The following is a 72,089-nucleotide window of genomic DNA, read 5'->3' as shown; positions in this document are numbered from 1 at the left end:
TCACTTTAAATCACTACTGTCACCACCCAATGCCCCCCACTTCCCAAACGATCCAGTACCAGCGTGTAATACCCACAACAACATCACTGATGACGACGGCAGCAGCAACAACAGCATCAATAATGACAGCAGCAACAATGATGACAGCAACAATGATGACAGCAACAATGATGACAGCAGCAACAACAGCATCAATAATGACAGCAGCAACAATGATGACAGCAACAATGATGACAGCAGCAACAACAGCATCAATAATGACAGCAGCAACAATGATGACAGCAACAATGATGACAGCAGCAATGATGACAGCAGCAGCAACAGCATCAATGATGACATCAGCAACAGCAGCATCAATGATGATGGCAGCAACAGCAGTCAGAAACAGTCCTGGTAAAGTGGTGAAGGTCAGACAGTCTGTATCCCTCGCCACAATGACTTAAACAGGATCCGCAATGATCTGGTCCAGACTCCTGTCCTAAGACTGAGAGACAGTCAGGAGAAGTCCCTGAGCACTACCCACACCAAGACTCCCAGCTCCCCTTTACTAAGAGATGCACGGTTTACTACCACTAGTGTCCCAATGACGTGTATGTACAGTACCTTTTGGAAAATTTTCAGACCCCTTGACTTTTTCCACATTTTGTTACGTTACAGCCTTATTCTAAAATGGATGAAATTGTTTTTTCCCCCTCAATCTACACACAATGCCCCAAACTGACAAAGCAAAAACAAGTTTAGAAATGTTTGCTAATTTATTAATAAATAAAAAAACTGAAATCACATTTACATAAGTATTCAGACCCCTTACTCAGTACTTTGTTGAAGCACCTTTGGCAGTGATTACAGCCTCGAGTCTTCTTCGGTATGATGCTACAAGCTTGGCACACCTGTATTCGGGGAGTTTCTCCCATTCTTCTCTGCAGATCCTCTCAAGCTCTGTCAGGTTGGATGGGGAGTGTTGCTGCACAGCTATTTTCAGGTCTTTCCAGAGATATTTGGTCAGGTTCAAGTCCGGGCTCTGGCTGGGCCACTCAAGGACATTGAGACTTGTCCCGAAGCCACTCCTGCCTTGTCTTGGCTGTGTGCTTAGCGTTATTGTCCTGTTGGAAGGGGAACCTTCGCCCCAGTCTGAGGTCCTTAGGGATCTGGAGCAGGTTTTCATCAAGGATCTCTCTGTACTTTGCTCCGTTCATCTTTGCCTCGGTCCTGACTAGTCTCCCAGTCCCTACTGCTGAAAAACATTTCCACAGCGTAATGCTGCCACCACCATGCTTCACCATAGGGATGGTGCCAGGTTTCCTACATACGCTTGGCATTCAGGCCAAAGAGTTCAATCTTGGTTTCATCAGACAAGAGAATGTTGTTTCTCGTGGTCTGAGAGTTCTGTGTAGAACTCTGGGGCTCTCCACAGATTAACTCTGGAGCTCTGTCAGAGTGACCATCGGCTTCTTGGTCACCACCCTGACCAAGGCCCTTCTCCACCGATTGCTCAGTTTGGCCGGGCGGTCCAGCTCTAGGAAGAGTCTTGGTGGTTCAAAACTGTGTTCTTGGCGTCCTTCAATGTGTTGGTACTCTTCCCCAGATCTGTGCCTCGACACAAACCTGTCTCGGAGCTCTACCGACAATTCCTTCGACCTCATGGCTTGCTTTTTGCTCTGACATGCATGCACTGTCAACTGTGGGACCTTTTTATAGACAGGTGTGTGCCTTTTTCCAAATCATGTCCAATCTAATGAATTTACCACAGGTGGACTCCAAGTTGTAGAAACATCTCAAGGATGATCAATGGAAACAGGATGCACCTGAGCTCAATATCAAGTCTCATAGGAAAGGGTCTGAATTCTTATGTAAATAAGGTCTTTCAGAGATATAGATAGATAGATAGATGCAAAAAATAATCCACTTGTTTTCACTTTGTCATTATGGGGTATTTGTGTGTAGATTGCTGAGGATATATATATATTTTAGAATAAGGCTGTAACGTAAGAAAATGTGGAAAAAGCCAAGGGGTCTGAATACTTCCCGAACGGGTGGTGTGTGTGATTACGTTAAGACTCTGGCTTGGTGGGTGGAAGGAAGGAAGATCACGATCTGTTTGTTTTTTTGAGGAGGAGGAGGAGGATGGGTGATGTAGAAACTCCCCACATTTCAAACCAGGGAACGGGTCTGTCATCTGGATGCGTAAGGACCGGGTTTGAACTTTTTTCATTTGAAACACAAAAATGTTGTACTATTGTTTATTTTATTTTTATTATTATTTTTTATGTCAGGAAATGTTTGGTTTTTGTTCAAAATGTCATGAAATCAACCCTAGGTCCATTGGCATTTCTTATTTTGCGACACTTGTGTGTGGATTGTTTGTATGTGTAGCTAGTATGTGTAACACTTACACAATATATTGCTTGCTGCATCTCACTATTGTGAGAGAAGGACTACACTCCTGCCCATGCTTTAAATTTCAAAAGGACCTTAAAAATAGTGTGGTTTTGTATTGTTGGAGACAGGAATCTGATCACTAACCCCTCTACATGATGAAGGGGGTTGGATGAAGTTGCCTCCAGACCAGAGTTGAGGTCAATTCGAATTGAAGGCAGTCATTTCAGGAAGTTATTTGAATATAAAAATATACATATATATATATAAGTTATTAGCTTCTACTTTTCAGTTTATTGAGAAGTCATTAAAAAATGTGCACCTTTTTTTTTTATTTCAATGATTTTTAAATTGGAATTTCAGTTTTCTTCCTGACTTGACGTCCATCCAATGGAATTGAGCTCAGCCCTGCTCTATATACTGTTCTAAGATCAGTTGTGTATTTCTGCCATCCATGGTTAAGGCCAAGCTTTGCAGAGAATAAGCTGATCCTAGCTCTGGGAAACATGGAAACTAGTTTCACTTGGAGCTTCTAGAGGTCACTCAGGACAAGGTCAGGGCTCAAAGGTCAGACGGGCCCTGGTTGCATGTGCACAGCCCAGCGACCTCTCACCTCTCCTCCAGAGACTAAGTGTGCTTCCCAAATGGCACCATATTCCCTATATAGTGCACTACACCATATAGGGCTCTGGTCAAAAGTAGTGCACTATAAAGGGAAAGGGGTGCCATTGGGGACGCAGGACAGAACAATGAGAGAACAATAATGGATGGTGATCGTCCTTAGACACTAAGGTGACTGTCACTGAGAGCAGTTAACCCGCGTGTCTGTGTGTGAGAGAAGCTTAACAACAAATGATTCAGTCTCACTTCAGAGGAGACCACTGAGGAGGTGACCTCGTCCCCAGCCTCTTAATGCCATCAGTAGCCAGATGCCATTCAGAGAGGAGGAGCTCAGGAGAATGGAAGGTAGATGGTGGTACTGTAGTCAGAGGAGAATGGAAGGTAGATGGTGGTACTGTAGTCAGGGGAGAATGGAAGGTAGATGATGGTACTGTAGTCAGAGGAGAATGGAAGTTAGATGATGGTACTGTAGTCAGAGGAGAATGGAAGGTAGATGATGGTACTGTAGTCAGAGGAGAATGGAAGGTAGATGGTGGTACTGTAGTCAGAGGAGAATGGAAGGTAGATGGTGGTACTGTAGTCAGAGGAGGAGAATGGAAGGTAGATGATGGTACTGTAGTCAGAGGAGAATGGAAGGTAGATGATGGTACTGTAGTCAGAGGGAGGAGCTCAGGAGAATGGAAGGTAGATGATGGTACTGTAGTCAGAGGAGGAGAATGGAAGGTAGATGATGGTACTGTAGTCAGAGGAGAATGGAAGGTAGATGATGGTACTGTAGTCAGAGGAGGAGAATGGAAGGTAGATGATGGTACTGTAGTCAGAGGAGGAGAATGGAAGGTAGATGATGGTACTGTAGTCAGAGGAGGAGAATGGAAGGTAGATGATGGTACTGTAGTCAGAGGAGAATGGAAGGTAGATGATGGTACTGTAGTCAGAGGGAGGAGCTCAGGAGAATGGAAGGTAGTGGTAGATGGTCAGTTTCATGTATACTTGTCTAGGACACTGACTGGATCCACTCCCTGGTTGTTTCTCCTTGGTTGTGATCCAGGGCCGTCACTTTCTTTCTTTTTCTGAGCGAACTCCTTGACTTTACAAAAGACTGACATACACAGAGAGTCTCTCACTGTCTTTCTTTTGAAAAAGGACACCTTTTCATTTTGATGATGAAAGAGCTGTTTTTGTTGAGTGAATATTCTTTTGTATATTGTATGGTAAGCCATTTGGTCTTCTTAGTTAAACAATCAACGTCCTGAAATCATTTGATTTGACATGTAGCATTTCAATGAGGACTTCAGTAAAAAAAAATTGATACCAAATATATGTCTGATTGACAACTTTTCAGAGATGTACCACCTAATGTCAATAATTCTAATACGTTTCCATAGTAATGGATTTTATTACTTCACATTAATGGTGATTTAAATGATTACTAATTATTGATTATTATTTTAACTGAACTACTGGTAAAACATCTGTCACTGATGTAGCTACATGACAATGTCAACATTTTATTTTGTTAGTCGCTATGGCCAATGACAATGCGGAGAAATTAAATGAATAACAACATTGCGTGTTACAATGAGATGATGTAATGTATATTTCCTGATTCGGGTAAAAAAAAAAAAAAAAATCATTCTGATAGGTTCCTCAATCCCCAGGTTTATCAGAAATCCTGGTTGGAAGATTCCTGAAATCATTAGGAGGGGGGGGGGGGGAAGGAGGAAATATGGAGGTTCATTTATAACCTTTGTGTAAATGTAACACTAAACAGCTGCATGCGCCATTTATGAAAAAACTGAGCTTGCACAAAAATGTGGATTTGTAACACCATACATACGCACGTTTCCCATTATACAGTGCCTTTGGAAAGTATATTGACTTTTTTTCTACATTTTGTCATTCTACAGCCTTAGAATTACAAAATGTAATTGTTTTTTTTTCCCCCTCTCGTCAATCTACATACATACATAAAACTATAATGACGAAGCAAAAAAAGGATTTTAGAAATATTAGCAAATAAATGAAAAATGGTAATATTACATTTACGTAAGTATTCAGACCCTTTACTCAGTACTTTGTTGAAGCACGTTTGGCAGCGATTGCATCCCTGATTTAACTCTTTAGTCATATCCCAGTTTACCCTGATTAACTCTTTAGTCATATCCCAGTTTACCTATATTCTTATGGTCTTGCCTACATCTAGCAACTTGTTTTTAAAATTATATGAGAAAAAAATATACAATTTCATTTGGAACGGCAAGCCAGACAAAATGAAAAGGGCCTATTTCTATAATGAATATGAATTCAGAGGGCAGAAATGATTTAAATATTAAAGCGTTAGACCTCTCACTAAATGCTTCAGTCATACAAAAGTTATACTTAAATCCGAACTGGTTCTCTAGCATCTTAGTAAGAATGTCTCACCCCATGTTCAAGAATGGCCTTTTTCCCTTTATTCAGATTACAATCTCTCACTTTAAGTTATTTGAAAATGATTTTCACGGTAAGGTCTACACCAGCTATATCAGGCACTACACGGTAAAGTCTACACCTGCTATATCAGGCACTACATGGTAAGGTCTACACCAGCTGTATCAGGCACTACACCTGCTATATCAGGCACAGTAAAGTCTACATCGGCTGTATCCAGTATTTTCTACCACTGTCTGCACTGGCGTTCTGAGATCCTCCATTAAAGAACCAATAGGAGAAGAAATGTCTCCAACTGTTTAGTGATGTTGATTCCCCCATGACTTGTCATCCCGTGTGTGTTTTCATGGCAAGCTATTATACAAAGTGTGTGTCTGGGTTCTCTGAATCTTTGTGTAACATGTCTCTTGGCCTTTTGTGACGATTTAAAGACTCCAGAATTCCCCCGCCCCCCACCGGCCCCCCCCACCGGGCACACCCCCCCCCCCTCTCCCTCCAAAAAGTTTTGACTACCTTAAATGAAAATATGACTAAAAGACACATTCAACACCACCTTTCATCGAATCAGATGGCTTATTCATCACAAAACTATTTGATGTTGCCAATTATTTTAATGATTATTTCATTGGCAAAGTGGGCCATTTTAGGCAGGAAATGCCCACGACAAACAGTGAGCAATTATTATATTCATGGATTAAAAAAAATAATAATTATGAAAAAAAAGCAGTGCAAGTTTGAGTTTTGTAAAGTTAGTGTGGGAGAGGTGGGAAAATGTATTGTTAGCGATCAATAATGACAAACCTCCTGGCATTGACAACTTAGATGGAAAGCTACTGAGGATGATAGCTGACTGTATATCCACTTCTATCTGTCGTATATTTCATCTGAGCCTACAGGAAAGTATTTGTCCTCAGGCCTGGAGGGAAGCCAAAGTCATTCCGCTACCCAAGAGTGGTAAAGTGGCCTTTACTGGTTCTAACAGCAGACATATCAGCTTGCTGCCAGCTCTTAGCAAACTGTTGGGAAAAATTGTGTTTGACCAAATACAGTGCTCTTTCTCTGCAAACAAATTAACAACAGACTTTCAGCATGCATATAGAGAAGGGCACTCAACATGTACTGCACTGACACAAATGACTGATGATTGGTTGAAAGACATTGATAATAAGAAGATTGTGGGAGCTGTACTGTTAGATTTCAGTGCTGCCTTTGAAATTATTGACCATAACCTGTTGTTGAGAACTTAAGTGCTATGGTTTTTCAACCTCAGCTCTGAATCCACGATATGGCAATCTTTCTAATAGAACTGAGGGTTTTCTTTAATGGATGCGTCTCTAATGTCCAACATGGAAAGTGTGGCGTTACATGGCGTTACCTTAGATGGTTAACTGTCATGGTTAAAACAAATACAGTGCCTTGCAAAAGTATTAACCCCCTTGAAGTTTTTCCTATTTTGTTGCATTACAACCTGTAAATTAAATTGATTTTTATTTGGATTTAATGTAATGTACATATACAAAATAGTCCAAATTGGTGAAGTGAAATGAAAAAACAAACTTGTTTCAGAAAATTCAAAAAAATGGAAAAGTGGTGCGTGCATATGTGGGCTATGAAGCCCCTAAATAAGATCTAGTGCAACCAATTACCTTCAGAAGTCACATAATTAGATTGCACACAGGTAGACTTTCTTTAAGTGTCACATGAACACAGTATATATAGACCTTTTCTGAAAGGCCCCAGAGTCTAAGCACGGGGCACCACCAAGCAAGATGCACTATGAAGACCAAGGAGTTCTCCAAACAGGTCAGGGACAAAGTTGTGGAGAAGTACAGATCAGGGTTGGGTTACAAAAAAATATTTGAAACTTTGAGCATCCAACGGAACACCATTAAATCCATTATTAAAAAAATGGATTGAATATGGCACCACAACAAACCTGCCAAGAGACGGCCGCCCACAAAAACGCACAGACCAGGCAAGAAGGGCATTAATCAGAGAGGCAACAAAGAGACCAAAGATAACCATGAAGGAACTACAAAGCTCCATAGCAGAGATTGGACAATCTGCCCATAGGACCACTAAGCCGTACACTCCACAGAGATGGGCTTTACGGAAGAGTGGCCAGAAAAAAAGCCATTGCTTAAAAAAAGGCATGTAGGAGACTCCCCAAACATATGGAAGAAGGTACTCTGGTCAGATGAGACAAAAATGTTGCTTTTTGGCCATCAAGGAAAACACTATGTCTGGCTCAAACCCAACACCTCACATCACCCCAAGAACACCATCCCCACAGTGAAGCATGCTGGTGGCAGCATCATGCTGTGGGGATGTTTTTCATCGGCAGGGACTGGGAAACTGGTCAGAATTGAAGGAATGATGGATGCCACTACATACAGGGAAATTCTTGAGAACCTGTTTCAATCTTCCAGAGATTTGAGACTGGGACAGAGGTTCACCTTCCAGCAGGACAATGACCCTAAACATACTGCTAAAGCAACACTCGAGTGGTTTAAAGTGAAACATTTAAATGTCTTGGAATGGCCTAGTCAAAGCCAGACCTCAATCCAATTCAGAATCTGTGTGTGTGACTTAAAGATTGCTGTACACCAGTGGAACCCATCCAACTTGAATGAGCTGGAGCAGTTTTGCCTTGAAGAATGGGCAAAAATCCCATTGGCTAGATGTGCCAAGCTTATAGAGACATACACCAAGAGACATGCAGTTATAATTGCTGCAAAAGGTGGGTCTACAAAGTATTGACTTTGGGGGGGGGGGTGAATAGTTATGCACGCTCAAGTTCTGTTTTTGTCTTATTTCTTGTTTGTTTCACAATAAAACATATTTGCATCTTCAAAGTGGTAGGCATGTTGTGTAAATCAAATGATACAACCCCCCCCCCCCAAAAAAAAATATCAATTTAATTCCAGGTTGTAAGGCAACAAAATAGGACAAATGCCAAGGGGGGGTGAATACTTTCACAAGCCACTGTAAATTCAATGGTTGCAAAGATGGGGAGAGGTAGCCGTAATAAAGAGATGCTCTGCTTTTTTGACACCACACTCCAAAAAGTAAGTTCTGTAGGCTCTAGTTTTGTCTAATCTTGATTATTGTCCAGTCGTGTGGTCCAGTGCTGCAAGGAAAGACCTAGTTAAGCTGCAGCTTGCATAGAACAGAGCGGCACGTTTTGCTCTTAATTGTAATCAGAGGGCTGATATAAATACTATGCATGCCAGTCTCTAATGGCTAAGAGTTAAGGAGAGACTGACTGCATCACTTCTTCTGTTTATAAGAAACAATGTGTTGAAAATCCCAAATTGTTTACATAGTGAACTTACACACAGTTCTGACACACACACTTATCCCACCAGACATGCCACCAGGGGTCTTTTCATAGTCCCCAAATCCAGAACAAATTCAAGAAAGCGTACTGTATTTTTGAGCTCTTATTGCATGGAACTTCCATCTCATATTGTTCAAATTAACAGTAAACTTGGTTTCAAAAAACAGATAAAGCAACACCTCGCAGCACAACGCCTCTCCCTTATTTGACCTAGACAGTTTGTGTCTATGCATTTTATATGTGGTCTATGTGGCCTTTTTAAACATGTATGTACTGTCCTTGAGCTGTTCTTGTCTGATGTTCTGTATTATGTTTTATGTGGACCCCAGGAAGAGTAGCTGCTGCTTTTGCAACAGCTAATGGGGATCCTAATAAAATACCAAATACCTCTCCTCACTGGCCATGCCCCTCTCTCTCTGCCCACTGGGCACGCCCCTCTCTCCACTGGGCACACCCCCTTTCCCGCTCCCCACTGGGCACACCCCCTTTCCCGCTCCCCACCGGGCACGCCCCTCTCCCCACTGGGCACTCCCCTCTCCCCACTGGGCACACCCCTCTCCCCACCGGGCACACCCCCTTTCCCGCTCCCCACCGGGCACGCCCCTCTCCCCACCAGGTACACCCCCTTTCCCTCTCCCAACCGGGCACACCCCCTTTCCCGCTCCCCACCGGGCATGCCACATCATTTCAACATGGAAATTTTAGTAATATTTGGGTGAGACATTGATCAATGAGATTTCAACCTTTTAACTTTAAGCTATCTACTGTATTACTTAAGTAATATTGAATTGTGTTTGGTTGACAATGCAACCAAATATCAACATTTAAAGGATAAAGTGCCTTCAGAAAGTATTCATACCCCCAGTCCTTAATGATTTATAAATATACTCATAACATGATGCAGCCGCCACCATGCTTGAAAATATGAAGAGTGGTACTCAGTGATGTGTTGTATTGGGTTTGCCCCAAGCCACACTTTGGTTGGTTGCTAGACACCCATTTTCAAGTAGATTTAAGTCAAAACTGTTACTCGGCCACTCGGGAGCATTCACTGTCTTCTTTTTAAACAACTCCAGTGTAGTTGTTTAAAACAACAGTGTAGATTTGGCCTGAATTCATCTCCCACTGTCTGGTGGAAAACAGACTGAACCAGGTTTTCCTCTAGGATTTTGCCTGTGCTTAACTCCATTCTGTTTGTTTTATATCCTTTTATATCCTGAAAAACTCCCCAGTCCTTAACGATTACAAGCATACCCATGAAACGAAGCAGCCACCACTATGCTTGAAAATATTGTTGGGTTCTGAGAATATGAAATATACTTATTCATGTCACTGAGGGAGAAAGGGTAATGTATAACGTTTACATTATGTTAAGTATCCTATTGAAATATTGAGTGCAGTGAAGCGATCACATGTGGCAGGCATTGATAAGGGGAGATAGCCATGGATTAGTGATGAAGGGCGGTCGAGATCAGGTCATGTTAAAGGGAGAAATAAAAGTTTATGGCTCATATCACTCTGTGTCCTGCCTTGCAATAAAGACAATGTTTGTACAGATGTGTAATAGGCGACTTAGTCTAAGAGGAAGGATTAAATATCAGTGCTTGTGTGAAAATGTTTTGTCTAATGCAGCTGTATTGATGCTCTGGGAAGAATAAACTTGGTTAAGCTTTCATAGTGTCCGTAGAGTTTTTTTACTCTGAGAATTAGACCCTAACAGTTGGCGCTGCGTGTCACGACTTCCTCCGAAGTCGGTCCCTCTCCTTGTTCAGGCGGCGTTCGGCAGTCGACGTCACCAGCCTTCTAGCCATCACCGTTCCATTTGTTTTGTCTTTGTTTTACACACCTGGTTTCAATTCCCCAACTACATGTTCCTTATTTAACCCTCTGTTCCCCCATGCTTTTTTTGCATGTTTGTTTTATGTAGTTGGGTCCTTTTGTGTGAGCTTGGTGTTACTACATGTATTTTGTCATTTTGAGTAAAGTTACTTTTATTACTCATCTCTGCTGTCCTGCGCCTGACTCCTCTGCACCAGCTACACCCAGACCATTTACACTGCGAGCAGGGTTCACCACATTTTGCAGTCAAACCATATCAGTTGAGCAGGAGCTGGCAACAAACAAGGTAGGCACAGTTCCTACACCTGTTTCCACTCATTTTGACATCTTGGGGAGATGAGAATCGTAGGCTGAACAATTATAGGATACGGACCTAGAAAGCCTGAGTTTATTCAGTAGGCCCATTTGTGTTACGACCTGTCGTAGCTTTGTGGTATATAGTAGGTTGGTTCCTGATAGTACTGTAAGAATAGGGTGAGTCCCGGAAGGTAAACTCAAGCAGGCTGGTACCTGTAGGGTAAGTCCTAGGGGATAAATCCAGAGTGGGTTAGTTAACGTGACTACTATAGGAATAGGGTGAATCCCAGAAGGTAAGCCCGAGCAGGCTGGAACCTGCGAAGGGTAAGTCCTAGGGGGTTAAACCCGGGTGTGGTTGGTTCCCTGCTAAACCTGTAACGAGAGGGTGAAAGTCTAAACCGCAGTGGCCATGCGGCAGTAGAATGTGTGTGGATGGATAAAGTGACATGCTTGTGTACTAGGATAAAAAAAAGTTGCAATTCAGGGTTAAAAGAAAAGCAATAAGATATTCGAACGCTGTTGGATTTGGGTGTATTAGCAGTAGCAATAAAGAGAGGTTGGTTGTATGCCCTGTTAGGGTTGGTGAACAATGACAGATTATGTGAGAATAGGAAAACAAAGTGTGAATAATTTTGGTAGTGTGTGTTATCAACAACAGTGATATTTGAGGCGCAATACTGGAATAAGACATTAGGTCCGTATTCTCCAGTAATACATTAGCTATAGTATTGGTTCTAATACAAGGTATTAAGTGTTGTGACCAATTTACTAGGCACAAATAACCATAACTATTCTCTGGGGAAGTGCGTAGCGCTACATTGGAAAATAGTTAAATCGACGGTGTGTATTATAGACGGGAGTGAAGAAATCTAAAACACACCGATGGGAGAGGATTGGGAATTAGAACTATTGATATGGCGACAGACGGCCCCGATTCTCCAAGCGGAGGATTTCAATAAAGCCATGGAGGCGCTGACAGAAGCGCGTCCATGGTTCGAATATGGGAAATTAGTAGAGGTACTCAGCTGCAAAAAGACTGGGTATATGAGTATATTGATAGAATTTGTACTTTGGCTTTGATGGCAGGTTTGAAACCTGTGATCAAAATGGTAATTGTGGAGGAAATAGAGCAAGATGTTTTGAGAGTGGAATATAACTTTGCAGACGTGCGAGGGGTTAACCTGTTATTGCTAGGGGGCAGTATTTTCACGGCTGGATAAAAAACGTACCCGATTTAATGTGGTTACTACTCCTGCCCAGTAACTAGAATATGCATATAATTATTGGCTTTGGATAGAAAACACTCTAAAGTTTCTAAAACTGTTTGAATGGTGTCTGTGAGTATAACAGAACTCATATGGCAGGCAAAAACCTGAGAAGATTTCATGCAGGAAGTGGCCTGTCTAACAAGGTGTCGTTCTTCTTGTCTCTGTTTATTGAAGAGTGAGGATCTTAGCTGTCCCGTGACACTTCCTACGGCTGCCATAGGTTCTCAGAAGGCGGCAAAAAGCTGAATTCAAACGTCTCATTCAATTTAACTAACAAGTGAAAAAGCCAGATTTACCTTTTCAAGTGGATCTTTCAAATAATATCCAAAATTGATTGGGCGTCTACAATGAGACATGATTAACTTTTTCCAAACTTAACTTAGATGAAGCAATGCTCTCAGGTTAATTGAAAGTTAATTCTCAGATAGCCTATACAGGTTTGATATATCATAAATAGATTAATCAGTAAAATCTGCTTTAGCAAGGCACAGTCAGTAAAACCCCTTTACTGACGTTCAGCCCCAGGTAGGAGCGTACCCTAGTGGTGAAGGGTCCCAACATTTGAACTACGGTTTACACTTATGATATCCAATCAATGGAGATTGTATGGATTATCGTCTCATTCAATTTAATAAGTTAAATTGTCGAACATACCTTTCTAGGTTCTTCCAATTAAATGAGACAACTTAAACTTTGCATATTAACCTGGATGAAGCAACCTCTCAGGTAATTCAAGTTTAATACCCAGATAGCCTACCCAGGTAGGACTAATCATTGGCATTGATTAATTCAATTTGCTTTTGCAAATTCATTCACGTCCAACTTCCACAGTACTGTACAGTACTGATGGTTCATTAACGTCTATAAATAGATTAAAATCGTCTTTGCAGTTTTCCACATTCCAAAACCAAATTTTGGAAAATTAGGAAAAACAATTTTTCCTTTCAAATGTTCTAATAATGTGCAAGCTATCAGAGGGGGTGGTTCCCACTCGCCCGCTAATTAGTGAACCACCCGTAAATGGATTGATCTCTGACCTCAGCAGCGATAACAACCCTAATTATGCCATTAGTGGAAAAGCAGACAACAATGTTTTCCAAAATCAACCATCGGGCGCAGGCCTCGTAAAGGTTCTCTCCAGTCTAGCTCTGATGTCTTGCCATCCGAGATTGCCATCTGTCCAATACCGCAGTGCACAGCTGAAGCACGAGCAGGTAACGGTAGACATAAAGGGACAGGTGGAGAGAACCGGGAAACCAATCACAAATGCAGAAAAGGGAAAAATTCTGCTAGCTATGGAACTGCGTTCGAAAACTGAACAATTAAATGTAATTGCAAAAACGTACGACGATGAACAAGCACAAGCTCTTCAACAAAATCGTTTTCTACAGGAACAACTTGATTTAGCCAAAACTAAATACGATGATGTCCATGCCAAACTAGATAAATCTGAAGAGTTATCTACAAACAGGAGCGCTCAACTTGACAACATGCATGCTGTTTTGTTGAATGTTACTCAAAATAACACGGTGCTCCTCAAATCGCTGCAAACCAAAGACGATCAGTTAATGAACACAATGACAAAGTTGGATGATAAATCAGCAGAACTTATTGAAGTCGCTGACCAAATGAATGATGAGAGAACTCAGGTGATGAGGTTGGAAATATTGATTTCTAAGCAAGCAGAGGAAATCTCATCACTGAATCTCTCGCTCCGTACTCAAGACCTCTATCTGCAAACCATGACAAATAAGTTTGAGATCGAAAGGAGCAGGTGTGACACTCACGTGTCCAAAATCAGTACTCTAAGCGCTCAAGTGGACTCTGCAATGCAGCAGAATTCCACCCTTAGGTACCATCTGGAGGAAATCCAGAATGGTCACGCTCTACAGCGTGACTTCCCATCCAAGCAACCGGAGCCCTGTACTCACAGGAGTGAAGACAATAGGTTTCAGACCTTGCCTCCCTCATGTGTCCCTCAGTCTTCTCCTCTTGGCCCTTCGGCACTGAGTAATATGGCGCCTCTTGGCCAACAACAACAAGGCTTGGCTTCTTCTCTTGGCCTTTCGGCCCCAATTTCTCCACAGGATGAAGCCAACCCTCTCCGCCCGCTTGGCGCAGAATACCTTGACAAACTCGTCAAGAATTTCCCCACCTTTGACCCCGTTCCAGGTCAGCCAAACGATACTGAGACGTTCCTAGCTGACATAGAGGACGCGTTGGGTGGCTACCCGAACGCTACGGGTTCTGACAGGGTTTACCTGTTGAAGCGAACGTCGAATAGACACGTGACGAGGTTCATTCGTCTACAACAGCAACACGTGCTAAATGACTATGCTAAACTTGCCACAGCTTTGAAATTAGAATTCAGTGGTTCTGCGACTCGCAAACACGATAGCTCACTGGCTAACACCGTCAAACAAGCTCGGAACGAACACCCACAAGCTTTCTATCATAGGCTTCGTTCAGCTTACTTTGGCCTACTCACAGAAACAGGAATGGAAGAGCTGTTACCATTCAAACAAATGTTTCTGTCGAACATGTATCCCACCTTCATTACCTACTTGGGCCCTGCAGCCCACGTTGGCTTGCCTATCTTACAACTCAGAGAGCTTGCAAGCACAGCTTTTGAGGCATCAAAAGTTCACAACGCTAAGAGCCCTGACCACTCAGTTTTGAAGTTTAACCAGGAGCACTCACTCCAGTTAGAGGGTGCATTATCAGGTATTGGAGCGTCTAGAGATGACGCACAACAACAGTTTCTACCACGAAACCATGATTCCAATAACCTCCGCGGTCGAAATAACTGTAAAGTACGTAGACATCAACATGACTATCGCTACAATCGACCCGTTCCCTACGTTCCTGCACCCAACCCACAAAAAGTGTCAGAGCACAAGGGTAACAAAGGGTTGAAGGACGACCAAAACGTAGACCAATGTTCTCCAGAAGTCCCACTACGGGAAGAACTTAAGGGAGAACAATTTGAGAAAAGGGTAAAAGATAAGTCACAAGGACTAGACGGGGAATTACCGGACACCAGGTCCGCAGGAATTAACACCCATAGCATGGACGTTAAAGTTCAAATTTCTCCCGCTCTCATTCAAGACCCTATCCAGGGCCCGCTTGATCAAGAAACAAGCCCCCGGGCTCTGTCTATAGACTCTGATACAAAAGTTGCGAAGAAAAAGGTCAAACGCTTCGTTAAAGCCAAGCCCACTCAAAATCAGAAAAGTCAATCTGCTTCCATCTTGAACAGACATGGCACATCACGTCGTTGCGAACGACCACTCCACTTTGTGGGGAATATGTCCACTAACCACGAATCTAAACGGCCATACCTGGAAACAGTCCTGGAGGACTGCTTAGCTTGTCATGCGCTAATTGATTCGGGTGCGACAATATCACTCATCTCTCAAACATTGTTTGATGATCTCAAAAGGGCTTTGAAGCCAACTAAACGTTGGTTAAAAGTGGAACGATGCGACACTAAACTTCGAGGGGTCACTCAGACTACCTCGCCTCTCACATTGAGAGTCATGCTGAAACTACACTTCCAGGACGTATCGCTCGTTCACCCTGTGTATGTTACCAGCCTCGAAACTGTAACCCTGCTACTTGGAGCAGACTTGATGGATCGGTTACTCCCATTGATGGATTGGAAAACCAACCAGGTATGGTCACAGGCCACAGTGCCTTCTCCACTGACCACACCGTCTCCCCCTAACGCTAGCTGCAACGCAGTCCTTCACGAGGGGTATCTGTCGAAAGCACCCCTTGAGAAAAAGACGTTTAGAAACCTCTTGGTACAAAATCCGATCCACGGAGATAGTACGATATCTCGACACATTCCATCAGCCAACCTGATTGACCATTCTTTTCATGATTTCGAGCCAGCTGTCTCTGTGAATAAGCAACTTCCCTCCTCCTTGCAGTCATGTAATACGGTAGTAGAGATGAACTTTTCTTTCCCTTTGGACACTTCCGCAAGCACTGCGGCCGTCCCAGCAAGAAAAACATTGATGAGTTTACTCTGCTGCCGATGATACACCTTCCGCTTTGTTGGGGACTGTCACCCCTTACAATGACACTAATGGCGTCAGTCCAGCAACTGACCCGATGACTCCCACTTGTGAAACACTTTGCGATATCACAGACCGATATCCTCGTCTCAGTTCACAGGTAATGAAGAGGTTGCCACACGCGGACGCGGTGGTGACTGACATGCCTCGACAGCCACTGAGCGTTTTGAAGCACAAACACCAGGAGATTTGGTTGAAAGGTTACAGCCACTCTCATAAAAACGCAGCCGCTGACAACTCGTACATAGGGTCCGACCTTTTCATTTGCGCATCGGACACCAACACCACCCGCTGGTGGGGGGGTCCCGAGGCACAAAGGGGGGGAATAGTAGCCCAGACCCATGATGAGCCTCATCGAGGCCGGTGGGGGGGTCGAGACAACGGACAACACCGTACGAGGCCGCCAGAGCATAAATCAAATCTAGTTGTAAACTCTCCTATGAGAACAGTGAGGAGCAGACAGGCCCCTAGACGGGGATTATCTTAGAACACGTCTAAGATAGTACTGAGGTGTACCACACTGGTCGTAAAGGAAGCCCAGTGGACTTGTCCACCTCCAAAACAAATGGCAACAATAATCATTCTTTGCCATGCGTAGGTCCAACTACAATACAACTAGTAAAATGCTCCAATCATGTGTTCCGGTAGATAATATTTCAGAATAAATCGGTAGGATAACTGGTCCCCTTGAATACCAGTACAAATACCAGCTACACTCAGTAAGAGGATTAGTAACCTCACAAGTTAAATTGCTATTGATAATAGCGACATAGGAGTCACTCAGAGTGCAACACGTGGAGGGGAATCTCCAGTGCACTCTTCCAATGGTTCACACATGTCACTAATAAATAGGACCCTCCATTCAGGAGTAAAATTATTAGAAGTCATGAACCATGATCACACCACGTATGACTGGTCCAATACTTAAAGAGTACTTCCGTCGTGAGGTTAGCTCCTCCGTGGATAACATAGCTATGAAATAGACTTCATACCTATCGCCACTACAATAGTGGAAGACAGTGACTTGTAGAAAACTACTACAGACTCCCTTGACACCAATTCTGACTGACCTCCAGGCATTGACCTGAAAATTACCTGACTACGTCAGACTCATTCTGAACAAGTTGTAATCTGCCCGGATACTTGGTTTTCTTCCCTTGACATGCGCGCTTGTGTAAGCATAAACGCACATGCACAACGGAACATCCAATTAGGATTTATGCTAGGACCACTTAAGGGCCCAAGCAATATACCAGCCTTAGTAAAGTTGAACATTTACTTCTAGGCCTTTGACTCTACAGCACTCACCAGTTTTCTTCCCAGAAGTCCGTAGGTCATACCTGTAGACTGCCCAAAACTAGTGCATTACAGCTGTAGACTTATCATATAGTTATCAACTTAGGATAGCGCCTAAGCAACACACCAAGTAGGAAAACCCTAGATATGGCATTAGAGACAATGCCATGATAATCATTTTGCCAGAACATTGGACGTATATAGAATACAGTCCAATTAGATGATTTTTTGTGTGAACTATATTTTGTATATTTTTGTTTTGTTTATGCTTTCATTCCTTTTCGGTTCAGTTCCTTTGACACTTAGGAAGTGATAGAGCCATAAACAAAGTCCCCATACAACCATCACTTAGTGCCACAACGCCGCTCATTGGGGAATGAATGTAATTATATATATTTCATGAGTGTGTGTGCGTTGTTAACATCTGCCTAAGTTACTGCCCAGATCTTCCAGTCTGGACGACGGGTCCGGAACGGCGACCCCAAATCCGGACACCCACAGCCTATCCTTGTGGCGGCATGCCCGCTGTCAGAGAGACTACCAAGGTAAACCACCAGAGGGGGGACCGCAACGGCGATCACCAACCAGGACATCCCCTGGCCCTTCCTGGGGTACTTTACAGCTTCCAGGGAACCTACCAAGGTACACCAATTGAGGAGACCGCAACGGCGATCACCAACCGGACATCAACTGCCCATCCTTGTGGTGGACGGCTCCGCTTTCAGAGAGCCTACCAAGTTCAACCACCAGAGAGGACTGCAACGATGATCTACCAATGGGACATCACGTGGTCATGATTTTATGTTGATTTGTAACTTGCAGGATAAACAAGATCCAAACCACCAGGGGGGGTATGTCATGACGTTGGCCTCTTTGGGTACAGGAAGGACAGTTGACCCCCTCCCCTTCGTACCATCACCCAACCTACCTTCCCCCCAACCCAGGGTTGTAAAAAACCCTCTGAGGAGAATCTCCTACCCCATGTTTCATAGAGAGACAAAGGAAATTCTTCCAACTCATAGAATTGGAGAACCGAGCGACATGGGTGTGCTGGAGAAGGTATGGAAGATTGGTGAAGAACCCAGCTACGAACTGATCCGCTCGGTACCATTTTGTGATACTCAGAAGAGACAATATAGCCATACTACCATAAAACTGTTTATATAATAGACTCAGTTTAAGACTTGCCTCATATGGGTGTATGGAATGTATTGATAAGGATAAAGCTTTTGTAAGACATTGAGATGCTATGTACTGATGTAATGTGATAGAATTGTATTTCTGTAACCAAATCTAACTCAGTCATAGGCACGCCCCAGGGACATATACAGGACCAGGCGTCATTTGACCATCCTGTTCGATGGGCACTATAAAACACTCCCTGATTTACATTTCTCCAGACCAGGCCTACACTCCGTTGGCTAATAGGTTGTACCTTCCAATTCCTCTACTGAAAGTGAACCATACCACGTGGTTAACTTTTAGACTATTGATACCGACAGAATAAGAACAAGTCTTTGATATTAATTATTAGTCTGCAGCTAAGTAAATCATATCATCGAACGCGAAGACCAACGAAACCACCATTCTATGACGACATTAATGAATGTCGCTCTGAAAGATCCATTCTAACCGAGAGAGAGAGAGAGAGAGAGAGAGAGAGAACGCGGACAAACTCTCCAACAGAACCGAACTCTCCAACAAGAATCAGAACGACACACTGAGCATAAATATATATATTGATTGCAATTGTTCCCGAATGAGTGAGCCTTCAATTGTCAATTGTTAATGAACTCTGTGTAAACTTCTCAGCTGACCATTTATGACCCATTGTTCAACAGGCCGACCAGCCTGTTTAGCCCACAAGGGCACATTCCGATACCAATCCTTTGTTGACGATAATTACTGTTTGTATGTTTTTCTGTTAATTACTTAGTGTAGTAAATAAATGATTTTAAGACAATTGATGTATGGATGATTTTAGTAAAGACTGGGTTCGTGCAGATACAACAATTTACGACGTTTTGGAATGAGACTGGACTAGAGGTAAATACACCATTTAAACTTAGAAGATAATCGACCTATACTATAATAGAATATAATATTATAGTACAGGAAAGTTATATTAGGAAAATTATAGCTTTGTAATCTGAATATTCTCCTTGGTGCCCCGACCTCCTAGTTAATTACAATTAAACGATTAATCAGTTTAATCGCGTGATAATAATTACAGGGAGCTAATTGATAAACATATCTTCAGTTTAATGGTACCCCCAAAGACACGACAACAGGGACAAAAGGGGGCTGTAATGAGAAGAGTTATTACCGGCAATAAAAATTTCTGTTTATAAATGTACATTCTAACCGGGATGATGTGTGCTAGGTTGAGAGGATTGAATTCGAATCATAGACTCAAAGTAAGTACTAAGAACTGTTATTCTGAATTTGGGTTGTATAATTTATAAAATGTTTAAGTTATGATTCGGATACAGCGAGAGAGAGTTGCTTTCGAACGATGAGGGGTGGGGGAACTGCTCATAGTTATTAGGCCAAGGCCAAGGCAGGCTCCAGAAACCTTATCTCTATGTCTCCTCCGAAAGGGAGGTTGTTAGAACTCACTGGATGATAGCTAAGTCAACAATGAAGGTTTTTTTTGTGCCCTTTTGTTTTATCATGTCATCAGAATTTTTATGTTAAATCGCATCGATACATAGAGATTGCTGGATGATACGGTACAATTAATTGCATACGAGGCTCATAGTCTGTGTTTTGCGATAACCTGTTATGGCTAGGGGGCAGTATTTTCACGGCTGGATAAAAAACGTACCCGATTTAATCTGGTTACTACTCCTGCCCAGTAACTAGAATATGCATATAATTATTGGCTTTGGATAGAAAACACTCCAAAGTTTCTAAAACTGTTTGAATGGTGTCTGTGAGTATAACTGAACTCAAATGGCAGGTCAAAACCTGAGAGATTCCTTTACAGGAAGTGGCCTGTCTGACCATTTCTTGAACTTCTTTGCCATCTCTATCTTTTACAAAGGATCTCTGTTCTAACGTGACACTTCCTACGTCTTCCATGGGCGCTCAGAGCCCGGGAAAAACCTGAATGTCGTCATCCCAGCCCCAGGCTGAAACACATTATCGCCTTTCTCAAGTGGCCGATCAAGGGACTGTGGGCTTAGGCGCGTGCCCTGGCCGCCCCCGTCTTTGTGATTTTTCCTCTGTTTGCCGAAAAGGACATTCCCGGTCGGAATATTATCGCTTTTTTACGAGATAAATTGCATAAAAATTTATTTTAAACAGCGGTTGACATGCTTCGAAGTACGGTAATGGAATATTTAGACATTTTTTGTCACGAATTGCGCCATGCGCACGACCCTGATTTACCATTTCTGATAGTGTCTGGGACGCATGAACAAAACGCCGCTATTCGGATATAACGATGGATTATTTTGGACCAAACCAACATTTGTTATTGAAGTAGCAGTCCTGGGAGTGCATTCTGACGAAGACAACAAAAGGTAATCAAACTTTTATAATAGTAAATCTGATTTTGGTGAAGGCTAAACTTGCCGGGTGTCTAAATAGCTAGCCCGTGATGGCTGGGCTATGTACTTAGAATATTGCAAAATGTGCTTTCACCAAAAAAGCTATTTTAAAATCGGACATATCGAGTGCATAGAGGAGTTCTGTATCTATAATTCTTAAAATAATTGTTATGCTTTTTGTGAACGTTTATCGTGAGTAATTTAGTAAATTGTTAGCAAATTCCCCGGAAGTTTGCGGGGGGGTATGCTAGTTCTGAACATCACATGATGACACTCCTAGGACATTATGTTATACAATACATGCATTTTTTGTTCAATAAAGTTCATATTTATATCAAAAAACAGCTTTTTACATTAGCATGTGATGTTCAGAACTAGCATACCCCCCGAAAACTTCCGGTGAATTTACTAAATTACTCAGGATAAACGTTGACAGAATACATAACAATTATTTTAAGAATTATAGATACAGAACTCCTTTATGCAAACGCTATGTCAGATTTTAAAATAGCTTTTCGGCGAAAGCACATTTTGCAATATTCTGAGTACATAGCTTGGCCATCACAGGGTAGCTAATTTGACACCCACCAAGTTTGGGGCTCACTAAACTCAGAATTACTATTAGAAAAATTGGATTACCTTTGCTGTTCTTCGTCAGAATGCACTCCCAGGACTTCTACTTCAACAACAAATGTTGTTTTGGTTCCAAATAATCCATAGTTATACCCAAATACCGCCGTTTTGTTCATGTGTTCAGGTAACTATCCGAAGCATATCAAACGCTGTTTAAAATCTATTTTTATGCTGTTTTTCTCATAAATAGTGATAATATTCCAACCGGGCGACGTTGTATTCATTCAAAGGCTGAAAGAAAAAAATTGAGAATTCTCATAAACGCACATCTCCAGTGTCACTGTTCCCAGTCTGACCACTCACAAATTATCCTGCTGTTCCTCGCCCAGAGACTGCAGACACGTCATTCCACTTTCTGGCGCCTTCTGAGAGCCAATGGAAGCCTTAGAAAATGTCACGTTATAGCAGAGATGCTGTATTTTCGATAGAGATGCAACAGAAGGACAAGAAATTGTCAGACAGGGCACTTCCTGTATGGAATCTTCTCAGGTTTTGGCCTCCCATATGAGTTCTGTTATACTCACAGACACCATTCAAACAGTTTTAGAAACTTTAGAGTGTTTTCTATCCAAATCTAATCATATGCATATTCTCGTTTCTGGGCAAGAGTAGTAACCAGTTTAAATCGGGTACGTTTTTTTATCCGGCCGTGCAAATACTGCCCCCTAGCCCCAACAGGTTGAAGATACACTTCTCGTTAAACCAACCACATTGTCCGATTTCAAAAAGGCTTCACGGCGAAAGCATAACATTAGATTAGACAGCTCCGAAACAAGAAAAACCACACCGCCATATTGACCCTGGTCTGTAATGCCTTATTGACCCTGGTCTACAACGCCATATTGACCCTGGTCTGTAACGCCTTATTGACCCTGGTCTACAACGCCATATTGACCCTGGTCTGTAATGCCTTATTGACCCTGGTCTGTAACGCCTTATTGACCCTGGTCTGTAACGCCTTATTGACCCTGCTCTTCAGTGGCTTGCGAAAGTTTTCACCCCTTGGCAATTTTCCAATTTTGTTGTCTTACAACCTGGAATTAAAAATAATTTTTTGGTGGGGTTTGTATCATTTGATTTACACAACATGCCTACCACTTTGAAGATGCAAAATATTTTTTATTATGAAACAAACCAGGAATAAGACAAAAAAACAGAACATGACCGTGCATAACTATTCACCCCCCACAAAGTCAATACTTTGTAGAGCCACCTTTCACAGCAATTACAGCTGCAAGTCTCTTGGGGTATGTCTCTATGTCTCTATAAGCTTGGCACATCTAGCCAATGGGATTTTTGCCCATTCTTCAAGGTAAAACTGCTCCAGATCATTCAAGTTGGATGGGTTCCGCTGGTGTACAGCAATCTTTAAGTCACACACACAGATTCTCAATTGGATTGAGGTCTGGGCTTTGACTAGGCCATTCCAAGACATTTAAATGTTTCACCTTAAGCCACTCGAGTGTTGCTTTAGCAGTATGCTTATGGTCATTGTCCTGCCGGAAGGTGAACCTCCGTCCCAGTCTCAAATCTCCGGAAGATTGAAACAGGTTTTCTCAAGAATTTCCCTGTATGTAGTGGCATCCATCATTCCTTCAATTCTGACCAGTTTCCCAGTCCCTGCCGATGGAAAAACATCCCCACAGCATGATGCTGCCACCACCATGCTTCACTGTGGGGATGGTGTCTCGGGGTGATGAGAGGTCTTGGGTTTGCACCAGACATAGCGTTTTCAATGATGGCAAAAAGCTCAATTTTAGTCTCATCTGACCAGAGTCCCTTCTTCCATATGTTTGGGAAGTCTCCCACATGTCTTTTGGCAAACACCAAACATGTTTGCTTATTTTTTTCTTAAAGCAATGGCTTTTCTCTGGCCACTCTTTCGTAAAGCCCAGCTCTGTGGAGTGTATGGCTTAAAGTTGTAACCGGGTCTGTATGTAGCTGGTGTAGAGAGTCAGGCGCAGGACAGCAGATATGAGTAATCAACGTATTTACTCAAGTATTCACAAATACAACACAATATTCCGAGCCCACAATAACGCACCGTATACAAGACAAACAATCACTCACAAACAACCATGGGGGAACAGAGGGTTACAGTGAGGGAAAAAAGTATTTGATCCCCTGCTGATTTTGTACATTTGCCCACTGTCAAAGAAATGATCAGTCTATAATTTTAAAGGTAGGTTTATTTGAACAGTGAGATACAGAATAACAAAAATAAAATCCAGAAAACACATGTCAAAAATGTTATAAAATGATTTGCATTTTAATGAAACACTGCCACCACCATGCTTCACTGTGGGGATGGTGTTCTCGGGGTGATGAGAGGTCTTGGGTCCTCCCCTATAGGATCTCTGCTGTGGAGCTTTGCAGCTCCTTCAGGGTTATCTTTGGTTTCTTTGTTGCCTCTCCTCCTCACTCCCCACTCCGCTCAAAATCTCTGGGGCCTTTCAGAACAGGTGTGTCTGTGTATATATACTGAGATTATGTGACAGATCATGTGACACTAGATTGAACACAGGTGGACTTTATTGAACTAATTATGTGACTTCTGGAGGTAATTGGTTGCTCCAGATTTTATTTAGGGGCTTCATAGCAAAAGGGGTGAATACATATGCACGCACCACTTTTCTGTTTTTCTTTTTTAGAATTGTGTGAAACAAGTTTTACTTCACCGATGTGGACTATTTTGTGTATGTCCATTACATGGAATCCTCCATAAAAATCCATTTAAATTACAGGTTGTAATGCAACAAAATAGTAAAAAACGCCAAGGGGGACGGATACTTTTCAAGGCACTGCATACAACCTTTCCTTTATATTTATGGTGAAGATAGAGCTGCAGAAATCTTTATTTTTATCAACTGAGCCTAATTTGATCACCTAGCTACCACTGGAGGTTGGTGGAACCTTAATTGGGGAGAACAGGCTCATGGTAATGGCTGGAGCAGAATGGTATCAAAACACATCGTTTCCATGTGGTTAATGCCATTCCATTCACTCCGTTCCGGACGTTATTGTGAGCCGTCCTCCCCTCACCAGCCTCCTGTGATAGCTACGTTGTTGGCTTTATTACCAGACAAATGGGTCGCTCGCCTGAACCCATCATCCTGTGTTTTGGTGTGAATCAGTAGTGTCAGACAACATTCAAGGGGAAACATCTGTCCTTTTTCTTGAACCAATACAAAATATTGTGACTTCTCCCTCCCTCCCCCTCCCACCCTCCCCCTCCCACCGTCCCTCCCTCTCTCTCCCTCCCACCCTCCCTCCCTCTCTCCCCCTCCCACCCTCCCCCTCCCACCGTCCCTCCCTCTCTCTCCCTCCCACCCTCCCTCCCTCTCTCTCCCTCCCTCCCACCCTCCCTCCCTCCCTCCCTCCCTCCCTCCCTCCCTCCCTCCCTCCCTCCCTCCCTCTTGCTCTCTCCCTCCCACCCTCCCTCTCTCGCTCTCTCCCTCCCACCCTCTCTCTCTCCCCCCTCTCACTCGCTCCCACCCTCCCTCTCTCTCTCTCCCACCCTCCCTCACTCCCACCCTCTCGCTCGCTCCCACCCTCTCCCTCCCTCCCTCCCCCTCCCACCCTCTCTCTCTCTCCCTCCCTCCCTCCCTCCCTCCCTCCCTCCCTCCCTCCCTCCCTCCCACCCTCTCTCCCTCCCACCCAATCTCCCTCCCTCCCCCATCCCATCCCACCCTCTCCCTCCCTCCCTCCAACCCTCTCTCTCTTCCTCCAACCCTCTCTCTCTCTCCCTCGCTCCCACCCTCTCTCTCTCACTCCCTCCCTCCCTCCCTCCCTCCCACCCTCCCTCCCTCCCTCCCTCCCTCCCTCCCTCCCTCCCTCCCTCCCTCCTCCTCCCTCGCTCCCACCCTCTCTCCCTCCCTCTCTACCTCCCTCTCTCTCTCCCTCCCACCCTCTCTCTCTCCCTCCCTCCCTCCCTCCCACCCTCTCTCCCTCCCACCCTCTTTCCCACCCTCTCTCCCTCCCACCCTCCCTCGCACCCTCACTCCCTCCGTTCCAACCTCTCTATCTTCCACCCTGTCTCCCTCCCACCCTCTCTCCCTCCCACCCAATCTCCCTCCCTCCCCCATCCCACCCTCTCCCTCCCTCCCTCCCACCCTCTCTCTCTCCCTCCCTCCCTCCCACCCTCTCTCCCTCCCTCCCACCCCCCTCTCTCTCTCCCTCCCTCTTTCCCACCCAATCTCCCTCCCTCCCCCTCCCACCCCCTCTCTCTCTCCCTCCCACCCTCCCTCCCTCTCTCTCCCTCCCACCCTCCCTTTCTCCCTTTCTCCCTCCAACCCTCTCTCTCTCTCCCTCGATCCCACCCTCTCTACCTCCCTCTCTCTCTCCCTCCCACCCTCTCTCTCTCTCTCCCTCCCTCCCTCCCTCCCTCCCTCCCTCTCTCCCACCCCCTCTCACTCCCACTCTCTCTCTCTCTCTCGCTCCCTCTCTCTCCCTCCCCTTTCTCTCTCCCTCCCACCCACCCTCTCTCCCTCCCTCCCTCCCTCTCTCCCTCCCTCCCACCCTCTCCCTCCCACCCTCTCCCTCCCTCCCTCCCTTCCTCTCTCTCTCCCTCCCTATCTCCCTCCCTCCCTCCCACCCTCTCCCTCCCTCTCTCCCTCCCACCCTCTCTCCCTCCGTTCCAACCTCTCTCTCTCCCTCTCTCCCACCCTCTCTCCCTCCCACCCACCCTCTCTCTCTCGCTCCTTCCCTCCCACCCTCTCTCCCTCCATCTCTTTCCCACCCCTCTCTCTCCCACCCTCTCTCCCTCCATCTCTTTCCCACCCCTCTCTCTCCCTCCCTCCCTCCCTCCCTCCCTCCCTCCCTCCCTCCCTCCCTCCCTCCCTCCCACCCTCTCTCCCTCCATCTCTTTCCCACCCCTCTCTCTCCCTCCCTCCCTCCCTCCCTCCCTCCCTCCCTCCCTCCCTCCCTCCCTCCCTCCTCCCTCCCTCCCTCCCTCCCTCCCTGCCACCCTCTCCCTCCCACCCTCCCTCTCTGTCCCTCCCTCCCTCCCTCTCCCTCTCCCTCCCACCCTCTCCCTCCCACCCTCTCTCTCTCCCTCCCTCCCTCCCACCATCTCTCTTGCTCTCCCTCCCACCCTCTCTCTTGCTCTCCCTCCCACCCTCTCTCTTGTTCTCTCCCACCCTCTCTCTCCCACCCTCTCTCCCTCTCCCTCCCACACTCTCTCTCCCTCCCTCCCTCCCACCATCTCTCTTGCTCTCGCTCCCACCCTCTCTCTTGCTCTCTCCCTCCCACCCTCTCTCTCGCTCTCTCCCTCTCTCCCTCCTTCCCACCCTCTCCCCCTCCCTCCCTCCCTCCCTCCCACCCTCTCTCCCTCCATCTCTCTCCCACCCCTCTCTCTCCCTCCCACCCTCTCTCCCTCCCTCTCTCCCATCCACCCCCATTCCCCCCCTCCCTCCCTCCCTCCCTCCCTCCCTCCCTCCCACCCACCCTCTCTCCCACCCCCTCTCACTCCCACTCTCTCTCTCTCGCTCCCTCTCTCTCCCTCCCCTTTCTCTCTCCCTCCCACCCACCCTCTCTCTCCTCCCTCCCTCCCACCCTCTCCCTCCCACCCTCTCCCTCCCACCCTCTCCCTCCCTCCCTCCCTTCCTCTCTCTCTCCCTCCCTATCTCCCTCCCTCCCTCCCACCCTCTCCCTCCCACCCTCTCTCCCTCCCTCCCTCCCTCCCTCCCTCCCTCCCTCCCACCCTCTCTCCCTCCGTTCCAACCTCTCTCTCTCCCTCTCTCCCACCCTCTCTCCCTCCCACCCACCCTCTCTCTCTCGCTCCCTCCCTCCCACCCTCTCTCCCTCCATCTCTTTCCCACCCCTCTCTCTCCCTCCCACCCTCTCTCCCTCTCTCCCACCTACCCTCTCCCCTTCCTCTCTCTCACCAAGACAGCCGTGAACAAGGCACGACAAAGCTTTTTCCCCCTCGAGAGACTGAAAAGATTTGGCATGGGTCCTCAGATCCTCAAGAAGTTCTACAGCTGCACCATTGAGAGCATCCTGACCGGTTGCATCACAACCTGGTATGGCAACTGCGCGGGAATCTGACAGCAAGGCGCTACAGAGGGTAATGTGTATGGCCCAGTACATCAGTGGGGCCAAGCTTCCTGCCATCCAGGACCTCTATACCAGGCGGTGTCAGAGGAAGGCCCTAAAAATTGCCAAAGACTCCAGCCACCCTAGTCATAGACTGTTCTCTTTGCTACTGCACGGCAAGCGGTACCGGAGCGCCAAGTCTAGGCCCAAAAGGCTCCTTAACAGCTTCTACCCCCAAGCCATAAGACAGCTGAACAATTAATCAAATGGCTACCCAGACTATTTGCATTTTTTTACACTGCTGCTTCTCGCTGTTTATTATCTATGCAGAGTCACTTTAGCCCTACCTACATGTCCATATTACCCAGACTAACCTGTACCCCCATAGTCACTTTACCCCTACCTACATGTACATATTACCCAGACTAACCTGTACCCCCATAGTCACTTTACCACTACCTACATGTACATATTACCCAGACTAACCTGTACCCTCATAGTCACTTTACCCCTACCTACATGTACACCTACCCAGACTAACCTGTACCCCCATAGTCACTTTACCCCTACCTACATGTCCATATTACCCAGACTAACCTGTACCCCCATAGTCACTTTACCCCTACCTACATGTACATATTACCCAGACTAACCTGTACCCCCATAGTCACTTTACCCCTACCTACATGTACATATTACCCAGACTAACCTGTACCCTCACAGTCACTTTACCCCTACCTACATGTACATATTACCCAGACTAACCTGTACCCCCATAGTCACTTTACCCCTACCTACATGTACATATTACCCAGATTAACCTGTACCCCCAAACAGCCCTTAGGATACAGCCCTTAGTCGTGGTATATTGGCCTTGTACAACAAACCCCCTGTGGTGCCTTATTGCTATTATAAACTGGTTACCAACATAATTATTTTGTCATACTTGGTGAATAAAAATCTCTGCTATTTCATAATTAAAGAAAAACCCTGTTGTCGCATTGTCTACATGTCTGTTTTCCTTGTCTGTGCGCTTGCTTCAGCAAGACCACTCTAGATATCCCACAAGCGCACACAAAGAGAGGGAGCAGGTGAGAACAGGTGGGACCATTCTAGCCAATGAGAGGGCAGAGTACGTGTGTAAACAACAAGCCATAGAGATAGATAGAGGACTCACCTTTGTATCTGTACCATTATAGTGGCTGACACAGCATGGGCAGGGCCATTGAGGCTATCTCCATTTTAAAGTAGTACATTTCATTCTTCTTCATTGACTGATTAATCCCAACTCATAGGAATCCCCACCCAGTTGATTACTTTAAAATGGTGGAAGCCCTCAATGACAATGTCCATGCTAAAAAGGGTTGTATCCATTTTGAGATCTCTATCTCTATAACAACAGGTACAATTCCCATAGTCATTTTTTTTTAAAGTTGCCAAAATACCACATGCCTCAACTAACAGTATATCAATGCATTCGTAAACAAATTTAACCCTTAAGAAACGTCAATTTGATCAAATAAGCCTCACATAGCAAATTAGCAATTCCATTTTTTTGTTTTTGTAGAACCGAATTCGACACTCATTCACCTCCATACAAACATTATTCTTCTTCGGGGGTTTAACGGTGGTTGGCATCCAGTATGTTGCATTACCACCCCCAGCTGTAATATAAATCCATTATACGTTGTTATACAAAAAAAAATGGAAAAATTAATACTCATAAAATAAACATCCTTCCAGCTAACCCTACTCTCATTAAAAACCAACTTCCCCATTCCACTACGGTGACCCTATCTGTTCCTGCACCATGTCAACGACCTGGGAGGACGGGACACCACCACTCAGTTATCTCCTATACCCAAATACTTCTCTGCAGCTGCCACCATAACCTCTTTTTTTTCTCTTTGATTTATGTTCCATTTTCTGCGGTACAGTTGATAACCATCTACCACTTAGTGGAATCCTCTCAGGATCTCTCAGCCTTGACCCCCAGCCTCCTCTACTTCCTCTCAGGATCTCTCAGCCTTGACCCCCAGCCTCCTCTACTTCCTCTCAGGATCTCTCAGCCTTGACCCCCAGCCTCCTCTACTTTCTTCACTGCCTCAGCATACGACACCTTCTGCACTACTTTGACTTTGGCTATCTCAACCTGCCTCTTTCGCAAACTGACACTTCCGGTCCCCAGCAACATGGGCACCCCTATAGTTGGCACACACAACTTTATCCACTCGAAACGACACAATCCTCTGTCTCATGCCCCCCTACACACTTCCCACATCTTGGAATCTCCCTCCTATACAGTGCTGTGACATGACCATAAACGTGGCACCTGAAACACCGCAGTGGATTCGGCACAAAAGCTCTAGCAGGATAACTGATATATCCTAACATGACTTTTTCTGGTAAGACAGACTCTGACAGTTTACTCCTCAGTTTCACCGCCGGGTCTGCGTCGCACCAAACGGCGGGCATCACAAATACCAGGAATCTTCAACTTCAATTGCTCCACCTCCAATCTTAACGCTATGCTACAAATCACTCCTTTCAATAGTGCCGCGTTTCTAAGCGCAAATCAAAAAAACAGATCTTGACCCAAGTTGCGTGACACCTGCTACCACTGGGCAGAAGAAACAAAAACAAATATCACAAGTCCACTGCAGGTTACCTTCACTGATTCAACTGCAACCAACTCCTTTCCCAACCACCCTGAAACCACAAATGGATCTGTCAAAAGGCAAGGATACGCTTGCTCCAAAAACTTCCCTCCTACTGATTCTTCTTCATCATGTCCATCGATGCCAGGCTCGGACTATATCCTCTTCACCACACATTCCACCTCACTTAACTCACCCTCATTCACTTCATTCACTGGATTCAGACTCCACCTCTGCCTCCCTCACTCTTCAACCTCTGCCTCCCTCATTGTCTTCTCTGCCTCCCTCATTGTCTTCAATCTCTGCCTCCCTCATTCTCTTCAACCTCTTCCTCCCTCACTCTTCAACCTCTGCCTCCCTCATTCTCTTCAACATCTGCCTCCCTCATTCTCATCAACCTCTGCATCCTCACTCTTCAACCTCTGCTCCCTCATTCTCTTCACCCTCCCTCCTCCCTCATTCTCTTCAACCTCTTCCTCCCTCATTCTCTTCAACCTCTGCCTCCCTCAGTCATCAACCTCTCTGCCTTACTCATTCTCTTCAACCTCTGCCTCATTCACTCTTCAACCTATGCCTCCCTCATTCTCTTCAACCTCTGCCTCCCTCATTCTCTTCAACCTCTGTCTCCCTCGTTCTCTTCAACCTCTTCCACCCTCATTCTCTTCAACCTCTGCCTCCCTCATTCTCTTCAACCTCTGCCTCCCTCATTGTCTTCAACCTCTGCCTCCCTCACTCTTCAAACTCTGCCTCCCTCATTTTCTTCAACCTCTTCCTCCTTCATTCTCTTCAATCTCTGCCTCCCTCAGTCTTCAACCTCTGCCTCCCTCATTCTCTTCAACCTCAGCCTCCCTCATTCTCTTCAACCTCTCTGGCTCCCTCATTCTCTTCAACCTTTGCCTCCCTCATTCTCTTCAACCTCTGCCTTACTCATTCTCTTCAACCTCTGCCTCCCTCACTCTTCAACCTATGCCTCCCTCATTCTCTTCAACCTCTGCCTCCCTCATTATCTTCAACCTCTGCCTCACTCATTCTCAGCAACCTCTGCCTCACTCATTCTCGTCAACCTCTGCCTCACTCATTATCTTCAACCTCTGCCTCCCTCATTCTCTTCAACCTCTGCCTCCCGCAGTCTTCAACCTCTGCCTCCCTCATTCTCTTCAACCTCTGCCTCCCTCATTCTCTTCAACTTCTTTCTCCCTCAGTCTTCAACCTCTGCCTCCCTCATTCTCTTCAACCTCTGCCTCCCTCATTCTCTTCAACCTCTGCCTCCTTCATTCTCTTCAACTTCTCTGCCTCCCTCATTCTCTTCAACCTCTCTGCCTCCTTCATTCTCTTCAACCTCTGCCTCCCTCATTCTGTTCAACCTCTGCCTCCCTCATTCTCTTCAACCTTTGCCTCCCTCATTCTCTTCAACCTCTGCCTTACTCATTCTCATCAACCTCTGCCTCCCTCACTCTTCAACCTATGCCTCCCTCATTCTCTTCAACCTCTGCCTCCCTCATTATCTTCAACCTCTGCCTCACTCATTCTCAGCAACCTCTGCCTCACTCATTCTCTTCAACCTCTGCCTCACTCATTATCTTCAACCTCTACCTCCCTCCTTCTCTTCAACCACTGCCTCCTTCATTCCCTTCAACCTCTATCTCCCTCATTCTCTTCAATCTCTGCCTCCTTCATTCTCTTCAACCTCTGCCACCCTCATTCTCTTCAACTTCTTTCTCCCTCACTCTTCAACCTCTGCCTCCCTCATTCTCTTCAACCTCTGCCTCCCTCATTCTTTTCAACTTCTTTCTCCCTCACTCTTCAACCTCTGCCTCCCTCATTCTCATCAACCTCTGCATCCCTCACTCTTCAACCTCTGCTCCCTCATTCTCTTCAACCTCTGCCTCCCGCAGTCTTCAACCTCTGTCTTCCTCAGTCTCTTCAACCTCTGCCTCCCTCAGTCTTCAACCTCTGCCTCCCTCATTCTCTTCAACCTCTGCCTCCCTCACTCTTCAACCTATGCCTCCCGCAGTCTTCAACCTCTGGCTCCCTCATTCTCTTCAACCTTTGCCTCCCTCATTCTCTTCAACCTCTGCCTTACTCATTCTCTTCAACCTCTGCCTCCCTCACTCTTCAACCTATGCCTCCCTCATTCTCTTCAACCTCTGCCTCCCTCATTATCTTCAACCTCTGCCTCACTCATTCTCAGCAACCTCTGCCTCACTCATTCTCTTCAACCTCTGCCTCACTCATTATCTTCAACCTCTGCCTCCCTCATTCTCTTCAACCTCTGCCTCCCGCAGTCTTCAACCTCTGTCTTCCTCAGTCTCTTCAACCTCTGCCTCCCTCAGTCTTCAACCTCTGCCTCCCTCATTCTCTTCAACCTCTGCCTCCCTCATTCTCTTCAACTTCTTTCTCCCTCACTCTTCAACCTCTGCCTCCCTCATTCTCTTCAACCTCTGCCTCCCTCATTCTCTTCAACCTCTGCCTCCTTCATTCTCTTCAACTTCTCTGCCTCCGTCATTCTCTTCAACCTCTCTGCCTCCTTCATTCTCTTCAACCTCTGCCTCCCTCATTCTGTTCAACCTCTGCCTCCCTCATTCTCTTCAACCTTTGCCTCCCTCATTCTCTTCAACCTCTGCCACCCTCATTCTCATCAACCTCTGCCTCCCTCACTCTTCAACCTATGCCTCCCTCATTCTCTTCAACCTCTGCCTCACTCATTCTCTTCAACCTCTGCCTCACTCATTATCTTCAACCTCTACCTCCCTCCTTCTCTTCAACCACTGCCTCCTTCATTCCCTTCAACCTCTATCTCCCTCATTCTCTTCAATCTCTGCCTCCTTCATTCCCTTCAACCTCTATCTCCCTCATTCTCTTCAACCTTTGCCTCCCTCATTCTCTTCAACCTCTGCCTTACTCATTCTCTTCAACCTCTGCCTCCCTCACTCTTCAACCTATGCCTCCCTCATTCTCTTCAACCTCTGCCTCCCTCATTATCTTCAACCTCTGCCTCACTCATTCTCAGCAACCTCTGCCTCACTCATTCTCTTCAACCTCTGCCTCACTCATTATCTTCAACCTCTGCCTCCCTCATTCTCTTCAACCTCTGCCTCCCGCAGTCTTCAACCTCTGTCTTCCTCAGTCTCTTCAACCTCTGCCTCCCTCAGTCTTCAACCTCTGCCTCCCTCATTCTCTTCAACCTCTGCCTCCCTCATTCTCTTCAACTTCTTTCTCCCTCACTCTTCAACCTCTGCCTCCCTCATTCTCTTCAACCTCTGCCTCCCTCATTCTCTTCAACCTCTGCCTCCTTCATTCTCTTCAACTTCTCTGCCTCCCTCATTCTCTTCAACCTCTGCCTTACTCATTCTCATCAACCTCTGCCTCCCTCACTCTTCAACCTATGCCTCCCTCATTCTCTTCAACCTCTGCCTCACTCATTCTCTTCAACCTCTGCCTCACTCATTATCTTCAACCTCTACCTCCCTCCTTCTCTTCAACCACTGCCTCCTTCATTCCCTTCAACCTCTATCTCCCTCATTCTCTTCAATCTCTGCCTCCTTCATTCTCTTCAACCTCTGCCTCCCTCATTCTCTTCAACTTCTTTCTCCCTCACTCTTCAACCTCTGCCTCCCTCATTCTCTTCAACCTCTGCCTCCCGCAGTCTTCAACCTCTGCCTCCCTCAGTCTCTTCAACCTCTGCCTCCCTCAGTCTTCAACCTCTCTGCCTCCCTCATTCTCAGCAACCTCTGCCTCCCTCATTCTCTTCAACCTCTGCCTCCCTCATTCTCTTCAACCTCTACCTCCCTCCTTCTCTTCAACCACTGCCTCCTTCATTCCCTTCAACCTCTCTCTCCCTCATTCTCTTCAATCTCTGCCTCCTTCATTCTCTTCAACCTCTGCCTCCCTCATTCTCTTCAACTTCTTTCTCCCTCACTCTTCAACCTCTGCCTCCCTCATTCTCTTCAACCTCTGCCTCCCTCATTCTTTTCAACTTCTTTCTCCCTCACTCTTCAACCTCTGCCTCCCTCATTCTCATCAACCTCTGCATTCCTCACTCTTCAACCTCTGCTCCCTCATTCTCTTCAACCTCTCTGCCTCCCTCATTCTCTTCAACATCTTCCTCCCTCATTCTCTTCAACCTCTGCCTCCCTCACTCTTCAACCTATGCCTCCCTCATTCTCTTCAACCTCTGCCTCCCTCATTATCTTCAACCTCTGCCTCACTCATTCTCTTCAACCTCTGCCTCACTCATTCTCTTCAACCTCTGCCTCCCTCAGTCTCTTCAACCTCTGCCTCCCTCAGTCTTCAACCTCTCTGCATCCCTCACTCTTCAACCTCTGCCACCCTCATTCTCATCAACCTCTGCCTCCCTCATTCTCATCAACCTCCGGCCTCCCTCATTCTCTTCAACCTCCCTGCCTCCCTCACTCTTCAACCTCCGACTCCCTCATTCTCTTCAACCTCTGCCTCCCTCATTCTCTTCAATCTCTGCCTCCCTCATTCTCTTCAACCTCTTCCTCCCTCCCTCCCTCACTCTTCAATCTCTGCCTCCCTCATTCTCTTCAACCTTTGCCTCCCTCAGTCTTCAACCTCTTCTTCCTCTATTTTTATCTCCCCCGAAATTAAATTAAACAACTCCTTTCGAAAATAGCATCGAAATCTCTTTATTTCTTCCTCGAAGGGACGCCATCTCTACTGCCACTCGTCCGACCCTCACTGCTGTCATATGCAGGGCATGTGTGGTCCACAAAAGTTCAGATTCGATTCGCCTCTTTCTCTCCGATTCACCTCAAGTAGCCTTGTCCTGTAAAACTGATGTTGACCACAGGAGGGAACATTTACTGGAAAGAGTATGTTCTAAACAACGTCTAAAAATAAGACAAATAAAATGGGTATTTTTATTTAGATATTCATATTTTGTTATGTTGAATAAATTAATGTTGATATTTTTTTCTTCTTCAGAATGTAGACATACCCAATATGTTAAGGTAGGGTATCGCCAAATCGGTCCTTGACGCAAAGATCTAGAATACGTTTGCCGTTATTCACACAAGCGAATTCACGTTATAAACGAGGAAATCCATTAGGGCTTGTGTTATCCTGTCCGGAAGTTGATTGATTGATTGATGGGCACGCTCCTATCAGGTGAGAGTGCATGTTTGTGTCTATGTATGCATGCGCTCTTCACTGTGCTTCGCGTACTGCAGCCATACAGCACCCGACGTTTTAGTTTCGATGCAAGACGGTTTGTTGCAGAATGAAATGCTGATCAGCGATTTGCGGAGTATATTGTTCATCTGCGTTTGGAATACGATCTAAACTGGTAGGTGAATAAAGAGTTATAGCCTACCTGTCAACGCGAATACGTTTTTAACGCAAAAATGTTTAGTGACAAAACCATCAGTAGAGTTGAAAATGCAATGGAACCCATTTAACTTGGTAATTTAAACCGAAAAAGGTTTTATTTATTTTATGTACATACCTCATCACGCACAGGGCTTTTATCCACAATTTCAAGTCAATTTGATGGAAACATCTCAGGTGGGAAAATGCGCATATTGTTTTTAATGTGGATTTTAGATGATTCGCATTGAACTCTGGCGCTAATTGGATGGAAACCTAACTAATGACGGATTTTACCCGTCCGTTTTGTTGATTTAAGCAGTATGCCAGTGTGAAACCGATTTGTTATGTGTTTGTTGCAACTTGCAGGTGGCCCTTGAGTGAAATCAATTGAAAGCTGTCGCTGTGTTATAAAGAAACAAGTTAAATTGATTGAACCGGTTGCTATGTTATAATGGAGAAATAGAACTTGATTTGTAAGTCACAATTTTGTGTGGTGGTTGGACTATGTAATGGAGTTAGTTTGTTATAGGCTACTGTTGAATTTGCGAACTTTTACTTAGTTGACTTATATATATATATTGACCTTCCTATTTTTGTATTGTACGTTTCATTGCTTTAATCTCTTTTGACTGAAACCAGTCGCGTTTTACTTGCTTTACTGTAGCCTCGTTCTATTTGCCAAAGTTACTTTTGAAACCTGCAAGTTTCTGAAAACATACAGCACCAATTCTCCAGGCAAATGCTCTCTTAAATGTGTCAATTGTCTATTGGATGCTTTGTGTGAACTGTCATCATTGTCCTCCCTAGAGCTACGTGTTCTGTGGTTAGTACATTTTTTTTACAGCCCTGAATATTCAAATGGTTCTAGTTCCATCAGATACTGCGGTCACATTTTGGCACAGGACTAGCATTGACATGGAGAGAAGTAGAGTCACTGTGCCATGTAGGCTTGGGCAATAAATATGTAAATTCATCAGAAGCCTCTCTCTCTCTCTCATATGTCCCTCTGTCCCATCTCTCGTCAGTGATCTGTGCTCTTCTTGGCCTATATAACTTTTACCTCCCCCTCTGGATTGACAACAGACATCTGTCCTCAAGACACTGATGGAAGAAGCTGTAGTCATAGCAACTCATCCCCTTCCTCCCCCTGGCCCCTCTCAACTGCCTCACACACCTCCTAACACACAGGGGTCATCTCTCCATCCCACGCCTGGACCTCCTCCCCCTCCTCCCCCACCCCCCCCTTCCCCCGCCTCCCCAAGAGGAGGCTGCGATGCCTTCTCCCGTAGCGTACATCGACGTTCCAAGATGAGGAACTTCAACTGGGATGCCATCCCCCGTCAGTCAGTCCTTGGGAAGAAGAATGTGTGGACGTCCCAGAGCCAGAGGCCCATGGTGGATTTTCAGCTGGACACCCAGAGGATGGAGGAGATGTTTAGCCGGTCTGACACTCAACTGCCTCTACGAAAGACTGGATCTGTCAAGAAGACAGTCAGGGGCCTGTCCCTATCCACACAGGGCCTACAGAGGGTGAGTACAGGGAGGGTGTGTGTGTAGCGAGGGGAAAGTGTGGGGGGGTTGAGTGTGCTAGGGCTGGAATTGGTCAAATACATGGAACAGCTGGGGGTCATTGAGGTGAGGTCTGAACACCCCTGGGACTAGGTTACCAAACCAACACAACACCCCGCTCTGCCTCACTCCCCCGCTCTGCCTCACTCCCCCGCTCTGCCTCACTCCCCCGCTCTGCCTCACTCCCCCGCTCTGCCTCACTCCCCCGCTCTGCCTCACTCCCCCGCTCTGCCTCACTCCCCCGCTGTGCCAATGAAGACTGATTGAACAAATGAAGAATGATCCACAGTCTGTGTGGCTACTAGATGGTGTAAACTCTACTTAATATCCATGAAAGGTGAGGAGGTGACATGATGATGAAGGACAGAATTAAAGATCTCTTACTCCAGGGTTCACACAAGGTGCTTAAAGTACTTAAATACCTTGAAAATTAGACATTTTCCCAAGTTGATACTTGAAAATTATTTTAATTTAAAATGAGAACAGAAAATGATCAAATATGAAAAATGTATTTGTCTTCTGAATTAATTTCCAGGCAGACTACCGAGTTTTGTTTCCTCATGTGTTTTGCGCTGTGGTTGCCAGGCGAGCTCGCTCATTCCACCCACACTAACACTCAGCCAGGCAGGTACAGAACAGACTGATTAGGCACTGCCACCAAATGTCACACATCGTGCTTCTACACCTGCATTGCTTGCTGTTTGGGGTTTTAGGCTGGGTTTCTGTACAGCACTTTGAGATATCGGCTGATGTAAGAAGGGCTATATAAATACATTTGATTTGATAGCTAAAATGCCGGGCAAATGTAGATTCATCTTGCCTGGCAGGATATTGTTTTATGAAATGGGTTTTTCCAGACCCAACCAGGGATGTAGTGGAGGGTAAATTCATGGAAACGCTGTTTACACCAGTGGCGGTGCGTGGGTAAAATCACTGGGGGAAAAAGCCATATTATAAATGCTTTGTTTGCTAATATAACCTGTTAGTTCATATGCCTTGAGACTGTGATCTAAAGGCCTATAGGCCGAGACAATAAGAAGACACAGTGGCAGAATAAATTCAACCACACCTTTTTTGTTTTATCACAAAACCAGAGAGCAACATCTGTCAGGTGAAGTCCACAAAGGATATTGCATGTATCAATCAAGGTAATGTTTCAGACATTTTCGGACCTCTTTAAAAAAAAAAAAAACGATTGATTTAGAACCACAGACGGTTACCGCAAGTCGCAAAGAAAACAGGAGCTGCCTCCACTATTCCAGCACCATTTGAACATGATCATATCACCACTGCTTAGTCTAATACAGTGACAACTAAAACAATGTTGTCCCATTTAAGCTGTGTGTGTGTGTGTGTGTGTGACGACAAAAACATGTTGACTCGGTCTATCACTCTGTCATACAGTACAGGCTTTTATTTGTTGTTGTCCCTGGCTACCTGTCTAAAATGCGTGCTCTCTAGCCTAACTTCCTTTCATGGGCAACGTTAGATGGTTAACGCTAGCTAGCCAGCCACCGGAGGACAATAACACGACGAGATGCAATAATTCAAGTTGTTTCTCAATGACCTATGCTCTCAATGCAATTTGATAGGAGTGACGCCAAATCCAAGCTGGCTTCCCTTGACACTTTTTTTTAAAATAAAATGTTTGGTGCGTCAGGACCAATCACATTTGAGCTCACTCAGTTTAGGTCAATGCTGATTGGCTATTTAAAAAAACATAAATAATAATAATTATCAAGGAAGGCCAAATGCTCGCTGGCTTCCCTTGCATTCAATAGACATTTTTTCAGTACACGACACACAGATGCGTGCGACTCTTGGCTGCAGTAAGAAAGCCAATTGCCATCTGCACCCATTCAACAGCCTAGATTTACATTTTCATTATTTCTAAACAAAATAACTTTTTGGGGTTGTCATACGCTTCCCTCTGTTTTTTGATTCTTGCTTGAACAGTTGCTAAGATTATATTTGGTTGTGATCTTACAAAATAACTTTTTGGGATGCAGCAGTTGTCAGATAGAATGCTAACACTCATTGACATAGGCTGTAGCAAAAGTTAGCCAAAGAGCCATTTTACTGGTTGAAGTGGAAGTGTTTTTTTTTTTTTTTTTAAGTATAATTTAGTTGATTTGCAATGACACAATCATTACAGTACCAGTCAAAAGTTTGGACACGCCTACTCATTCCAGGGTAGTAACCAAAAAAAGTTAAAACAAATCCAAATATATTTGCCTTGACAATCCAGTACATCACTGGTGACAAGCTTCCTGAAATCCATTACCTATATACCAGGCGGTGTCAGAGGAAGGCCCAAAAAAGTGTCAAACTCCAGTCACCCAAGTCGGACAGTAATCTCTAATACCGCAAGCGGTACCAGAGCGCCAAGTCTAGGTCCAAACGGCTCCTTAACAGCTTCTACACCCAAGCCGTAAGACTGCTGAACAACTAATCAAATGACCACCCAGACTAGTTACATTGCCACTGCTTTCCGCAACATTTTATTTGTGAAATAGTATGGACTCTTTTTATTTAGATAATTATCTGAGTTCTAATCACGCCTACCACTGAGAACAAGTGGAATCATGATTGATTCATGTATGCTCGATATGTTTGCTTGCTCCTACGGATTTGCCTTGTTAGCAGGGCATTCTCACCACTCTGTCCAACGGACCGGTGAAAGGAACTACCTCTGGCTGTTAACAAGGTAGCTAGTTATAACTAAGCTAGTTATATTCAAAAGATGTTCTAATTACAAAATACCTTTTTCTTTATAGAGAGTAGTGAGACAGACAGTGGTGAGTCAGGCTGCAGTGAAGGAGGTAAAGGAGATGCAGAGAGCGAGAGGAAGTATTGAAGCAAGCAGGGAGAGGTTAGTAGTACACTGGTTCTCAAACTTGGGGTCCCTTAAAATTCAGGGTCCCCTGAGTCTCATCTTATCAAATAAATAACTTGTTTCTCTTGAAATGGTTACAGAGTACAACATTTTAGAGTCAAACTAAGTGCCTTTTACACTGTCAGAATTCACTTTCATGTCGTTATGTGTCGGGACAGCCTGTGGGATCAAAACATTCTTTTGAAATATAAAGACAATTGAATTATCATATTATATACACTGAACAAAAATATAAATGCAACAATTTTACTGAGTTTGTTCATATAAGTGAGTCAGCATCATCAGTACTGACTTACTGTATGTAGTAAATAAGTAGTGAAACACATTATTGAGCTAAATTCGTTTTTTTAGTTTGTGGTGATATACTGCCATCTGGTGTCGACTAAAAACAATTGCATAATAGGAACTATTACAAATTGATGGTCCCTGAAAATAAATATTAGTGCTTGGAAAAAATACTTGAAAGTCCTTGAATTTGACTTGCCACTGTCTGTACGAACCCTGTTACTCATACCCAGTGCGGTGTGCGTGTTGATGGTGCATCCTTATTCAACTAATTTTGATTATAAGGTTATGTAGCAAGATTTCTTAAGAATTCATCCCAGTTCTTGAATTGCTAACTGGTGTTTGAAATCTGTGTCATGGTGACACTAATACCAATGTGAGCCCCCTCCCTAAAAGTTTTAAGATTTCTATCTTGGGCACCCCCCAAGAGTCAACAGGTAATTGGATCCCTGGCTCATCTTAGTAGCGTCATTTTAGTAGTGTGGTTGTTTCTATGTCTGACTAGGTTGTGTTTTATCTTCTCTCTGTAGGTCTTAATCCTCAACTCTAAGAAGAGTATGAATGTTGGCATCTTTCTGAAGCAGTTCAAGAGGTAAAGTGGGGCCAGGGGTGGGAGGGTATGAACCCGGGGCAACAAGGGCCAGGGGGAGGGGGGGGCAATAAAATAAAATAAATGTTCCATTTGCTCAAAAAGCATATTTCTCTCAAATTTTGGCCACAAATTTGTTTACATCCCTGTTGGTGAGCATTTCTCTGTTGCCAAGGTAATCCATCCACCTGACAGGTGTGGCATATAAAAAAGCTAATCAAACAGCATGATCATTACACAGGTGCACCTTGTGCTGGGGACAATAAAAGGCCACTCTAACATGTGCTGTTTTGTCACACAACACAATGCCACAGATGTCTCAAGTTTTGAGGGAGTAGGCAATTGGCATGTTGACTGCAGGAATGTCCACCAGAGCTGTTGCCAGAGAATGGAATGTTCATTTAATTTCTATACCGTAAGCCACCTCTAGCGTCATTTTAGAGAACTTGGCAGTACGTCCAACTGGCCTCACGACCACAGACCATGTCTAACCATGCCAGCCCAGGACCTCCATTTGCTTAACCTGCGAGATTGTCTGAGACCAGCCAGGCTCCATGACAGCTGATGAAAGTGTAGGTTTACACAACCAAATAAGTTCTGCACAAACTGTCAGAGATACCGTGACGAGATCCTGAGGCCCATTGTCGTTCCATTCATCCACCGCCATCACCTCATGTTACAGCATGATAATGCACAGCCCCATGTCGCAAGGATATGTACACAATTCCTGGAAGATGAAAATATCCCAGTTCTTCCATGGCCTGCATACTCACCAGACATATCACCCACTGAGCATGTTTGGGATGCTCTGGATCGACGTGTACGACAGCATGTTCCAGTTCCTGCCAATATCCAGAAACTTCACACAGCCATTGAAGAGGAGTGGGGCAACAGGCCACAATCAACAGCCTGATCAACTCTATGTGAAGGAGACGTGTTGCAAGGAGATGTCGCGTTGCATGAGGCAAATGGTGGTCACACCAGATACTGACTGGTTTTCTGATCCATGTACATAATTTATTTATTTTTTAATTAAGGTAAGTTATCTGTGACCAACCGATGCATATCTGTATTCCCAGTAATGTGAAATCCATAGATTAGGGCCTAATTAATTTATCTAATTTGATCGATTTGTTGAATGTTGCGTTTCTTTAAATATTTGTGTTCAGTGTACAGTCGTGGCCAAAAGTTGAGAATGACACAAATATTAATTTTCAGTCTGCTACCTCAGTTTGTATGATGGCTATTTGCATATACTCCAGAATGTTATGAAGAGTGATCAGATGAATTGCAATTAATTGCAAAGTCCCTCTTTGCCGTGCAAATGAACTGAATCCCAATAAAACATTTCCACTGCATTTCAGCCCTGCCACAAAAGGACCAGCTGACATCATGTCAGTGATTCTCTCGTTAATGAGGACAAGGCTGGAGATCACTCGGTCATGCTGACTGAGTTCGAATAACAGACTGGAAGCTTCAAAAGGAGGGTGGTGCCTGGAATCATTGTTCTTCCTCTGTCATCCATGGTTACCAGCAAGGAAACACGTGCCGTCATCATTGCTTTGCACAAAAAGGGCTTCACAGGCATGGATATTGCTGCCAGTAAGATTGCACCTAAATCAACCATTTATCGGCACTTCAAGGAGAGCGGTTCAGTTTTTGAGAAGAAGGCTTCAGGGCGCCCAAGAAAGTCCAGCAAGCGCCAGGACCATCTCCTAAAGTTGATTCAGCTGCTGGATCGGGGAACCACCAGTACAGAGCTTGCTCAGGAATGGCAGCAGGCAGGTGTGTATGCATCTGCACGCACAGTGAGGCAAAGACTTTTGGAGGATGGCCTGGTGTCAAGAAGGGCAGCAAAGAAGCCACTTCTCTCCAGGATAAACATCAGGGACAGACTGATATTCTGCAAATGGTACAGGGATTGGACTGCTGAGGACTGGGGTAAAGTCATTTTCTCTGAATCCCCTTTCCAATTGTTTGGGGCATCCGGAAAAAAGCTTGTCCGGAGAAGATGAGGTGAGCGCTAACATCAGTCCTGTGTCATGCCAACAGTAAAGCATCCTGAGACCATGTGTGGGGTTGCTTCTCAGCCAAGGGAGTGGGCTCGCTCACAATTTTGCCTAAGCACACAGCCATGAATAAAGAATGGTACCAACACATCCTCCGAGAGCAACTTCTCCAAACCATCCAGGAACAGTTTGGTGACGAACATTGCCTTTTCCAGCATGATGGAGCACCTTGCCATAAGGCAAAAGTGATAAGTAAGTGGGTCGGGGAACAAAACTTTGATATTTTGGGTCCATGGCCAGGAAACTCCCCAGACCTTAATCCCATTGAGAACTTGTGGTCAATCCTCAAAAGGCGGGTGGACAAACAAAAACCCACAAATTCTGACGAACTCCAAGCATTGATAATGCAAGAATGGGCTGCCATCAGTCAGAATGTGGCCCAGAAGTTAATTGACAGCATGCCAGGGCGGATTGCAGAGGTCAGAAAAAGACAGGTCAACACTGCAAATATTGACTCTTTGCATCAACTTCATGTAATTGTCAATAAAAGCCTTTGACTCCTATGAAATGCCTGTAAATATACTTCAGTATTCCATAGTAACATCTGACAAAAATATCTAAAGACACTGAAGCAGCAAACTTTGTGGAAATTAATATTTGTCATTCAAAACTTTTGGCCATGACTGTACATTATCAGCCGTGAGTGATCAGTCACTCATTATGATGTAACGGACCTTGTCTACTTCCAGAGTCACCACTAAAACCAAAACACAGTTCATCAACTTCTCAACTGACCTTATTGGTGCATGTTCAAACATATTCAACTGTATGGCTAATGTGACACGTTGTTTGTTACAAAGGAGAAACAATGCCTTTATTACAAAACTTCATACTTGACAATGGAACTAATTCACTCTTTGGAGGTGTTTTCTCTTTACTTGATCCAGTTTATCACCTAGTTAGACTGGATCAACTATAACCAGTTATCACCTAGTTATCTGGCTATAGGAGTGTATCTTGTGCTCTTAACGTTATATTTCTGCCACATGCATAACGTTAACTCAATGTCCAGCCAGCCCTAACTTTGACTAACAAATGTACCTACTGTAGACGACACTGGTTCTGTGTTTCTCAATGACATCTGCCCTTGAATGGAATCTATTGGAATCGATGCTATATAGATTGTGTTTAGACAAGAATGGTTGACGACGTTGGAACGACAATGCATCCCTGTTTTTACTTGGTGAGAGCTTGGATATTTCCGTATGTACATAACTGAAGCAGTCGCTGTCTTTCGACTAGACTACTTTTCCGTGGAGCAGTGATTATTAGGGTGACCTATGCACCGTGGCTGTTCTTTCTCTCCCCTGTAGGCCGGTGAGGGACATAGTGGATGACGTCAGAAGGGGGAACTGGTTGAGGTTTGGAGCAGGAAAACTCAAGGAGCTCTGTAAACTACTGCCAGATGAGGGAGAGGTAAGTAACTAGCTAACCACACAACTATTTTCTTATGCTCACTCCATCACACTGTAAACTACTGTCAGATGAGGGAGAGGTAACAATAACTGAATTTAGACAATTCTGATGGGGTTTTTTTTCCCACTACTTGGTCTTTTGTCCAACCACGAGATCTTTTCACATCTGATCATTTTCAGAGCTTATCTGATCACAAATGGGCTGCATTTACACAGGCAGCACAACTAACCACCCTCTTTTCTCACTTCATCACATGCTCCAGCCCAGGGTTGAACCGGTGAACTGTCGTTGGCTCCAGCCCAGGGCTGAACCGTCACGTTAACAGTGATCTGTTGTTACATGTGTTTCTTTATGTTCCTTGGTGCTGTCTGTCTGATGGGACTGATGATGTGTTGTCCTCCCACCAGGTGAAGAAGCTGTGGTCGTTCAGTGGAGACCTGACCCAGCTGTGTGAGCCAGACCTCTTCATGGTGCTGCTAGTTAAAGTACCTGGGTGAGAAGGGGTTCATTGTGAGGGTACTAGGTTAGTACCTGGGTGAGAATGGGGTCATTGTCAGGGTACTAGGTTAGTACCTGGGTGAGAATGGGGTCATTGTGATGATGTTACTAGTTTGGGATGGTTAGTACCTTGGTGAGAATGGGGTCATTGTGATGGTGTTGTCTATCTCTAGCTATGAGGAGCGTCTGAGGACTCTGATGCTGAGAGAAGAATTCTTCCCTCTGATGGATGAGCTGAAACACTCCATCGCTGTCATGACTAAAGCAGCCAATGGTGACACACTACTCCACCTCTGTCCCGCTCTTTCTTTCTCTCCCTCTTTATTTCTTTCTCGCTCAGTCTTTCAATTCAAAGGGCTTTATTGGCAGGGGAAATGTATATGTATGCATTGCCTAAGCAAGTGAATAATAATTCTCTCTCTCTCTCTGTCCCTCAGAGCTGTTGGTCTGTGACGACCTCCACTCAATCATCCGCCTGGTGTTGAAGGCTGGGAACTACATGAATGCTGTATGTAACACAATTTTATATATATTATCAAGGACTTACAATACATGTGTATTCTCTACTATCATATGGTACTGTACGTGGGCCTTGTTTTCAAACAGTTTTTTAATGTGCCGTCTATTCGTTAGTGTCTGACTGCTAAATGACTAAAGTGAATATGTTGTTATTGTGTGGTTGTTTTAGTCTGTATGTATGTGGGCAGTGAAAGTAAACTGTTGTTTTAGGGTGGGTACGCTGGCAGTGCCATCGGTTTCAGGATGGCATCGCTACTAAAGCTGGCAGACACCAAGGCCAACAAACCTGGCATGAACCTGTTGCACTACGTCACCATGGTGAGGAGGGAGGGAGACATGTGAGGGAGGGAGACATGTGAGGGAGGGAGACATGTGAGGGAGGGAGACATGTGAGGCAGGGCAGGGAGAGCTGGCAGGGCAGGGAGGGAGACATGTATGGCAGGGAGAGCTGGCAGGGCAGGGAGAGCTGGCAGGGCAGGGAGGGAGACATGTATGGCAGGGAGAGCTGGCAGGGAGAGCTGGCAGGGAGGGCGGGAGAGCTGGCAGGGCGACATGTGTATGGGAGGGAGGGAGGTATGTATGGGAGGGAGACATGTATGTATGGGAGGGAGGGAGAGCTGGCAGGGCAGGGAGGGAGACATGTATGGCAGGGAGAGCTGGCAGGGCAGGGAGAGCTGGCAGGGCAGGGAGGGAGACATGTATGGCAGGGAGAGCTGGCAGGGAGAGCTGGCAGGGAGGGCGGGAGAGCTGGCAGGGCGACATGTATGTATGGGAGGGAGGGAGGTATGTATGGGAGGGAGACATGTATGTATGGGAGGGAGGGAGAGCTGGCAGGGCAGGGAGGGAGACGTATGGGAGGGAGAGCTGGCAGGGAGGGCGGGAGAGCTGGCAGGGAGGGCGGGAGAGCTGGCAGGGCAGGCAGGGAGACATGTGAGGGCGGGAGAGCTGGCAGGAGAGCTGGCAGGGAGGGAGGGAGAGCTGGCAGGGAGGGAGGGAGAGCTGGCAGGGAGGGAGGGAGAGCTGGCAGGGAGGGAGGGAGAGAGACAGACATGTACGGGAGGGAGACAGACATGTACGGGAGGGAGGGAGACAGACATGTACGGGAGGGAGGGAGACAGACATGTACGGCAGGGCAGGGAGGGAGAGCTGGGCAGGGCAGGGAGGGAGAGCTGGGCAGGGCAGGGAGGGAGAGCTGGGCAGGGCAGGGAGGGAGAGCTGGGCAGGGCAGGGAGGGAGAGCTGGGCAGGGCAGGGAGGGAGAGCTGGGCAGGGGCGGGAGGGAGAGCTGGCAGGGCAGAGCGACGAGGGTGAGAAAGGGATGGAAGGGATTAATATGAAAATATAAATGAAGACGATGTGAACGTACACATCCAGACTCCGAGGATAAAACATTCTACTGGAACGAAACTAACTTCATCTTTCTCTGTCCCCACCCACAGCAAGCACAGGAGATAGACGTGGCCTTGTTGAACTTCCCTGAGCAGCTTCAACACATTGGGATGGCTGCAAGGTAGACAATCATTATGGCCAGTTACTACCTTGTACCTATTATTCAAACTCATGTTTTGTTGTTGTTTATCAATGGTTGCTCACAATGTAAAGAGCTTTGTGATTTCTGCCTGGAAATGAAAAGTGCTCTACAAATGAAATGTGTTATTATTGGCTTGAAATAAGTGAAATGTTTTTTCTTATTGATTTAGAATTGGGGATTCTTTATAATGTACTCTTCTCTGTTGATGAAGTGGTACATACAGTTGAAGTCGGAAGTTTTCATACACTTATGTTGGAGTCATTAAAACTCGTTTTTCAACCACTCCACAAATTTCTTGTTAACAAACTATAGTTTTGGCAAGTCGGTTAGGACATCTACTTTGTGCATGACACGTAATCTTTCCAACAATTGTTTACAGACAGATTATTTCACTTATAATTCACTGTATCACAATTCCAGTGGGTCAGAAGTGTACAGACACTAACTTGACTGTGCCTTTAAACAGCTTGGAAAATTACAGAAAATTATGTCATGGCTTTAGAAGCTTCTGATAGGCTAATTGACATCATTTGAGTCAACTGGAGGTGTACCTGTGGATGTATTTCAAGGCCTACCTTCAAACTCAGTGCCTCTTTGCTTGACATCATGGGAAAATCAAAAGAAATCAGGCAAAATGTCTGGAAAAAGATTGTAGACCTCCACAAGTCTGGTTCATCTTTGGGAGCGATTTCCAAACGCTTGAAGGTACCACGTTCATCTGTACAAACAATAGTACGCAAGTAGAAACACCATGGGACCACGCAGCCGTCAAACCGCTCAGGAAGGAGACGCGTTCGGTCTAGAGATGAACGTTCTTTGGTGCAAAAAGTAAAAATCAATCCCAGAAATACAGCAAAGGACCTTGTGAAGATGCTGGAGGAAACGGGTACAAATGTATCTATATCCACAGTAAAATGAGTCCTATATTGACATAACCTGAAAGGCCGCTCAGCAAGGAAGAAGCCACTGCTCCAAACAGCTATTAAAAAAAGCCAGACTACAGTTTGCAACTGCACATGGGGACAAAGATCGTACTTTTTGGAGAAATGTCCTCTGGTCTGATGAAACAAAATAGAACTGTTGGGCCGTAATGGCCATCGTTATGTTTGGAGGAAAAAGGGGGAGGCTTGCAAGCTGAAGAACACCATGCCAACCGTGAGGCATGGGGGTGGAAGCATCATGTTGTAGGGGTGCTTTGCTGCAGGAGGGACTAGTGCACTTCACAAAATAGATGGCATCATGAGGTAGGACAATTGTGTGTGTGTATATATATATGTATGTGTATATGTATACATACACTGAGCGGTTTGACGTCTGCGTGGTCCCATGGTGTTTCTACTTGCGTACGTTTGGAAATCGCTCCCAAAGATGAACCAGACTTGTGGAGGTCTACAATCTTTTTCCAGACATTTTGCCTGATTTCTTTTGATTTTCCCATGAGATATATATATATATATATATATATATATATATATACAGTGCCTTGCGAAAGTATTCGGCCCCCTTGAACTTTGACCTTTTGCCACATTTCAGGCTTCAAACATAAAGATAAAACAAATTTTTGTGAAGAATCAACAAGTGGGACACAATTATGAAGTGTAATGAAATTTATTGGATATTTCAAACTTTTTTTTGCAGACTCCATCAGGTTTTCTTCCAGAATGGTCCTGTATTTGGCTCCATCCATCTTCCCATCAATTTTAACCATCTACCCTGCCCCTGCTGAAGAAAAGCAGGCCCAAACCATGATGCTGCCACCACCATGTTTGACAGTGGGGATGGTGTGTTCTGGGTGATGAGCTGTGTTGCTTTTACGCCAAACATAACGTTTTGCATTGTTGCCAAAAAGATAGATTTTGGTTTCATCTGACCAGAGCACCTTCTTCCACATGTTTGGTGTGTCTCCCAGGTGGCTAGTGGCAAACTTTAAACGACACTTTTTATGGATATCTTTAAGAAATGGCTTTCTTCTTGCCACTCTTCCATAAAGGCCAGATTTGTGCAGTATACGACTGATTGTTGTCCTATGGACAGAGTCTCCCACCTCAGCTGTAGATCTCTGCAGTTCATCCAGAGTGATCATGGGCCTCTTGGCTGCATCTCTGGTCAGTCTTCTCCTTGTATGAGCTGAAAGTTTAGAGGGACGGCCGGGTCTTCGTAGATTTGCAGTGGTCTGATACTCCTTCCATTTCAATATTATCGCTTGCACAGTGCTCGTTGGGATGTTTAAAGCTTGGGAAATCTTTTTGTATCCAAATCCGGCTTTAAACTTCTCCACAACAGTATCTCGGACCTGCCTGGTGTGTTCCTTGTTCTTCATGATGCTCTCTGCGCTTTAAACGGACCTCTGAGACTATCACAGAGCAGGTGCATTTATACGGAGACTTGATTACACACAGGTGGATTGTATTTATCATCATTAGTCATTTAGGTCAACATTGGATCATTCAGAGATCCTCACTGAACTTCTGGAGAGAGTTTGCTGCACTGAAAGTAAAGGGGCTGAATAATTTTGCACGCCCAATTTTTCAGTTTTTTATTTGTTAAAAAAGTTTGAAATATCCAATAAATTTCGTTCCACTTCATGATTGTGTCCCACTTGTTGTTGATTCTTCACAAAAATTACAGTTTTATATCTTTATGTTTGAAGCCTGAAATGTGGCAAAATGTCAAAGTTCAAGGGGGCCGAATACTTTCGCAAGGCACTGTGTGTGTGTATATATATACATACATACATACATACATACATACATACATACATACATACATACATACATACAGTGCCTTGCGAAAGTATTCGGCCCCCTTGAACTTTTCGACCTTTTGCCACATTTCAGGCTTCAAACATAAAGATATAAAACTGTAATTTTTTGTGAAGAATCAACAAGTGGGACACAATTATGAAGTGGAACGAAATTTATTGGATATTTCAAACTTTTTTAACAAATAAAAAACTGAAAAATTGGGCGTGCAAAATTATTCAGCCCCTTTACTTTCAGTGCAGCAAACTCTCTCCAGAAGTTCAGTGAGGATCTCTGAATGATCCAATGTTGACCTAAATGACTAATGATGATAAATACAATCCACCTGTGTGTAATCAAGTCTCCGTATAAATGCACCTGCTCTGTGATAGTCTCAGAGGTCCGTTTAAAGCGCAGAGAGCATCATGAAGAACAAGGAACACACCAAGCAGGTCCGAGATACTGTTGTGGAGAAGTTTAAAGCCGGATTTGGATACAAAAAGATTTCCCAAGCTTTAAACATCCCAAGGAGCACTGTGCAAGCGATAATATTGAAATGGAAGGAGTATCAGACCACTGCAAATCTACAAAGACCCGGCTGTCCCTCTAAACTTTCAGCTCATACAAGGAGAAGACTCACCAGAGATGCAGCCAAGAGGCCCATGATCACTCTGGATGAACTGCAGAGATCTACAGCTGAGGTGGGAGACTCTGTCCATAGGATAACAATCAGTCGTATACTGCACAAATCTGGCCTTTGTGGAAGAGTGGCAAGAAAGCCATTTCTTAAAGATATCCATAAAAAGTGTCATTTAAAGTTTGCCACTAGCCACCTGGGAGACACACCAAACATGTGGAAGAAGGTGCTCTGGTCAGATGAAACCAAAATCGAACTTTTTGGCAACAATGCAAAACGTTATGTTTGGCGTAAAAGCAACACAGCTCATCACCCTGAACACACCATCCCCACTGTCAAACATGGTGGTGGCAGCATCATGGTTTGGGCCTGCTTTTCTTCAGCAGGGGCAGGGAAGATGGTTAAAATTGATGGGAAGATGGATGGAGCCAAATACAGGACCATTCTGGAAGAGAACCTGATGGAGTCTGCAAAAGACCTGAGACTGGGACGGAGATTTGTCTTCCAATGATCCAAAACATAAAGCAAAATCTACAATGGAATGGTTCACAAATAAACATATCCAGGTGTTAGAATGGCCAAGTCAAAGTCCAGACCTGAATCCAATCGAGAATCTGTGGAAAGAACTGAAAACTGCTGTTCACAAACGCTCTCCATCCAACCTCACTGAGCTCGAGCTGTTTTGCAAGGAGGAATGGGCAAAAATTTCAGTCTCTCGATGTGCAAAACTGATAGACATACCCCAAGCGACTTACAGCTGTAATCGCAGCAAAAGGTGGCGCTACAAAGTATTAACTTAAGGGGGCTGAATCATTTTGCACGCCCAATTTTTCAGTTTTTTATTTGTTAAAAAAGTTTGAAATATCCAATAAATTTCGTTCCACTTCATGATTGTGTCCCACTTGTTGTTGATTCTTCACACAAAAATAGTTTTATATCTTTGTTTGAAGCCTGAAATGTGGCAAAAGGTCAAAGTTCAAGGGGGCTGAATACTTTCGCAAGGCACTGTATGTATGTATGTATCTCAAAAAAATAAAGGGAACACTTACATTGTGTTGTTTAACTCCAAGTCAATCACACTTCTGTGAAATCAAACTGTCCACTTAGGAAGCAACACTGATTGACAATACATTTCACATGCTGTTGTGCAAATGGAATAGACAACAGGTGGAAATTATAGGCAATTAGCAAGACACACCCCCAATAAAGGAGTGGTTCTGCAGGTGGGGACCACTTCTCAGTTCCTATGCTTCTTGGCTGATGTTTTGGTCACTTTTGAATGCTGGCGGTGCTTTCACTCTAGTAGTAGCATGAGACGGAGTCTACAACCCACACAAGTGGCTCAGGTAGTGCAGCTCATCCAGGATGGCACATCAATGCGAGCTGTGGCAAGAAGCTTTGCTGTGTCTGTCAGCGTAGTGTCCAGAGCATGGAGGCGCTACCAGGAGACAGGCCAGTACATCAGGAGACGTGGAGGAGGCCGTAGGAGGGCAACAACCCAGCAGCAGGACCGCTACCTCCGCCTTTGTGCAAGGAGGAGCAGGAGGAGCACTGCCAGAGCCCTGCAAAATGACCTCCAGCAGGCCACAAATGTGCATGTGTCTGCTCAAACGGTCAGAAACAGACTCCATGAGGGTGGTATGAGGGCCCGACGTCCACAGGTGGGGGTTGTGCTAACAGCCCAACACCGTGCAGGACGTTTGGCATTTGCCAGAGAACACCAAGATTGGCAAATTCGCCACTGGCGCCCTGTGCTCTTCACAGATGAAAGCAGGTTCACACTGAGCACGTGACCGAGTCTGGAGACGCCGTGGAGAACGTTCTGCTGCCTGCAACATCCTCCAGCATGACCGGTTTGGCGGTGGGTCAGTCATGGTGTGGGGTGGCATTTCTTTGGGGGGCCGCACAGCCCTCCATGTGCTCGCCAGAGGTAGCCTGACTGCCATTAGGTACCGAGATGAGATCTTCAGACCCCTTGTGAGACCATATGCTGGTGCGGTTGGCCCTGGGTTCCTCCTAATGCAAGACAATGCTAGACCTCATGTGGCTGGAGTGTGTCAGCAGTTCCTGCAAGAGGAAGGCATTGATGCTATGGACTGGCCCGCCCGTTCCCCAGACCTGAATCCAATTGAGCACATCTGGGACATCATGTCTCGCTCCATCCACCAACGCCACGTTGCACCACAGACTGTCCAGGAGTTGGTGGATGCTTTAGTCCAGGTCTGGGAGGAGATCCCTCAGGAGACCATCCGCCACCTCATCAGGAGCATGCCCAGGCATTGTAGAGGTCATACTGGCGCGTGGAGGCCACACACACTACTGAGCCTCATTTTGACTTCTTTTAAGGACATTACATCAAAGTTGGATCAGCCTGTAGTGTGGTTTTCCACTTTAATTTTGAGTGCGACTCCAAATCCAGACCTCCATGGGTTGATTAAATTGGATTTCCATTGATTATTTTTGTGTGATTCTGTTGTCAGCACATTCAACTATGTAAAGAAAAAAGTATTTAATAAGATTATTTCTTTCATTCAGATCTAGGATGTGTTGTTTAAGTGTTCCCTTTATTTTTTTGAGCTGTATGTATATGAATATATATGAATGAAGCAACATCTCAAGACATCAGTCAGGAAGTTGAAGCTTGGTTGCAAATGGATAATGACCCCAAGCATACTTCCGAAGTTGTGGAAAAATGGCTTACGGACAACAAAGTCGAGGTATTGGAGTGGCCATCACAAAGCCTTGACCTCAATCCTATAGAACATTTGTGGGCAGAAATGGAAAAAGCGTGTGCGAGCAAGGAGGCCTACAAACCTGACTCAGTTACACCAGCTCTGTCAGGAGGAATGGGCCAAAATTCACCCAACTTATTGCGGGAAGCTTGTGGAAGGCTACCCAAAATGTTTGACCCAAGTTAAACAATTTAAAGGCAATGCTACCAAATAGTAATTCAGTGTATGTAAACTTCTGACCCACTGGGGATGTGATGAAAGAAATAAAAGCTGAAATCATTCTCTCGACTATTATTCTGACATTTCACATTCTTAAAATAAAGTGGTGATCCTAACTGACCTAAGACAGGGAATGTTTACTAGGATTAAATGTCAGGAATTGTGAAACTGAGTTGAAATGTAGTTGGTTAAGGTGTATGTAAACTTCCGACTTCAACTGTACATGGATTTACTGTCAGTTACTGTAGTAATGTGGATGAAATGGTACCCCCCCCCAAAAAAATGTGTATTTACTGTAAATATCTTTCCAGGGTGCAGAAGCAGGAGGTGGAGTTAGACATTCAGAGGGAGGAAGAGAAGGTGAAGGAAGCCAAGATGGATGCCAGCACACAGCCTGAGCTCCAGTTACAGATGGAGACCTTCCTCATGGTGAGAGATGACCAACATACACACCTTTTCTCTGTGACCTGTTTACTGTAGAAGTCCATCCCTGATGCATAGTGTGTTAGTGAGTCTCACATAACCACTGTCAATATCCTGGACATTTTGAAACGTTATGGGTGACCAATTTGTTAGTTTTATATTTTATAATGTGGGGCGGCAGGTAGCCTAGTGGTTAGAGCGTTGGGCCCGTAACCTAAAGGTTACTGGATTGAATCCCAGAGCTGACAAGGTAAAAATCTGTCGTTCTGCTCCTGAACAAGGCAGTTAACCCACTGTTCCCTGGTAGGCCGTCATTGTAAATAAGAATTTGTTCTTAACTGACTTGCCTAGTTAAATAAAAATATATTGCTTGAGTGTAAAAGCACTGGACATTTTATTGAAATGAACTTAGATTTTTACAGTGAATGTGACAACATTTAACCATAAACCAAACACATGCAACTGAGTTGTACCTATTGTTCTCTCTCTCTCTCTCTCTGTTCTACATCTCAAACACTGTTCTAATGCTGTTTAACCCCAGTGGTTTTCCTGTATATATTTTCTCTCTCGCTAACCTAGTGATCTGACTGTAGAACTCTCTGTGTGTGTCGCTGTCTCTGTGTGTGTCGCTGTCTCTGTGTGTGTCGCTGTCTCTGTGTGTGTCGCTGTCTCTGTGTGTGTCGCTGTCTCTGTGTGTGTCGCTGTCTCTGTGTGTGTCGCTGTCTCTGTGTGTGTGTCGCTGTCTCTGTGTGTGTGTGTGTGTCGCTGTCTCTGTGTGTGTCTTGTCAGAGGGCTGAGGCCAGACTGGCTGACCTCCATGCCGGTCTGTTGGACCTCAACTCCCTGAGCCAAGCTGTAGCAGAGTATTTCTGTGAAGACCCAGCCACGTTCCAGCTGGAGGTGTGCTGTTCCATATTCCACTCATTCTGTGAGCGCTTCAACAGGGCTGTTCAGGTGAGACTGGATGGAACACATTAGGTTTGAGAAATTCCTCTTAACTTTTCCCACAATGCTATTTTCTCCCCCCCCGGTTGGATGATTCCTGCTTATTCCTTTTTAAATCCAGGAGTCTTCCAACCAGGATTTCCAGAAAACGTTCCCCAAATTCCCCTGCTAACTTGGCTTTTGTATGTATTTGTTTTGATAGTACCACTGATTTTGATTAGTGCATTGTTGGGAAAGATCAAGAAAGTAATTGCACTGTACTAGTGCATGTGACAATAAAAGTTGAAATGTTGCTACCCTAGGTGACGTGTTAACACATGATGATGATGATGAGGAATCTGGGACAGTCTGAATTCCCTGAAGAGTATAGTGATCTTCACAGTGACAGGCAATTCCATCTGTCCACATTTAGTTAAATATTGGGTCACTCAAACACAACCCCCCCAACTCTGTTTTAGCCATTTCATGCACCGCACACTCACACCCTTCCATCTTCTGTCTCTCGCTCCTTTCCTCTCCTTGCCTCTCTCTCTCTGACCTCCATCACTGTGTCTCTCCTCCCAATCAGGAGAACTGTGAGCGTGAGGCAGCTGAGCTGAGACGCAGGCAGAGGGAGAGGTTCTGTAATGTGGCCAAGCGTCGCTCCACTGCCACCTGCTCTGACCTGGAGCCTGCCGGCCCTGGCTCTGCCATGGAGTCTATCCTCCACAGCTTCCTGACCACCATACGCCCCAGGGGCCCCAGGGGTCTGGCAAGGCGCAGACACCACCACCACCTCCCCCCTGTGATGCTGTCCCCCATCGGGGGCTCGCCCATCGAGCCCTGCCCCAAGTCCAACCCCCAGGCCGATGAGCCAGAGACTAGAGCTGGTCCAGGGCCTAGCCGGTTCACCAGACCAGGAGGGAGCACCCTGGGTGGGGAGGCAGATGTGGTGACACCCCGGAAGGACCAGGGACAGAGGGAGGAGAAGAGAGGGGAGGGCTGGCCCAGGGAGCTGGATAGCCCTGATGCGGTGGTGGAGAGGTTGGATGGGGGGGTGGAAGAGGCAGACTCCTATCTGGACCGCCCTTCAGAGCAGAAAGAGGGGAAAGAAAACGAGGGGGAGACAGCGACCCCAGAGGACCAGTGGAGATGTTTTGGGTCAAATAGAGCCTCTTCCATCAACCAGAAACGAACCCCTAAGAGCTGTAGCCGCCGCAGCCTGTCGTCCATCGACCAGAAACGAACCACTAAGAGCTGTGGCCGTCGCAGCCTGTCCCCTCGCCAACACACACCCCCCACCCAGAAGGAGGAGAAGAGAGCGGGCAAGGAGGAGAAGGAAGAGGTGCAGAGGATGCGTGTCGTGTCCAGGAAGGTGCTTCGCTACCAGACTGGCCGAGGCAGGCGATCTGGTGACCCAGAACATCCTGAACTGCCAGAGTTGGGCGACAAAGCGAGCCTCGTCCCCCAAAACCACACCCCCCAACGCTCCACACCTCACCCTATCTCTCAACCCTCCACCCCTCGCCCCAGGGAGATGAGAGAGGTAGACCTGGCTCTCTGTAACAGCATGGGGAACCTGGGCTCTCCCTGGACCATCCTCAGCCCCCACATCTCACCCCAAAACCACACCCCCCACCGACGACACTCCTTCTTCGCCCCCAGCGCCGACGATGGCCTTGACGATGGTGTCTGGTCATTGCCCCCCACCCCCACCCGCCCTTCCACCCCCACCCGCCCTTCCACCCCCACCCGCCCTTCCACCACCACCCACCCTTCCACCGCCACCTGCCCCCCTCTGGTGCTGCTGGGGAGGATGAGGGCTATGGAGGGACACCCTGGACCCTCAGACCTCCATGGAGAAGCAGGGAGGGGGCCCTTGTCCCTGCCTGACTGCCCCAGTCAGAGAGCTCTGTCCCAGGGCCCCTTGCTTCGCTCTCTCTCCCTGGATGAGACTGGAGGGAGCCAGGCTCCAGGATTCAGATTCCGCCTTGGGGACCTGTTCCAGAGGCGCAACGCGCTGTGGGCCCCAGTTGGTGCTGGGACTGAGACAGGGATTGCTACAGAGGCTCATAAACCCTTGGAGAGGCAGAACAGTAGCTCTGGGATTGTGTCTTTCTTCAGACGCTTTGGGGAGAGGAGACGAGCCAGCTTGGAGGAACAGGACTCCCAAGGAACATATACTTAACCAGGGGAGGCTAGAGTTTTTTTTTTTTTAAGTATTTGTGTTCATCTTTATTTCATTTTTAAAGTGAGCTCCTCCTATTTGAGTGACATCTCTTAATTAACAGCCCAAGGTAAACATGCACTTACCTTGGATGGGAGACCTCTGTCTCTGTGGGGCTGGGAGAAAGAAGGCTTACTGTTTTAAAACTGTTCCAGATCGTACCCTATTCCCTACGTAGTGTACTACTTTTTGACCAAAGCCTCGTAGGCCCTGGTTAAAAGTAGTGCGCTTCATAGGGAATAGGGTGCCATTTGAGAGGCACAGTAAGTGAACCATGTATTCATCACATCATACTTCTTTTAATTATTCACAGATCCAGATAAAAAAAAATGGTATTTGTACAAGACAAAACAGTTCTCCTTTTTAATGTGTACATGATCTCGGGTATAGTGTGGAACACATGCGTACAACAGAATATACTACCGTCACACTTGAAAAACATATTTTTAATTTGTTATCTTAAGTGTCATTTTTATGTAATAAATGGTTTTTCTACCTCCAGCCTTATTTTTGTCTTTTGATCTCACTCACAGTTAATATAATAATATATACCATTAACAAGATGCTCGTATTCAAAGTGACTGACAGTTGTGGATGTATTTAATATATGGGTAGTCCTGGGAATTGAACCCACTATCCTGTTGCAAGCATCAAAGTTCTGGTTCCTTCTGAGAGCCTATGGGAGTCTTAGAAAATGTCACGTTACAGCAGAGATGCTCTGTTTTGGATAAAGAGGCTATAGAAGGCCAAGAAATGGTCAGAGGGGGAACTTCCTGTTTAGAATCTTCTCAGGTTTTGGCCTGCCAAATGAGTTCTGTTATACTCACAGACACCATTCAAACAGTTTTAGAAACTTTATGGTGTTTTCTATCTAAATCAAACAATTATATGCATATTCTAGTTTCTGGGCAGGAGTAATAACCAGATTAAATCAGGTACGTTTTTTTTATCCGGCCGTGAAAATACTGCCCCCTATCCTAAACAGGTTAAAGTATCTGTTGCTGTTTCTTGTGGACTGCATTTTACCTTGCATAATTATAAAACATCACATCCCACTGGACACAGGCATCAATTCAACCTCTATTCCATGTTGGTTCAACGTAATCAATTGAAATGACGTGGAAACAATGTTGATTCAACCAGTGGGATGTATGAAAATGTATTCCGAGACATACTGTGTATTAGTCATTAAACGTGAAGAATGATTAACCAATCAGAAGTCATTCAAACTATCTGTTGAAATATAAGAAACCTGTTGTGAAATGTTACACACACACACACAGCCTCAAGAGGCCCAAGGTAATGAGTGGGTATGGCAATTGACCAGTGGTGTGAAGTACTAAGTAAAAATACTTTTAATACTTAAGTTTTTTTTTTTTTTACTATCTACTTTACTATTTATATTTTTGACAAGTTTTACTTTTCATTACATTCCTGAAATAATGTACTTTTTACTGCATACATTTTCACTGACACCCAAAAGTACTACCGTAATGTCCGGACTATTAAGCGCACCTGAATATAAGCCGCACCCACTGAATTAAAAAATATATATTTTGAACATAAATAAGCCGCACATGTCTATAAGCTGCAGGTGCCTACCGGTACATTGAAACAAATGAACTTTACACAGGCTTTAATGAAACACGGCTTGTAACAAAAAATAAAAAATTAGCAGCTAGCTTTGGTTGTCTTTTTGCACTGAGTCAATTCCTCACGCTGCTGTTTCCAACGTCTTATCATCGACTCATTAAGACTATGCTCCCGTGCAGCAGCTCTATTTCCTTTTCCAACAGCCTGATCAATCGCCTTCAACTTGAAAGCTGCATCATATGCATTTCATATGCATTTCTCCGTGTCTTTGCCATGATGAGGGTGACAAAATGACTACCGTAATCAGAATGATGGGAAGTTTGAGAGGGCTCAATTTAATCTAAACGGTAAACCAAAAAGTTGTTTGACCTTAACCCGTTCGGCAATTTCATTGGTCTAATGAAAGCTTCATGCCGCCAAAAAACTGAGCACGTCACAGAATGTTTTTTTGGAGGAAAAAAAAATTGAAAGTGGGAAAAAATCCATATATTAGCCGCGTCATTGTTTAAGCCGCGGGGTTCAAAGCGTGGGAAAAAAGTTGCAGCTTATAGTCAAGAATTTACGGTAGTTAAATTTTTTTATGTTTAACAGGACAGGAAACTGGTCCAATTCACACACTTATCAAGAGAACATCCCTGGTTATCTTTACTGCCTCTGATCTGGCCAACTCACTAAACACAAATTCTTTGTTTGTAAATGATGTCTGAGTGTTGGAGCGTGCCCCTGGCTATCCATAAATAAGAAACATTTCAAATTAAAAGGTGCTGTCTGGTTTACTTAATATAAGGAATTTGAAATTATTTATACTTTAACTTTTGATGCTTAAGTATATTTTAGCTATTCATTTGACTTTCGATTCTTAAGTATGTCTGCCCAGGGACTACGGTTGAAAATTAGCCGGTTGGCTAAAACAGGCACTTTTACTGAAACGGCGATTAATGTGCACTGTCCCTGTAAAAATAAAAATAAACTCCAACTCAAACCAAATACTTTTACTCGGGTAGTATTTACTGGGTGGCTTTTACTTGAGTAATTTTCTATTAAAGTTATCTTTACTTTTACTCAAGTATGACACAATGGGTACTTTTTCCCACAATTGCAACAGACTGATTCTGAGTGATTGACACAACAGGATCCAAACATCTGCCACGATCCATCAATCAGATTAGCGTTGGTCGACACCTGCATAGCGGATGTGTTGGTGACGTCGGAGGTGGGAACTGTGTTAAAACTGTCATCCACAAGCTGCTCCTTGTGTTACCTTATTGCCTACACTGCCATTGGATGCAAAGAAACCACCTGACTTTATATCCGACAAATCCCACGCAGCCGCTTTACAAGTTCAAACATTGATGTTCTATTGTAGGCAAAAGGCCATCCTCCTGATTAGACTGACAGCCTTTAGACCCCCCCCCTCCCCCCATCCAAAATAATATGAAAATGATTCAATAGCCTGCACTTTCTATCGCTGTTTTGAACTTCTAACATCTAATACCTCGGGAAATATACAGTTGAAGTCGGAAGTTTACATACACCTTAGCGAAATACATTTAAACTCCGTTTTTCACAATTCCTGACATTTTGTCCTAGTTAAAAATTCTCTGTCTTAGGTCAGTTAGGATCACCACTTTATTTTAAGAATGTGAAATGTCAGAATAATAGTAGAGAGAATGATTTATTTCAGCTTTTATTTCTTTCATCACATTCCCAGTGGGTCAGAAGTTTACATGCACTCAATTAGTATTTGGTAGCATTGCCTTTAAATTGTTTAACTTGGGTCAAACGTTTTGGGTAGCCTTCCACAAGCTTCTCACAATAAGAGGGGTGAATTTTGGCCCATTCCTCCTGACTGAGCTGGTGTAACTGAGTCAAGTTTGCAAGCCTCCTTGCTCGCACACACTTTTTCAGTTCTGGCCATAAATGTTCTATAGGATTGAGGTCAGGGCTTTGTGATGGCCACTCCAATACCTTGACTTTGTTGTCCTTAAGCCATTTTGCCACAACTTTGGAAGTATGCTTGGGGTCATTGTCCATTTGGAAGACCCATTTGCGACCAAGCTTTAACTTCCTGACTGATGTCTTGTTGCTTCAATATATCCACATAATTTTCCTGGCTCATGATGCCATCTATTTTGTGAAGTGCACCAGTCCCTCCTGCAGCAAAGCACCACCACAACATGATGCTGCCACCCCCGTGCTTCACAGTTGGGATGGTGTTCTTCGGCTTGCAAGCCTCCCCCTTTTTCCTCCAAACATAGCGATGGTCATTATGGCCAAAAAGTTATATTTTTGTTTCATCAGACCAGAGGATATTTCTTCAAAAAGTACGATCTTTGTCTCCATGTGCAGTTGCAAACCATAGTCTGGCTTTCTTATGGCGGTTTTGGAGCAGTGGCCTCTTCCTTGCTGAGCGGCCTTTCAGGTTATGTTGATATAGGACTCGTTTTACTGTGGATATAGATACTTTTGTACCTGTTTCCTCCAGCATCTCCACAAGGTCCTTTGCTGTTGTTCTCAGATTGACTTGCACTTTTCGCACAAAAGTATGTTCATCTCTAGGAGACAGAACGCGTCTCCTTCCTGAGCTGTATGACAGCTGCGTGGTCCCATGGTGTTTATACTATGGTACTATTGTTTGTACAGATGAACGTGGTACCTTCAGGCATTTGGAAATTGCTCCCAAGGATGAACCAGATTTCTTTTCTGAGGTCCTGGCTGATTTCTTCTGATTTTCCCATGATGTCAAGCAAAGAGGCACTGAGTTGGAAGGTAGGCCTTGAAATACATCCACAGGTACACCTCCAATTGACTCAATTGAAAGCCACAAGTTCACTTAGCCTATCAGAAGCTTCTAAGCCATGACATCATTTTCTGGAATTTTCCAAGCTGTTTAAAGGCACAGTCAACTTAGTGTATGTAAACTTCTGACCCACTGGAATTGTGATACAGTGAATTATAAGTGAAATAATCTGTCTGTAAACAATTGTTGGAAAAATTACTTGTGTCATGCACAAAGTAGATGTCCTAACCGACTTGCCAAAACTATAGTTTGTTAACAAGAAATTTGTGTAGTGGTTGAAAAATGACTTTTAATGACTCCAACCTAAGTGTATGTAAACTTCCGACTTCAGCTGTAAGTAATGCTAGCTGTGGCTAGACATGTTTATAACAAAGTTTGTTCTCTAGATATCAATGCGTTATCTAACTTAGCTGGCATAATAATGTAGCTACTAAACAGCTCCAAAGAAACCCAGGTGACATTAACTCTGACTGCTCCCCCCATTGAAAGTGAATACTAATGTAACCTTTATAACGTTAGCAGATTGCATTATCTTTTAGATCTTACCAACTTTGACAGTTGTTTTACCTATGAAAATGTAATGCTAGTTCTACTGTAACTTTACTGTACCGTTGCCATGCTAGCTAGCTATCCAGTCAGCTACGCTAAGCAGCAACTATTGAAAATGAATGCTAGGGCTACTATAACTTTACAGTACCGTTGCCATGCTAGCTAGCTAGCCAGGCGACTACGCTAAGCAGCAACTATTGAAAATTAATACTAGGGATACTTTAGCGTTACCGTGCTAGCTAGCCAGGCAGCTATGCTAAGCAACAAGTTCAATTCTACTGTTGGAAGACAAGTTGGCTCTGGTTAATATCACCATTGCATATAAAGTCTGGATGTCGCTCTTTTTTTTCAATGTAGTTGGCTGAGTCAACCAATAGCATCGCACCCCTCCATCTTTTGAAAGATATAGACTGTGTCCTTCTTCCAATGAATGAGAAGCTATACATTTTTATTTTACTAGGCAAGTTAGTCAAGAACAAATTCTTATTTACAATGACGGCCTACCCCGGCCAAACCCTAACGACGCTGGGCCAATTGTGCGCCGCCCTATGTCACTCCCAATCACAGCTGGTTGTGATACAGCCTGGAATCGAACCAGGGTTTGTAGTGAAGCCTCTAGCACTGAGATGCAGTGCCCTAGACCACGGCACCACTCGGGAGCTCCCGAGTGTTTCATAAAGCCATGATTGACTTGTGAAACATGGACATGGAGATGGTGATTATTAGACATGGTTGACAGCCTGAAGTGAATAAAATAGTACCGTGCTCTAATCACTGAGCTACAGCGGACCACTCACAACATTTGTGTGGTTAACAGTCCCCCATAGACATTGAACATGTGATTTATCCTTCAGTCCTCCTTCAAGATGCCCTGAGAGAGTATGTGTGTCATTTCATTCCTAGAGTTGTCTGCCTGGCTGGGTGTCTAGCTGACTGACTGGCTGGCTCACTGGCTGGGTGTCTAGCTGACTGAGTGACTGACTGGCTGGCTGGCTTACTGGCTGGGTGTCTAGCTGACTGAGTGACTGACTGGCTGGGTGTCTAGCTGACTGACTGGCTGGCTTACTGGCTGGGTGTCTAGCTGATTGAGTGACTGACTGGCTGGGTGTCTAGCTGACTGACTGGCTGGGTGTCTAGCTGACTGACTGGCTGGGTGTCTAGCTGACTGGCTGGCTGGGTGTCTAGCTGACTGGCTGGCTGGGTGTCTAGCTGAATGGCTGCCTGGGTGTCTAGCTGACTGACTGGCTGGGTGTCTAGCTGACTGACCTTCTGGGTTTCTAGCTGACTGGCTGGATGGCTAGCTGACTGACTGACCATACTACTGTACACACAGCCAGGCTGATCTCACCAGCCTACCATACTACTGTACACACAGCCAGGCTGATCTCACCAGCCTACCATACTACTGTACACACAGCCAGGCTGATCTCACCAGCCTGCCACACTACTGTACACACAGCCAGGCTGATCTCTCCAGCCTACCATACTACTGTACACACAGCAAGCCTGATCTCACCAGCCTACCATACTACTGTACACACAGCCAGGCTGATCTCACCAGCCTACCATACTACTGTACACACAGCCAGGCTGATCTCACCAGCCTACCATACTACTGTACACACAGCCAGGCTGATCTCACCAGCCTACCATACTACTGTACACAGCCAGGCTGATCTCACCAGCCTACCATACTACTGTACACAGAGCCAGCCTGATCTCACCAGCCTACCATACTACTGTACACACAGCCAGGCTGATCTCACCAGCCTACCATACTACTGTACACAGCCAGGCTGATCTCACCAGCCTACCATACTACTGTACACACAGCCAGGCTGATCTCTCCAGCCTACCACACTACTGTACACACAGCCAGGCTGATCTCACCAGCCTACCATACTACTGTACACAGAGCCAGCCTGATCTCACCAGCCTACCATAGTACTGTACACAGAGCCAGGCTGATCTCACCAGCCTACCATACTACTGTACACACAGCCAGGCTGATCTCACCAGCCTACCATACTACTGTACACACAGCCAGGCTGATCTCACCAGCCTACCACACTACTGTACACACAGCCAGGCTGATCTCACCAGCCTACCATACTACTGTACACAGAGCCAGCCTGATCTCACCAGCCTACCATAGTACTGTACACAGAGCCAGGCTGATCTCACCAGCCTACCATACTACTGTACACACAGCCAGGCTGATCTCACCAGTCTACCATACTACTGTACACACAGCCAGCCTGATCTCACCAGTCTACCACACTACTGTACACACAGCCAGGCTGATCTCACCAGCCTACCATACTACTGTACACAGAGCCAGCCTGATGTCACCAGCCTACCACACTGTGTAGTTAATCATTTATTATATGCTTGTGAGTTCCTGTGTCCTAGAGTACAAGGAGTGGAATGTTAGCACAAACAGACTGCTACCCAGGCTAGTCTTATCCTTCTTCATTTAATCTAGAAGAAAACAGAAAGGGTACATTGGGCCCTGTTGCCACGGTAACAGTGTTTGTTTACGTCATGAGCCCATTTAGCTGGTGTCACAGTGAAATAGAACCCCCTGGAAACGAACCTTTCCACACAGACTCTCCATTCATTCCACTCTTTCCCTTCTTCCTCCCTCCATCCCTCCATCCCTCCCTCCATCCCTCTGTCTCTCCTCTCAATGGAGCCACAGGACGCCCTCTATACACCAGACGCAGGAAGGAGGGAGGCAGAGAGCTGTACAACTTTTACCAATGACCTCACTACATTTCTAAAAATATTTATTCAGTCGTGATGAGCAGTATTGAGTCATGTGACAAGTGTTGTCTCCTGTTTATATTTATGTTCTGTTTCTAGGAAAGACTTATGGCAGACCAGAGCCACCTGACCTTTGTGAACTATGCCAGCTGCAGGACAATCACACTATTCAGACTCTCTCCTGAGCTCTGGAAACATCATCTCTCATCATGTGAGCCAGCTCCTTTGGAGAGAGAGAGACACAGAGAGAGAGAGAGGGAGAAAGACACCGAGAGAGAGAGAGACAGAGGGGGCGGAGAGAGAAAGAGACAGAGAGAGAGAGACAGAGAGAGAGAGGGGAGAGAGAGAAATAGACGCCGAGAGAGAGACAGTGGGGGGAGAGAGAGAGAGAGAGAGAGAGAGAGAGAGAGAGAGAGAGAGAGAGAGAGAGAGAGAGAGAGAGATAGGGATACACAGAAGAAGAGGGAAAGAGAGAGAGAGAGAGGGGGAGAGAGAGAAAGAGACAGAGAGAGAGACAGAGTGGGAGAGAAAGAGAGATGGGAAAGAGACAGAGGGGGAGAGAGGGAGACACGAGGGGGAGAGAAGGAGACACGTAGAGAGGGGGAGAGAATGACCTTCAATCCTCACTAACTCACACAGTCACCAAGGCTGCGCCACTGAACCTTGTGTGTGTGTGTGTGTGTGTGTGTGTGTGTGTGTGTGTGTGTGTGTGTGTGTGTGTGTGTGTGTGTGTGTGTGTGTGTGTGTGTGTGTGTGTGTGTGTGTGTGTGTGCCAGTGAGAAAATTGTGGATAGCTATCTCTCCAGAAATAGGGAGGGAGGAAGGGAGAGAGGGCAAGATTAAGAGGGAGGGAAAAAAGGAAAGTGAGAACTTGGAGAGAGTAGTAAGGGTGGTACTGTGAACTGAGGAAGTCTTCAACTAGAGGGAGAGAGATACAGAGAGAGACAGAGAGAGAGAGAGAGAGACAGAGAAAGACAGAGAGAGAGAGAGACAGAGAGAAAGCGAGAGAGACAGAGAGACAGAGAAAGAGAGAGACAGAGAGACAGAGACAGAGAAAGAGAGAGACAGAGAGAGAGAGACAGAGAGAGACAGAGAGAGAGAGACAGAGACAGAGAAAGAGAAAGAGAGAGATGGAATGCAGAATTAACACAAACTAAAGGAGGCCAGGACGTTAAATGACAGGTGAGACAAAAAAATAGATCTACTTTTATCTTGTTGTTCTTGTTGTTGTTGTTGTTGTTGCTGTTATTGTGAACACTGAACTACTATGCTTGATGTCAGGCACTCGCAAAGGTAAAATGGTGATCAATGAATATGCCTACAACTTCAGACATAATGGTCAGATGCCTTAAGAAAACAGTCAGCCATAATACAGTCGAGACCTTAACCCAACACCTATATCGGGGAATAGGGTGCCATATGGTTGGAGTAAGGTAATCATCTTTGGTCTAAAGTTATTCACTTGGTTCCATCTGAAGGAATTACAAGGGAATAGCATGTAGATGGAACCATCCCGGCACCCTATTCCCTATATAGTGCACTACTTTAGACCAGAGACCTATGGCACCCTATTCCCTATATAGTGCACTACTTTAGACCAGGGCCCTATGGCACCCTAATCCCTATGTAGTGCACTACTTTAGACCAGGGCCCTATGGGCATAAGGAATAGAGTGCTATTTGGGACATAACCAGTAGAAAAATCACCTGAATTGGTGATGCAGTATCACTGTTTCCCCAGTAGGTGTCTCAGTCTGGTAGTGTTATAATGGATGAATAGGGTCTTCGGCCTGTCCTAGCAACGTTAGCATTTACACAGCATTATATCACCTAGCTAGCAATAAACACATTGCACAAAAGGATGTCTCTCAAACACACACACACACACACACACACACACACACACACACACACACACACACACACACACACACACACACACACACACACAAAAGGATGTCAGTCTTTAAAACTTTACAACAGACTGAAACGTACAGACATGAATAAATACCTGTTCTTCCAATCTCCATGGAAACCAAGGCTGGTCAGGTTGTCCTGGCATGTCTCCATTGGCAACATGAATGATTTTGGTACGTTAGTTTGTCAAAAAATTATTTTAAACGGTAAAGCTTTCACACAAGTTAAAACATGATATTGAGGATGATGTGAAAATATAATTTACACAAACAGACACAATTGATATTGATATAGTTTGTAGAACAAAGATGTGAATTCTGTAAGTAAGCATTTCCCTGTACCGTGAAAAAAAAATATATATATATATATTTTTTGTGTGATTTTTATTTGATTTGGGATCCGACGTTATCCATGTGTAGATATTGTTCCAACCTCCAGGTGGCGATGTTGGGCTGTGGTTGTTTTGGGCCGTCACCGGCTCCGGGGCGAACTAGCCCCTAGGTACAGATCTAGGATCCGTTTCCCCTCCCCCCAATCCTAACTTTAAACATTATTGGAGGGAAAGGAAAAGGGAAAAGGGGGGGTACCTAGTCAGTTCTCCAACTGAATGTATTCAACTGAAATGTGTCTTCCACATTTAACCCAACCCCTCTGAATCAGAGAGGGTCACCCATCCAGTCCAGTCTGATTAGTGAGAACCTGCTGGAGGTAGCTAGGGGCATGGGGACCAAAACTTGATCTGAGGCCATTGAAAATTACTTTATCACTATGTGTATTTAATTAAAATTTAAAGGCCTAGTGAAGTCAAAAACTATATATATATATTTCTACAGTATATGGTTGGAATTATACTGTGAAATTGTGAAAATGATAATGCCCTTTCAGTGTAAGAGCTGTTTTGAAAAGACTGCCTGACATTTCAGCCTGTTTTGTTGGGATGGAGTTTTGGCCTGTCTTGTGACATCACCAGGCGGTTAAATTAGTTAATAGACCAATAAGAAAGAGAGTTTCAAACCTCTCTACCAATAACAGCTCATTGTCAGTTTTCCCCTCCCCACTCCCAGACAATCCTAGAAAAATTCTTGCTTGAGAAACTATTTATTTTTTGTACCATTTTAAATTTAAAAACAATTATAAAATACTTAATTGTTACCCAGAAATGATTTGATGGTGAGATAAAAACGGCTGCGTTGGACTTTAACCCTCTCTGTCCCTAGTTGTGGTTCTATGTTAACTTGTCATTCTATTGGATTACTACTTGCCTATGAGAATCTTGTTTTGAACTGTCTGTCCCTATTGGATTCATATTTACCCGTCTGTCCCTGGTGCAGTTGTCTGGAGAAACTAGGATTCCTGACTTCATCACAGATCACCCACTCTGACAGCAACATGGTTGGGTAAGTCGTGTGTGTGTGTGTGTGTGTGTGTGTGTGTGTGTGTGTGTGTGTGTGTGTGTGTGTGTGTGTGTGTGTGTGTGTGTGTGTGTGTGTGTGTGTGTGTGCGTGCGTGCGTGCGTGCGTGCGTGCGTGCGTGCGTGCGTTTGTACATGGGTGCCCACGTCATATACGTCTTGAATGGTGCATCCGGGACACCCCTAACAGCTACAGAAAGCATGAGTCATTTATTTCCCAATCCCAGCTAAGCTCAACCCCTCACTGGATAAAAAAATATACAATCTGTATTCTGGGGAGGGAGAGAGTCTGCTATTACAACACAGTTAGAGAAACAACCAGTGGCTTTGTTTAGAGGTGGCAGGGAGAATTAAAGAGAGACGGAGAAAGGTAGAATGAAGAAGAGAAAGGAGAAGGAAGAATGAAGGCTTGAGGGAGAGATATTAGGGAAAGAGGATCCTGGTTGGTCAGGTTCAGTGGAGTTGAGTCAGAACGTACTGTAGCGTCCCTCAGGTCAGGTGTTGTGTTATTAAAGAGTGTGTGTATCTGTGTGTGTGTGTGTGTGTGTGTGTGTGTGTGTTACTAAAACCAGATGATTTGACTTTGCTTTGTGATGTTAAATGAACTCCTTCCTGGCTCTTTAGAGCAACTAGATCTCACAGTCTCACGTCAGAATTAGACGTTCGTCCATGTTTCTCAAACGTCACATTTTGAAGTTGTTTCAAACGTCAGATTTTGAAGTTGGTTCAAACGTCAGATTTTTAAGTTGTTTCAAACGTCAGATTTTGAAATTGTTTCAAACGTCAAATTTTGAAGTTGTTTCAAACGTCAAATTTTGAAGTTGTTTCAAAAGTCAAATTTTTACTTTGTTTCAAACGTCAAATTTCAAAGTCTTTAAGGTTAAGGCATTAACTCAACATTTAAGGTAAGGGTTAAGGTTTGGGATAATATAAAAAAACAAGTGTATTTGAACATGCAACCTTTGGAATCAGAGGCAGATACTTCCTCCTATTTGCCATCCCCCTTCCACACCACTCTAGCAAAACTGACACCTACTTGAAGGGAACAGCGCTCACTGTTTCCCCTAGTGGCCGGTATCCAGATGATCTCCCGACGTCCTCAGACATGGATGGATGTCGAATACTGACTTGTATCACGAGTGACCTGGCTATTAAGAAACACCGTAGTCTGGTTAATAACCCCCAGCTTAGTGCGCACGCACGCACGCACACACGCACGCACGCACACACGCACGCACGCACACACGCACATGCACACACACACTATAATATTCTAACTCCATTACCACATCATACTCCTGAGGGTTCAACTGCTTTACAGACTACACTACACTTAAACCTGCTTTACAGACTACATTACACTTAAACCTGCTTTACAGACTACACTACACTTAAACCTGCTTTACAGACTACACTACACTTAAACCTGCTTTACAGACTACACTACACTTAAACCTGAGCCTTAGTACACACAGATACACACAGGTACACACATGTACACACTGGCACGACCAGGTACACACATGTACACACTGAGGATTTGATGTTGGTGTGCTGTGCCTTTTTTTCTCCACACATAGTGTTGTGTGTTCCTACAGCGTTGGAACCGTTCATTTATTTACACAGGTACACACAGGTACACACAGGTACACAAAGGTATAGACAGGTACAAACAGGAAAACATAGGTACACACAGGTGCACACAGATACCCACAAGTACACAAAGGTACATGGGTACACACAGGTACACACAGGTACACACATATACATACAGGTACACACAAGTACACACAGGTACACACAGGTACACACAGGTACACACAGTTACACACAGGTACACACAGGTCCACACAGGTCCACACAGGTACACACAGATACACACAGGTACACACAGATACACACAGGTACACACAGGTACACACAGATACACACAGGTCCACACAGATACACACAGGTACACACAGATACACACAGGTCCACACAGGTCGGCACTGTGTTTTCTGTCAGCCTTGTGTTGTTATCTGCTATGAGGAAAATAGTCCTGCTGGCTAGGTAAATAGGAGAGAGAGAGAGAGAGAGAGAGAGAGAGAGAGAGAGAGAGAGAGAGAGAGAGAGAGGAGAGAGAGAGAGAGATTTTATTTAAATTTATTTGGATCTCTTTTAGTCCCCATTTGGACTAATCTTCCAAGAGTCCTTAAACATTAAAATACAATTTATATACGAACACATTTTCACATATAACACACTATTACAAAAATACATAATAAACTAACATAATGTCCCAATTAATACACAATCTAAAAAATATTGATTCTTCATCTACTGTAATCCCACAACATTTCTATGTATTATATTTATATCGTTTTAAAATAATGTTTAAATGTATATATTGAAAGGTTTCTGGTTTGCTCAGTTAATTTATTCCATTTCTTTATTGCTCTAAATCGAAATGTTCTTTTGCCTATTTCTTTTTTCTGTCTGGATAACGCATAGATGGTGGACAATCTATTCCTAGTATTTACGGAATGTCTGTCTCTTACCAACTGAATACCATTGTGAATAGAACTTGGCCGTTTTAAATTATGTATATTATGAAATAAAATAAGCCGTTTTTTTCTTCTCAATTATCTTGTCGATTGATGACCAACCAAGAACATTGCGCATGACTGCAACAGTAGAACCATATCTCCACCTTAAAACAATCCTTGCTGCTTTGTTCTGTGCAATCTGCAGCCTCCTAACTTCACTTGATGATGCATTTCCCCAGACCACAGAACAGTAGTTCACTTGACTCTCAATAAAAGCTTGTGTTATTTGCTTAAGAATTTTTCCTGGTAAATATTTAGCTACCCTTCTGATTATGGATGCTGTTTTAAGATTTTTTTTATACATAGATTGGTTATTTGAGACGACCATGATAAGCCGTTGTCTAGCTGCACTCCCAATAGTTTGGTTTCTGCCACTTCTTCAATTTGTACTCCTCCCATACTTAATTGTGTCCCATGCTGTTTTGGCCTTTTCCTAGTGGAACAGACCAACATAACTTTGGTTTTCTTGGTGTTTAAAACAAGTTTGTTCTGGCAAACCCACTCCCTGATATTCTCCAAATCTCCTTGATTGTCTTGCTGCATAAATTGTAGTATCATCTGCAAATATAGTAGCTTGAGTTTCAGCTAAGGCATAAGGAAGGTCGTTCGTATATATTAAATAAAGAAGTGGCCCAAGGCAGCTTCCCTGCGGTATTCCACAGTTTAACACATGAGGGGAAGAAAATGAGCCATTGATATAGGTGGACTGTTTCCTGTCAGTTAGATATGACTGTACATTTTACATTTTAGTCATTTAGCAGACGCTCTTATCCAGAGCGACTTACAGTAGTGAATGCATACATTTCATACATATGTTTTCTTCCGTACTGTACCCAATTCAATGCTACCTCCATAAAACCATAATGCATTCATTTTGTCAAAATTATTTCACGATCCACTAAATCAAATGCTGCACTGAAATCTAAAAATAGTACACCCACAAACTTGCCATTATCCATAGCATTGAGCCACTGGTCAGTCATGTCAACCAATGCAGTGGTAGTGGAATGGTTTTTGCGATAAGCATGCTGATTGGCTGTAATCAGATCATTCTTTTCCATGTACTCCTATATGTGTCTACTCACAATACCCTCCAATATCTCACTGAGTGTAGGGAGTAGACTAATTGGTCGACTATTGTCAGGAGTAATGGGTTCTTTGCAGTCTTTCGGAATAGGACACAGTTTCGCATGCTTCCATACATTTGCAAACATCCCCTTTTCCAGTGACCAATTAAATATGTATCTCAGTGGAACTGCAATCTGGGGAGCAGCATAGCGAAGTAAAAAAATTGTCCATGAGATCATAACTTGTAGATTGACCACCGGTAATGACTTCAATAGGTTTAACACCTCCTCCACTGACACCGTTTGCAGACTAAAAGAGCAGATCTTGTTGCTCATAATATGATCATCAATCCATTGGACAATAG

General features: G+C 44.8%; 1 protein-coding gene and 1 long non-coding RNA gene across 2 annotated transcripts; both read left to right on the top strand.

The window, feature by feature from the left end:
• Positions 1 to 1,143: 1,143 nt before the first annotated feature.
• Positions 1,144 to 4,642, top strand: LOC106563866 (uncharacterized). The gene is made up of 2 exons (XR_001319343.2): positions 1,144 to 3,342; positions 3,559 to 4,642. It is a non-coding gene; the product is annotated as an uncharacterized lncRNA (long non-coding RNA).
• Positions 4,643 to 35,571: 30,929 nt separating this feature from the next.
• On the top strand, positions 35,572 to 56,995 carry fhdc3 (FH2 domain containing 3). The gene is made up of 12 exons (XM_045688906.1): positions 35,572 to 35,737; positions 36,844 to 37,290; positions 41,041 to 41,102; positions 44,482 to 44,584; positions 44,992 to 45,077; positions 45,256 to 45,356; positions 45,520 to 45,590; positions 45,812 to 45,919; positions 47,040 to 47,110; positions 53,772 to 53,889; positions 54,673 to 54,837; positions 55,397 to 56,995. The coding sequence occupies exons 2-12, from the start codon at positions 36,865 to 36,867 to the stop codon at positions 56,993 to 56,995; spliced, it is 2,910 nt and encodes a 969-aa protein (XP_045544862.1). The 5' UTR covers positions 35,572 to 35,737; positions 36,844 to 36,864.
• Positions 56,996 to 72,089: the final 15,094 nt, after the last annotated feature.

The sequence above is a fragment of the Salmo salar genome, chromosome ssa11 (assembly GCF_905237065.1).
Source record: "Salmo salar chromosome ssa11, Ssal_v3.1, whole genome shotgun sequence".
Taxonomy (NCBI): Eukaryota; Metazoa; Chordata; class Actinopteri; order Salmoniformes; family Salmonidae; genus Salmo; species Salmo salar.
This window is presented reverse-complemented; position numbering and strand designations above follow the sequence as displayed.

Excerpts from the sequence above, each read along its gene's own strand:
- fhdc3 (XM_045688906.1), top strand. The coding sequence starts at position 36,865 with ATGGAAGAAGCTGTAGTCATAGCAACTCATCCCCTTCCTCCCCCTGGC. Across the intron at positions 45,078-45,255 it reads CTGCTAGTTAAAGTACCTGG|CTATGAGGAGCGTCTGAGGA; the intron begins GTGAGAAGGGGT and ends GTCTATCTCTAG. Across the intron at positions 45,357-45,519 it reads CATGACTAAAGCAGCCAATG|AGCTGTTGGTCTGTGACGAC; the intron begins GTGACACACTAC and ends TCTGTCCCTCAG.